Here is a 58,272-nt window from a genome sequence, read left to right on the forward strand (position 1 = left end):
TTACCTCATATTAATAAAAAAAATTACTAACCCTTAATATTTGACAAAAATGATGATGCAATAATTAAGTAAATTTGAATATTTACACTTTTAATTCTCATTATTTACATATTTTATCAATTTAGTCCTAATTTTAATTTTAATTAATAAATGTAATCATCCAACATCATCTTATTGAAGGAATTTTTTCTAAATTTTAATTAATTAAATTTATTTTTTACCAATCAAATAACGAGACATGTTAAACTAGGATTGATAAATATATATTAAAAATTATTAATAAGTATATTTTAAATAAATAATAATTTTATAAAATAATGAATATTTTAAAATACTTATAATATGTTGTCAATTTTGATTTGTTATTGAATTCGGTTAAATGATTAATCATTTAGATTATCATACATGTTATCATCTAATTGAATAAATAATTTATCCATTTAAATTAAAATTAGAACAATTGATTGAAATGTAAGTAAAAAATTAAAAGTGTAATTATATAATTTTATTTAATTATAATATCATCATTTTCGTCAAATATTAATAGTCGATAATTTAAATGACAGTAATTTATTAATTAAATAGTCTTATTAAAAATATTAATTTTGAATTCTATGATCAAAGTGAAAGCAATAATATAATTTATTCACTATATGAGTATTTTACCCTAACTTTAATTTTAGATTTTATTAATTATATAAAACATGTTTATCCTGACGAAAAATTTACCTACGCTCTTATATTGAATCTCAAAACAATTATTATCCTAAGGAGAAAAGGAAAAAAACTTCTATTTTTCCCAATCGAAATATTAAACAAAAAAGCGCATCGTCTTCCTCCTTTGGAATCGGGACTTTTCACCTTCTACTCGGCCTTTTAGTCGCCGGCGCTGATTCTAAATACCCGAACCACCCTGAAACCGTAAAACCGGGAGAGACCCGAGTGAAACGGTCTCTTCGTTTTCAAAATATTTGGCGGCCGGCTGTGTTTAATTTTCCTGGCGATTTAAAAGGTGCTCAAGATTATTAAATTGCGCATCTTTTCCAATCATTCCCAGTGAATTCTTTTCCTTATTAGCCAAAAAAGCTCTCATTTTATTTTCATAAAGGTCAGCCTCTTTGTTTCGATCAATAGTTGGGTTTCTTTGGCGGACGATTTTTATATTTATTTTTAACATTTTCCTGGAGGCTACGGATTTAGGAGTTTGGATTGTGAATTTTTGCATGTACTTTTCATTTAGGGTTTGTTAATCATGTTTCTAGTATTCGTTTTTTAGTCTTCGTGTTTGGAGTGCCGATCTATTGTTCGCTCGGTTCAGCTCATGCTTTTCTTCCCTTATTCGGGTTAGGGTTTTTTTATTTATTTTGTGGATTGTTTTGGTTAGAAATTTCATCGTTTATGTGCTCAAATTCATTTGACCAGTGTGCGTGAAATTGAATTCATATGGCTTTAAGTTTGACTTTTCACTTTCTTGTTCATAGTTCGGTGTTTCTCAATTCCTTTGAATTATATTTTGATGCAACGGCGCTTAATTGCTTATGTCAAATTTGCAGTTTTTTTTAACGAGTTTTGAAGTTTTCATATGGTCTTTCATTCCTTGCAACGTCAATAATGACTTTGAATTGTCATTTAACTAAGTTCTTCTCGTTGTTATCCTTGCTTGCTCAGAAAATGTTGCAAACTGAAACGAGTTTTAACGTTGGACATTGAATTTTTTACTTATTCAGCTGGGTAGTGAATAGTGACTGCCATTTTCTTAGTAAATTGTATTATTTAGTGAAGATTATATTCATTTGTCTTGAGGTTCTTTTTGAGCAATACCCATTTTTAATTTCTGTTTCCCTCTATACTCCTATCCGTCAAATGGATGCTCGGGTTATCTCAGATGCACTAACAATTTGTCCTTTGGCCAATTGACTACCCAGGTTCTCAGAAAAGGTTGTGAAGCTGATTTGTATTCCCTAATCTTTTTGCGAAGTTTGTAAAGAGGGGAGTTATATGCCTAGGATTTTAAAGTGAGAGGATGGCATGTTTTAGAAACTATTCAAATGACACTGTTTCACATGGTGTTTGGAAGAGAGAAGGCAGGGGCAAAATGTTGGTAGGGTTCTGAGCTCAGCAGAGAATGAGGACATAGATGGGATTTATAGTGAAAGAGAATTTGATATTAACATGGAAGCACAGTATCAAAGTGACAAGCCTGGCATTTCCAATTCTGAGCAGAGTAGGCTTCATCATGAGATGGTTACTGATAATGGGACTGGCATTTCAAATTCCAATTTTCAGCCAGCAGGAAGAAGAATAGCACCTGTGAAATGGGGTTCAACTTTTTGGATGGACTGCCAGCCTATGGACCGCCAGGGTGGATCTGATTCTGGACAGGAGTCAAAATCCGACCATAAGAATTTGGAAGGTTCAGTGTACAATTCATCAGATGACAGGTTAGAATCAGAAGTTGATGAGGCACAGAAAGAAGTTGGCAGAGCTCAAAGGGGTCATTCTGATGTCCCTGCAGATGAGATGTTATCTGATGAATACTATGAGCAGGATGGGGAAGAGCAAAGTGATACAATGCATTACGGAGGTTTTGGCAATTCTGTTGGGTTAAACACTAGGCCACAGTCAAAGCATGTTTCTGTCAGTACCAATGTTTCCAGGAGTTCAAGAGCTTTAAATAACCATAACTATGATGTTGAGGATGATGTTGATGCAGATTACGAGGAGGAAGATGGTAATACACTTGTCCCTTTGTCCTCATATGCTGCCTTATTTCTTATTACATCATTTTTTATTGAGTCACTAAGACTGAATAAATATTACGATATATTACGATTGATCCATTACATGCAGATTACGAGGAGGAAGAAGATGGTAATACACTTGTCCCTTTGTCCTCATATGCTGCCTTATTTCTTATTACATCATTTTTTATTGAGTCACTAAGACTGAATAAATATTACGATATATTACGATTGATCCGTTACATATAATCCTAGCCTTTATATATACAACACTTAGTTCCCTTGATTTTGAGATGCCAAGTTTTTGCTGTCTTATTTGCAGAAGATGATCCCGATGATGCAGATTTTGAGCCTGACTATGGTCTTGCAAGTTCTTGTGCAGGGAATAAGGTTATTAAATTAGTTCTACTTCTCACCTTCTTTTGTTTTTGTTTTAATATTTTGATTTTTATGTTCTCCTTCACATTTGAAGTTCTCTAAAGGCATATTCTATCCATCCCTTTTCTTTGGCATAAAGAAAAGATAGTCAGGAAGAAATGAGAATGTGAATTACTGAATTGTAGTACTTGAAGCATGTATATTGATGTTACCGGCCTAGGAATTGAATGTCGGGCATAAGTATCTTCTTTGATACGTGTAAATTATGTTTTTTTTACAATCTCTTACTTCAAATTTTAGGATCAAAGTTCCATAAATGTATGGTAGTGAAGTGTCCATGAAGTAGGCACTTTAAAGTGAATAGTACATGTAACATATTGTAGATTCCTGTACAAGATGTTTGGCTCTAGTGTACATTATTGCATTCAAGTTTTAGCTGCACTGACCTTCCGGTAAAAAGAAAACTATTTTAACCATTTAAAGAAGGATATTTTAAATACAGTGAAGTATAATTGAATACTGGATGAGAACATAGTCATGAATATGCTGGGGTTGAGTGTTAGGAATTTATGCCTCTTTTAGAATGTAGAAAAATAGGGTTTCAGAACCTTTTCTTTTTATTCTACTGAAAATGGCAATGAATACTGCGAAGCTTTGAAGGTTTTTAATCTGTCATGAGTTGTAGTATGGTTTTTGATGATATACACTATAGTATTCAATTTTAGGGCCACAATTAAGATTATCTATAATAAATAATTTTCTTTGGTGGTCATGAAGCTTCACCTTGATGGTTGTGTTGCTTATGCCTTATCATTTGCCTGATCTTTCTCCCCACTAATTTAGTTTTTTAAACAGGATAAAGACTGGGATGGTGAAGATTCTGTAGAAGACAATAGTCATGGTGATTTAGATGTTTCAGATGAAGACGATTCTTATTATAAAAAGAAACCTAAGGGTAGGCAGCAGATTAAAGTTGGACGTAATAATGTAAAATCCACTAGAGAGCATAAATCCTCCAGTCGACAAAGAAGAGGGAGATCATCTTTTGAGGAGGAGGATTACTCAGCCGAGGATTCTGATAGTGAAAGTGACGGGGATTTCAAGAGCATGAGAAGTAGAAGTGGAAATCATCATAAAATTAGTGCTCGTTCAAATATGCCAACAAGCATGGGAAGAAACAATGAGGTTCGTACTTCTAGTAGGTCTGTAAGGAAAGTATCATATGTTGAGAGTGACGAAAGTGAAGAAATTGATGAAGGCAAGAAGAAAAAGATGCGAAAGGTGAAGTCTGTAATCTTGTCATGGTTGATATATCCTACATTAATTTTTTTGTTGGTGTGTTTGATCGTTCATATTTGATGTAATTGCTTATAATATTGACTATGTCATTTTAGTTTGCATATTTTCCATATCCATCTTATGTGATCCTATCTAATTTGTTCTTCATCAACATTATGGTTATTTTGTGCAACTTTTCATTTAAAGATCAGTTGGATTTTTCATGTTGATGCAATTATTTGATTCTAAAATGCACTTTAAGTGATATTTTTTTTTAAAAGTTTTATTTATGCATGTTTAGGATAAAGCTGAAGAGGAAGATGGAGACACAATTGAAAAGGTGTTATGGCATCAACCAAAGGGCATGGCTGAAGATGCTATTAGAAACAATAGATCTACAGAGCCTGTTTTGTTAAGCCACTTGTTTGACTCTGAACCAGATTGGAATGAAATGGAATTCCTGATAAAATGGAAAGGCCAGTCGCATCTTCATTGTCTGTGGAAATCATTTTCTGACTTACAGAATGTAGGATTTCATTTTATATTATTTATATATTAGTGCATATCTTTTCTAAGAAGCATAATTTTATGGAGGTCTACTTCTATTGCTCTATGTTTCTCTTTCTTCCTATTCTGATGACTTGTTCTTTGTGTTTCCATGCATGATTTTGCAGCTTAGTGGTTTTAAGAAGGTTCTAAATTACACCAAAAAGGTAATGGAGGATGTGAGATACAGGAAGGCACTCTCACGCGAGGAGGTACATTTGTATCCGTAAATTCTTGTTTCTGAAATTCTCATTTCAACTTGTTCATGATCAAGTGAAACGCTTTGGAAGTTCTACTCATTCTTTGCTAATGAAATTATTATCTATCTAAATTCTTATGAACAACAATTCATGCACTGTTTATTCTTCCACCATGCTGAAATTTCTTGGGTCATTGTGCTGGTAAATGTACAGTAACTTAGACAATAAGTATGGCACCTGTATTTAGTTCCTCGATGATTAACTATTTGAAGAAACAAGAGTGTAGTGGAATTGGAAAAAGTGGTGGGACAAATTTAGATTTTGTTCATTGTATATCTTCTTAAGTGAAGGCTGTAACTCTGGCAAGATTTCGTTGGCTCTGGTCATTATCTATATACGCGAGGGCCTTCCTCTTGTTGGGAAACTTGGTTTGTTGCATTCTTTATGTTATTCTTTTGCCAACATATATTCTTATTTAGCATATGGAGAGTATCACTTTATGATATATCAATACCTTCATTTGTAGTTTTTAAAAAATGTTTTCTCACTTGAGATACATCATAAATCTCATTGATCTTGGGTTTACTGTGGCTTTATTTGGGAGCCTGGAATATGTGAAATAGTTCTTCCTGCCTTGCCTGGGGGAGTTTATTATATAAGCATTCTAAGATAAGCATTTTTTTGGTAGTAGCTCATATGTTTTCTCTCTTACCTGCTAGATTGAAGTCAATGATGTAAGTAAGGAAATGGACTTGGATCTAATCAAGCAAAATAGTAAGGTTGGTTTTCGTCTATTTTCTATTTCTTCCATTGTTATGATTGGTTTAGTTGTGCTTTGTAAGTTTTTTGTAATTAGTTTACCATGTGTGTTTCAGGTGGAGAGAATAATTGTTGATCGAATCAGTGAAGATGCCTTTGGGAATGTGATGTCAGAGTATTTAGTCAAGTGGCAGGGATTATCTTATGCGGAAGCAACCTGGTAATGGTTTCGATTGGCATTTCTATAAAATGCTACCAGTTAAGAGAGTCTATTCTTGTGGTGCTATTACGCACTGTGTTCTCTTTCAATTTCTTCTAGTTGGTTCTTGGCTTTAGACAGCTGCAGTGCTTATGACATTATGATTATAGTTACATATTTGTTGTTTCAGGGAAAAGGATATAGATATTTCATTTGCTCAAGATGCAATTGATGAATATAAGGTAACACGTTTGACGTCCTGCAGATTGGCTTTCTTGTTTTGCCTATTGTTACTTTTGTCCGTAATTTGTTAAATATTCTAGGAGATTAAATTGGTGTGTATTAATCTAGGCAATTGTTGAATTGAGCATTAGGTGGTATATCTTAATATATAATGTCCTTTATAATCCACCATATATTATTACATTGTCCAGTCATCTGATTTTCCTGTTGTATAAGTCTCGTTTTAAAATTTCTTGAATATGCTCAGATAAAAAGTAAAATTATCTTGTACTGTTATACTTAATTAAAGACATGTTTCTCGTCTTGTAAACAGGCTCGTGAAGCAGCAATGGCTGAGCAGGGGAAAATGGTAGATCACCAGCGTAAGAAGGGCAAAGGTATTCACTGCTAATAGTGTTCTCCATACGTGTTTATAAATGTATTTTGTATCATACATCCACTGACCTCCATTTCCCCTTGAACTCATTCTTAGTTTCTGCTAGGTTTATTTTTATTATTCTACAATTAATCATGTAAATGGATCATTGAACTGGGTTACATTTTTAATCTTTAGCAAGTTTGCGGAAATTTGATGAACAGCCGGAATGGTTAAGGGGGGGAAAGCTTCGTGATTATCAGCTGGTGGGTTTGAATTTTCTTGTAAACAGGTATATGTTTTTCTCTGTTGCTTTAGCTTAGCCTTTTATTTTTACTTAAAATGGTTGCCTTACAGTTAAGAATTCTTTTATATATATTAATGCATGCTTTCATATTTACATAACAGTTGGAGAAATGATACTAATGTCATTTTAGCTGATGAGATGGGCCTCGGTAAAACTGTTCAGTCTGTATCTATGCTTGGTTTCTTACAGGTACTCCTTGGGCTTTTAAGAATAGCTATCATTTATGATTTTTTAGGTTTACGATGTTTTCATTGATATATATTTTTTCAGAATGCTCAACAAATACCTGGCCCGTTTCTTGTGGTTGTACCTTTATCCACCTTGTCAAACTGGGCTAAAGAATTTAGAAAGTGGCTTCCTGATATGAATATTATTGTATACGTTGGTACTCGTGCAAGCCGAGAGGTAAGTCATGTTTTTCTTGTGTATGTGCTCTTTTTATTCAAGCAGGTTTGCAATTTGCATTATGCAGTTGCTTTAATATATATTTTGTACATTACCACTTTGTCTCCTATATATTTGCTGTGGTGTGTAGCTCTTTTAGTCTTTATGTGCTTACTGATGTTATAGTTTTCTGTTAGAACTTGTTTCACTTACTGGTCACTTGTGTATCTTACATAAGGTGGGTGGTAGTTTCAAATAATTTTAACCTTAGCCCGTGAACCTCACCCCAATTGTTGCTGTTTTCTTTTCTTCTTTTGTTGCCAGGTCTGTCAGGAATATGAATTTTACAATGACAAGCAAATTGGCAGACCTATAAAATTTAACACTCTGCTGACTACATATGAAGTAGTTCTGAAGGATAAGGCAGTACTGTCTAAGATAAGATGGAACTATTTGATGGTCGATGAAGCTCATAGGTTGAAGAATAGCGAGGCACAGTTGTACACTACACTTTCAGTATGCTAATTGTATTTTCCCCTTTCTCGGAACAAATTGTATTGGTTTGTTACTATGGCTAATTATTGGATGATGTGTTTCTGTTTGCTCAGGAATTTAGCACAAAGAACAAGTTGTTAATTACTGGAACTCCATTACAAAACAGTGTCGAGGAGCTATGGTATTATTTCTTTTCCTTGTACTTGCATATTTTTGGAGGTTTTGCTCACATTTACTTCCTTCTGTACGGACATTATTTTCATTACTTGGTGAAGTTTATTTGTTTGCTTTTCATTGTATTTTGTAACAGCAGCAAGTTCCTTGAGGATAAAATTCTTCTGTCAAAATTTTATTTATATAAAATTTGTATGTATATAATGTTTAATTATAATTTTGCAATTTTAAAGAAGTGCTTTGTGCTTGGATAAGTTTGCATTTGATTTTTTGGACAAATGAAGGATTTGAGAAAATTGCTTTACCATAACTGCTATTTATGTTACCTTTTTGATATTCTTGTTGACCGCTGATCTGCCTTTATATTTTTGCCTTTTCTCTTGTTAAATGTTACCAGATCGCCAAGTTTGGAATTCATTTTATTATAACTATACTCTCAACCTTGATGGAATTCATTAATTTATTCATTTCTAATTTTGTAATCTATCATTGCAGAAGTACTTACAGTTCCTTTTCATTGATTGATGAATGAATATTGCATTCTTCTTCAGCTAGTATATTCTGTTACTATAACATCTATGAAAAATATTCCACAGGGCTTTGCTTCATTTCCTTGATCCTGACAAGTTCAAAAGTAAGGATGATTTCATTCAAAATTACAAGAACCTTAGCTCGTTTAATGAAATTGAGGTATTACAGTATGATTCATTACATCTTAGGTTGTTAAGATATTTATTTGACTTGATCTAAACAAAATCCTGTAATTAATTTGCAACACAGCTTGCTAATCTTCACATGGAATTGAGGCCTCACATTCTTCGAAGGGTTATCAAGGATGTAGAGAAGTCTTTGCCTCCAAAAATTGAGCGTATCCTTAGGGTTGAGATGTCCCCACTTCAGAAACAGTAAGTCGTACATTTATTTTTCTTGTGAACTTGCAACTTTTTCCCATTGTATAAACATGTGATATTTTTTTTTGATAGGAATTGAAGGCCTCGTTAAAAGCCTCCTTCATGATTAAAGGAGCTTATAGAGAAGCTCCTTAATCAGCGGAAGGAGGAAAAGGGTGCCTTAGGATTTTATTAACCATAGAAAGAACACGATACAACCAGGGAGCCACCCCCAATATAAACAAAACACCAAAAACAGCCACAAACAATCCTAACAGAACCAGCCTAATCCATCGAACCAACAACAACAGCCTAAAAAACAGACTGGCCAAACTAAAAACCTAAACGTGGCCCGATAGACTCCCAATCAAACAAAACAACCATACTCAAGGGTGATATTATTTGTATTTTTCAGGTACTATAAGTGGATTTTGGAACGCAACTTCCATGACTTAAATAAAGGTGTTCGCGGCAATCAGGTTAGTATCTCTTATTATTTTGCTGCTTGGAGATTTCATCTCTGCAGCCTTTTTGTGGTGTTTGTCTTTTGTTTTGGTTTTACTTGTATTTTATTACTGATAAAAGTATGCTGTATATAGATAAATTATATATTTCTGTAGAAACAGTTTTCAGAGTTTTCGTTCCTTTCTGTTTGTCAAGCAGTGTGACCAGTTATAGAAGATGAGGTATTTCTTTTAAATTGCAGGTCTCACTTTTAAATATAGTAGTAGAGCTGAAGAAATGCTGCAATCATCCTTTCCTGTTTGAAAGTGCCGATCATGGTTATGGTGGTGGGGATACTGGCATGCGTGATATTAGTAAACTGGAGAGAATTATATTAAGCAGTGGGAAGCTAGTTATACTTGACAAGTTGCTTGTGAGGTTGCATGAAACTAAGCATCGTGTTTTAATCTTCTCGCAGGTTTGTATTGGATGCTTATAGCCTTATAAATACTTCTCAGCTATATTTTTGCTTCAATATTTTTATTCTCTTTATTTATGGGTTGGGCATGTTTGATAGTTGTCCTTTGGATATTAGGATCTATGCGAGCCTGTGTTTATGTTTTTAATGGAGGATATGCCGGATTAAGTTATGCGATCTGGTGTTTTACTTGTTCATGTTCTGATAAAATGATAAAATTCCAGATGGTTAGAATGCTGGACATATTAGCCGAGTACATGTCTCTCAGAGGATTCCAATTCCAGAGGCTAGATGGTAGTACAAAGTCAGAGTTGCGACAGCAGGCTATGGATCATTTTAATGCACTTGGAAGTGATGATTTTTGCTTCCTTCTTTCTACTCGGGCTGGTGGCCTTGGTATCAACCTTGCAACTGCAGACACTGTCATAATATTTGATTCTGACTGGAATCCCCAGAATGATTTACAGGTGTCAAGCTTGATAGTGTTTTTCCTGCATCATTTTCTATGTTTGTTTGGGAATTTAGTATTTTTATTTATGATTGTTTTATTTTGCTTCAGGCAATGAGTAGAGCTCACAGAATTGGGCAACAAGAAGTTGTCAACATTTACAGATTTGTGACAAGCAAAAGCGTTGAGGAAGACATCCTGGAGCGAGCTAAGAAGAAGATGGTTATTCCCTTAACCTGCATAAATGTGTTCATATATATATATATATATATGGGCTAGGATCCAATTACATAGTGTAAAACTTTTTAGTTTTACATTTTTAGGATCATTTGATGGGAAAAATCAAAGGCTGAGATTAAAAGTAGGAAATGAGAAGATATTCACTGGATAAAAAAGGAGTTAATCTTCAGCCTTTTATTTCCCCTCATCCAATGATCCTAAAAGGGTATAAAACTAAAAGTTTTACACTAGATGTAAGTGGATCCTAACCCTATATATTATATACGCATAAATGCTGCCTTTATTAGTGTACATTATGTAAATGTGAAATGAACCAATTTAACTCTTTTGCTTTGCATTTAAAGAGTAATTTTATGCCTTTTTTTTTCTTCTGCGGTGCTTTCTTTAGGTGCTTGATCATTTGGTGATCCAAAAATTAAATGCAGAGGGTAGACTGGAGAGAAAAGAAACAAAGAAAGGGAGCTATTTTGACAAGGTAAGGATATGTTTTGACTTGATGTGCCAACTCAAGTATGTAGTCATTGCTAATATCTTGTTTGTGTCACTTTTGGTTGTTGGAGCCAACCACATGATTAACCACTTCGTACATGGAAAATATCATGTGGCTTTAAATTTTTAATAATTTCTTTATATCTGACACTATTCTACGCTTCTTCCAGAATGAGTTATCAGCAATTTTGAGATTTGGGGCTGAAGAACTGTTCAAGGAGGATAAAAATGATGAAGAAAGCAAAAAAAGGCTGTTAAGCATGGACATCGATGAAATTCTTGAAAGGGCAGAGAAGGTTGAGGAGAAAGAGGGTGCAGAGGAAGGGAGTGAATTGTTGAGTGCTTTTAAGGCAAGCTACTAATATGTTGTAATAGTGGTTGAGTTTTGTTATAGAAGGTTTACATATTCTTTCAAGTCTTATGAAATTGTTTTTTTTTACTTAATTGTGCTCAGGTTGCAAATTTCTGTAGTGCTGAAGATGATGGGACTTTCTGGAGTCGTTGGATAAAACCAGATGCAATTGCCCAAGCTGAAGTATGATTCTGTTATCTTCCATTAATCTATTCCTACCAAAAGTTTCTTGAATGTTGCTTGTATATTTTAGGTTGTATGTTTGCATTAGATAATTAGTTGGATCCGTTTGCCTAAGTTATTCTTTTTGCATTAGGATGCTCTAGCACCTCGTGCTGCAAGAAATATCAAGAGTTATGCCGAGACAAGTCAACCTGAGAGAAGTAGCAAAAGAAAGAAGAAGGGTTCTGATCTTCAAGAGCTTCAGGAGAGAGGTCAAAAGCGCCGTAAAGCAGAATTCTCTGCCCCATTGGCACCAATGATTGAGGGAGCAACTGCTCAAGTGAGAGGATGGTCTTATGGGAATCTTCCTAAGAGAGATTCATTGCGATTTTCTCGAGCGGTATGGTTTAGACTTCTGGAATTTGTCATGCATATAAGAATATATTCCTTTCAAATTTCTTTCCCTAAAAACTTTGCAGCATGTAAAGGATATGGCTACTTAATAGCATCCGCCACAAATTTTCTCTTTTTAGAGAAATCCATACACCATGAAAGTTCTGTAAAGTTCATTTAATTCTTAGATATGTTCTCACCCAAATCTTTCTTTTAAAGCAGTAGTAGCTACTTAATGTATTAGTTAATCAAAGCATTGCATATTTTTTAGTTTTTCTTAGTTACAGGTTATTAAGGCATTCTTGATGTCCTTCTAACCACTTAAATTTCCTTTTAAACCTCTTTTAACCATTTTTGCTTCATTAGCCCATTCCTTCCAATTAGAAAAGGCATATGTTATATCCTTCCGCATGTCTTCTTTAATATTTAGTATTTGCCTCTTCAATTATTGTAGGTAGTTTTGACCATATATCTTGTTTTTGTTTTGGCAATTTCTTTATTGCTCCAAAATTCAGGTCATGAAATTTGGGAATGAGAGCCAAATCACTTTGATTGCGGAGGAAGTTGGTGGTGCTGTTGCAGCAGCTCCATTTGATGCACAGATTGAGCTTTTCAATGCCCTTGTTGAAGGGTGCAGAGAAGCTGTTGAAGTGGGAAATGTAGAACCCAAGGTTCGTTGAAGGAGTGTTGAATTGTATTTGGTTCCAATTCTATGCTTTCATACTTCATCATTGTAATTCTGAAGTCTTTTGTGGTTCTTATATTTTTTTGGTAATTTGCTTCAGGGACCATTATTGGACTTCTTTGGTGTTCCTGTCAAGGCAAATGATCTGTTCAATCGTGTCCAAGAGCTTCAGCTTTTAGCAAAGCGAATAAGTCGATATGCGGATCCCATAAAACAGTTCCGTGTGTTGATGTACCTTAAACCCTCTAATTGGTCTAAAGGGTGTGGGTGGAATCAGAGTATGTATATCCTATTTTATACTCTCTGTTTTTGGAGGGTAACTAAATGAAAATTGCTATGGACTTATCATATTTTCTCATGTCAATTGGCACTAGTTGATGATGCAAGATTACTTCTGGGAATACACTACCATGGATTTGGGAATTGGGAAAAGATAAGGTTAGATGATAGACTTGGCCTCACAAAGAAGATCGCTCCCGCTGAACTTCAGCACCATGAAACCTTTCTGCCACGTGCTCCTAATTTGAAGGAGCGTGGTAATGCACTATTGGAAATGGTACAGCTCATACTTGCAATGACAATGATATGCAGAGTAATTTTATTGTTTAATAAAAAATTGTGGATTTGTTTCATTTCGGTTCTGTTGGAAAATTCTGTAATTGGCTTTTGTTAATGAATTGATTATCGGAAAGTTTAAGATTTTCTTTGTGAATGTATCTGGTTGACATTTCTCTGACGGTTCGCAACTTCGTGTTTTTTTGCATGCTTGTTTGTGTGCAATGCTTTTAAGCATCATGCATGAGCTAGGCTTCATATTGTTCTCATATTGGGACCTTTCTCCACAGGAACTTGAAGCCGTTGGTGGTAAGAATGCTGGTGCCAAAGCTGGTCGTAAGGCTTCGAAGCAGAATCCTCAGAACATATCAATATCTCGTGTCAGAGACAAGAAGGAAAAACCTGGTTCTGCTAAGGTCAGTTTTAAAATAGGTAGGGACAGATCCAAGAGGCCTCAAAAAGTTGAACCATTAGTTAAAGAGGAAGGTGAAATGTCGGACAATGAGGAAGTGTACGAGCAGTTTAAGGAAGTGAAGTGGATGGAGTGGTGTGAAGATGTTATGATTGATGAAATAAAAACCCTTCGTCGTCTCCAAAGATTACAGACTACCAGTGCAGATCTTCCCAAGGAAAAGGTCTCCCTATTTCTGTTCCCAATCCCTTATTTGACGTTTCTTTGCATACGGTGTTTTCTTTCTTTGTGCGTCCTGGAGTTGTGTTTATAAGGTTTTCTATTTTCTTCTAGGTGCTTTCGAAAATTCGGAATTATTTGCAGCTTCTTGGATGGAGGATCGATCAAATTGTCTTAGAACATGAAGATGAGCTCTATAGACAAGATAGTATGTGGTTCTTCATTTTCAAACCTATGCAATTGACCTCTCCAATGATGTGCATATTCACATTTTATAAACCTAAAATAGGATAAATTCTTTTATTTAGTTTCAATTTTCATTGCAGGGATGACTATGCGATTATGGAACTATGTCTCTACATTTTCAAACCTTTCCGGTGAGAGGCTTCATCAGATTTATTCAAAGCTTAAGCAGGACGAGGTTGGAGGAGTTGGACCGTCCCATATCAACGGTTCCATGCACAGTCATATTGATAGAGATGGTGACCCTAATTACTTCCCTCCTTTTTCTCGTACTGTCGATAAGCAACAAAGGTACAAGAAGAATGCAATGGCACAACAAGCATCACAACCAATTCACAAAGGCATTGATGCTGCAAAGTTTGAAGCTTGGAAACGTTGGAGAGCAGAAACGGGCAGTCATCACCAAATTCAGCAGGGCCCAACTCAAAGACCTCCCAATAGTGGTACTCGTGTAGTAGATCCAAACTCCTTGGGGATTCTTGGGGCAGGACCATCCGATAAACTACTTGTTAACACTGAACGACCGTTTCAGAGGCGTCAAACTGGATTTCCACAAAGGCAAGGTTTTCCCTCAGGCATAAAGTAAGCCTTTTAGTGCTGCGCTGGATGATATTCTGTAGAAAGAGTTGCACCAATTTGCTTCAACCGTGTGGCGTTGACTGCTTCAGCCATTTGAGTATTATCTGCGATTCTTTTTTCACCATGGGAATAAAAAGCTGCTATTCCAATCTGACTTTATGCCTGGATCAAAGAGGTTATCCGCCAGATGGGAGCTGCGTCAATGTAAAGAAAAAGACAGCCGGCTAACAACACAGCAGGCAGTGACTTTGTAACCATTTTTTCCCGACTGATTATGGTTTTCGGAAGTCCAGTATTTTTGTTTACGTATATAGCATAGGAATAGCAGGAACAACAAAAATATCGATTCAAATTCAAAAATACATTCATGAGATATCTTTTCCATGGCAAAAAGAATGCATTATTATTTATGTATTTTTGCTTTATAAAAAGGATGCAAATGCTGTTAGCAATAATAATAATATTGGCATAAATTTGCTTCTGGTGGGTAGAATTTATTTTGGAGTTCGTATTTGATACATTTATTGGGGTCAACAATCCCTTACGATCATCGATTAATTCTCCATATAGATATTAGATAAAGAGATTGTACAAATCGGTCGTATTTATTATCGGCATAATATTAGATTCGCGAGGTTCCAGGTTCAATGTTATCATGTGTAAATATCACGTGTGAGTTCTTCATCAAGATTTATTTTAGTTGAAGTCTTGTTCAAATATATCACTTATAATTTTATTTATAATTTCAAAAAAAAAATATCTTCTATTATGATATAATAAAGAGTTTGATAGAGTTCAAGTTTTATATTATATTAATAAATTTTGTGGTCGGTTTGTTAAAAGTTGATCGTATAAAAAATGTAATGTTTTAAAATTAAAATTTAAATATTGAAAAACATAGCCATTGATTAACCTAATAGAGATTAGATTGAATTTAAACTTTCCGTGGATGATATCTACAATTACATTGATAATCGAATACGAATAACGATCTAATAGTCGATTTATCAAAAAATAATTGTATACTATAATATATACTAAAATAAGTTCATCCCCACACATTCTACAAAAATAATTATATCACTTGCATGTGACTTTCACAATAATAAATAGGAAATAATTTAGTTAAAGTTATCAGTGCGTTTCTCGGATACGAAAAAGATGGAGTATGTGTAGGATTAGGGAAGAACCATCTCTTCATTCCGGATCCAGTTAACGTCCCGGAACCTGTTATTCGGGCCATGAACCGGACCAATGAGGATTACCGTTCCCTGCCATTCCGGCAATGACAAAAACCCTTGTTGAGGATGCCAAGAAGATCTTCAAGACTAGTACTGGAACTCCTACTACAAGTATTCATGGTGTCAACAATGTTAACAAGTTTTATCCAACTTCAAACCTGCTAGATGTTATCTCTTAAGGATGACTACATAATCATATAGAGTTGAACATCGGTTTGATTTTGCTGTTTGTTTTTAGGAACTGGTGCCTGGGAGAGTACACTTATTGTTGCCCTAAGACCCAATCGTTTCTTATTGGACAATTCATTCTTCTGTGGATTGACAAGCAGCAGCGTCTCAAGTTCAATGTCAACATCGTTGAAAGCGAGTGGGGTCGAGGTGCTAACCTCAACGTTATGGTCGCAAAACTGGATGCCGACTGCGCGCACACGATCAAGGCTATTTGCATAGTTCACAACGAGACTGCAACCGGGGTCACCAACAACTTGGCCACCGTGAGAAAACTACTTGGTCAGTGTAATAGTTACTGGAATACTTTAACAATCGGGCACGGTTCTCATTATTTATACTTTTTTCTATATCTACGAGCACCCGACACTACTACTTGTTGACGAGGTTTCCTCGATTTATACTCTCGATTTCCGTATGGACGAATGGGGAGTCGACGTGGCCTTAATCGGCTCACAAAAGACGCTTTCTCTTCCGAAGGAGATCAGTATCGTTTGTCTTAGGCCGAAAGCTCTCGAGGCATCCGAAACTACGAAATCAGTTCGAGTTTTCTTCGACAGGAACAACTACTTGAAGTTGTACAAACTGGGAACGTTTTGGCCATACACTCCTTCAATCCAACTACTGTATGGGCTCAGAGCAGCTCTGGATCTCATTTTCGAGGAAGAACTCATTGAAAGGCATAGCCGTTTAGGCAAAGCAACAAGGTGAATACATAAAAACAAACATGTTTTTTTCCAACTTATCACACAGCTCTGCAATTGTATTAAAGCTAGCTGTTATATTGGGAACATACTTGCAATGGGTGGACGCAAAATTTAATGTCAGAAGTTCCAAATATCGATAGTTCAGAATTTGTTAAAAGGCATGGAAGAGATACAATTTGAGCTTAGGCCTTGGCCTTAACAAAGTGGCCGGAAAAGTTTTCAGGATAGGACATCTCGACAACCTAAACAACGTAATTTCACATATATTCCGACATGAGTATAGTTTACGTTGGACTCAAACTCGTAACTTAATGCTACAATTCTTTGTGTATGTACAGCTGCTATTATACTCTATTTCATACCATGTTTGTTTGTTTTTTCTTTTATCATACTTTTGCAGCTCTATAAATAAAGAATTTAACAATTTTTAATTAGGTATTTAAAATTTTCATTTAGTGTAATTAGATATTTAACATTTTTTAATTATATTTATTTAATTGATTTATACATATTCCAAATTTAAAAGTTAACGTTAAAATTTTAAATATGAATATATGTATTTCAAAAATTTTAAATATCTAGTTATATCAAAAAATAAAAAACTGAAGTACTTAATTGCACCTAAAAAATTAATACTTAATTATATTATTAAAAAAAGTGATATACCTAATTGTAAAATAATAAAAAGGAGTTATATTTTTTGTTCGAACGGTGTTAGGGTTCTGAGATAACATAATAGACGGGTATAACGTTAACAATTGTTTAAATTTGAGCTGCTATGTTTGATATTTTGGAATAGTTTAGGGGCTTGCAAGACACATTACTCCAAAAACTAAGAAAAAACCCTGCAGAAGCAGAATCCCTCTCTGTGACGCCGTCGCTCGTTCCTCTACACTTTAGTACTCTCTCCAATCACAGAACTTGTATGTTTCCCTAGAAATATCAGAGGGAAATCGGGATAGGAAATATGAGTAGCCGGAAAAGTCTTCTTCTACGAATTGGCGACAAAAGCCTAGAATACAATTCCTCTTCCGATTTTAAAGACCACATTGTTCGTACCTTCTCTGTAATTTGTTTCCCCGCAAATAAACCCTAGTCCGTTCTGCTATCCCCCTCCCCTCCCAAAAAAAAAAAGAATTCTTTTCGTCACTTAATTTTTTTTAGTAATTTTTTCCTTTGGAGCTTTACGGAGAGAGTTGGCGCATTCTTCTTCTGAAATTTTACCTGTAATCTCCTCTCTCTCTCTCTTTAAAAAAAGTTTTAGTTTACATTTCCCGTTTTAGTTCTGGCATGGTTGAAAATAATGAGATATTTTAAATACTTAATGGAAAATCAGGAAGTACTTGAATAAGGGTTTGGAGTGCCGACGCATGTGATTAATTTGCGAATGTATCCTTTTTCACGTTTAGAATTGGAATATTTTTAAAAAAATTGTAACTAAGTGAGGCAAATTAATAGCAATTGACAATAGTTGTGAATTTTCATCATCTTTTGATCGAATTAAAATTCAAATACTCACAAATGATCAAGGGAGAATTGATTAGTTGTTGGAGTTGAAGTTCGGTGTTAATTTATTCAATGTCTTAGTGTATGAAGTTGATCATTCCTTCAAACTTAATTCTTGGATCCCTGAAGATTGCGCTATTTCATTAGAACTTGTATCTCCTATTTGATTGTGAATGTTCGGTAGCTGTATTCAGAGGTATTTTTTAATTTGGGGTTGTTATTGTTGGTTTTTATTTTGCTATGTTATCTTATATTTTGAGGTGTATTTTAGAAATAAGATTATTGTCTTAAAGGCTTTTTGTTTGAAGATGTTTGATCTCTAGGTGATATGGTTTGTAATGGCATATATTCTCATACGAGGGATCGGTGTTACCACATGTACTTGATCTACTATTTAATAAAATATGAGACACTCTTTTCTTCCTTTCTATGTTCTTCAACATATTTCTAAGTATGTGGAAGAATACGAAAGGAATTTTTAATGAGACCTCTAACTTCTATAAAAAAAATTAGGGCCTTTTTTTTATGTCTACCTTTAGTTAGTTTAGTTGTGCTGTAGATGTAGGTTACTATTATCCTATTTTGGAACTTTAATGTTAAAGTTTGATAAATATTTATGAAAAAAATGATTTTTTAGTTTAACTTTTGGCTGGCTTCTCTGAAATTTATAATCATATAAAGTTCTTAAATATCTCTGTGGAGTTGATAAAAAATGGCTCCATTTTATTTTACGATAAGTTCAAGTCATTGCAAGAAGAAGGCATAAATACACACAGTAAGTACAATATGCTAAGAAAATTTGGTTAGACTGTAATTGAAAAAGCATAGAGGGAAAACAAAGCCTTATATAACTAAGATTGCTTTCGTAAAATTACTCCACTCCAATGCTTTCGTAAGGAGACATGATAGAAAGGATGTACGTTTTGGTTGGGGCAACGAGTAATGGTTACAATCAATCTTAACCTCCCTTAGTTGGGACTGTGTTGTATTGATTTGTACTGAACATTATATTATACTAACCTTGGTATGTTGCTACATCTTGGTAACATTTCTCTTTTTATGCCACTTGTTAATCCAGAGCATTGAGAATGCACCTGCTCTTGAAGAGTTGCTACCACCCAAGGGTGGTCCAAATTTCAAGTACAGTGGAGTTGATGGTCAAGAAAAAAAATGAACAATAGCAGGCACTCTCCGCAGAGCTTAGCAACAAGGTGAAAGGAAGGCAGTCAGCACGTGAGATAATTGTATGGATTGAGGAAAGTATATATCCTATTCATGGCCTGGAAGTTACCCACAGTGTGGTTGTACAAACTCTTCTTGACATTGGATCTAAAAGTTTCACTCATTTGATCTCCATCTTGGAGAGGTATGGGCAGGTCATGGCAAAACTTTGCTCTGATCAGGATAAGCAGGTCATGCTCATAGCTGAGGTTGGTTCATATTGGAAGAACAATACACAAATGACAGCTATAACAATTGATAGGATGATGGGTTATCGTCTTGTATCAAACTTGGCCATTGTGAGATGGGTCTTCTCTCCAGAAAACATTGAGCAATTTCATTTATCTGATCGTCCATGGGAGGTATATCAACAGATTCAGCTTAATCCCCCTCCCCAACCCCGTCCTTCCCACAAACAATAGCATGTGTGTTTAGTAGTTTCCTTGCTACATAGTATTTAATATATGGTTGGATTGAATACTGTAAATTTAGATACAACTAAAAGTGCCAAGTCACCCAAATCTTCCTGAAAAGATGGAAACTCACCAAATATTGATTTTTTGGGTGGGATTTGAAGTCCAAGGAATTAATTTAAGAAAATAAGAAACAAAAAACCACTGGTGGGAAGCTATGATCTAAAAATTGAAACAATTGCTCCTTTGCTTCGCTGGAAAAGAGCCAGAAATTCCCCCCTTCCTCTTGTTTCCTTTCGTATTTTGAACTCTGTAACTGCTTGTGCATTCATCTATCATGTATTATCTTTTGAGAATTAATCGTGTCTGTGTGGTTATGTGTTCATGTTAATTGTATCTTCAAAAAAAATCCATTTCAAATACTTCTTTAATTCCACAGGTCCTCAGGAATGCAGTTAGTAAAACATACAATCGTATCACTGACCTAAGGAAAGAGATTTCATCTCTGAAGAAAGGTGTTATATCTGCAGAAGAAGCTGCATCTAAGGCGAAAGCAGATTTAGAGGCTGCGGGTCAAAGCTTTCTCTAGTGGAAGGTGAACCTATTCTTGGTGAAAACCCTGCGAAGTTAAAGCATTTAAAATCTGTGGCTGAAAAGGCCAAGGAAGAGGAAGAATACATGCATGACTCGTTAGAGGCCAAAGAGGCTCTTCTTGCTCGAGCAATAGATGAAAATGAGGTACTAGATTCAACTGGCATGATTTGTTGTTCAATAGCTTTGCAAATTTGTGTAAAGACTGTCCTTGCGGTTGAGATCTTCACTGATTGTTCTGGAGTGTCTAATTGAACAATCTTATATGGTTGATGAATAGACCAGTAGTAACAGATATCCCTTTTAACTAGTATGTTCTGGTCTGCATTGAATGTTTCCGTTGCTTTTAAATACTTTTGTATTAGTGATTATGGAAGCACTCAACATGCGTGGTAGTTCTATTTTAGTTTCCATCACTCGTGGATTATGCACCAAGTATTCTCCTCTTTTGTGACTCATATTTTCTTGTTTGAATGCGTACTCTCTTCTTTATTTTCCTCAATCCTTTCTTAAGTTTACTGCCCCCATCATTCTTGGTCTGTAACTAAGCTTAAATTATCTGATTAACCATCTATTAACTCAGTTTATCTTCTAATTACCTTATTCTATTTTTCTGTGTTATTCAAATGTGTAGGTTCTGTTCCTCTCTCTATACAAAAACTTCTGCACCGTATTGATGGAACTTTTGCCTGATGCATCCAACGATATGACATTGCAATCATTAAAGTCTATCCATGGAGATTCAATGGCTTTTGACCTTGAAGAATCATCGACTATGGAGGTGGTTGATGAGAAAGGAATACCTAAGAAAAGGTGCCAATTCCCCAATCTTTCCCTCCCCAGAGGCAGACGGTTATGAGAGCCAGAGCACCCCCCCCCCCCACACACACACAACACAACAAAACCCCCAAATGGAAAACTAAAATTTAGTTCTTTACAAATTTAAAAAAAATATATATTTGCCCCCTTCAAAAAAATTTAATATTTTTAATTAAGTCCCCTCCTAAAGTTTTTAAAAGTTCCATTCAGTCTCAATTTTTTTGAAAATTTTAAGTAGCCCCCCTCAAACTGTGCTGCAACGATCCGCCACTGCCCACTCCCCTGCCCTATTGTCTCTATTTATCTTTTTGTGCACATTGTCATTTAATGATATATAAAATATAAAAGTGAGTTAATTATTTTTCATTTCTATTTTGCAGTCAGTCAAATGGAGGTAAAGCATCGAATACTTGCAATGCAAGGGAAAAAGAACAATGGTGTTTATCTACTCTGGGCTATGTCAAGGCTTTCTCAAGGCAATATGCATCTGAGGTTAGATCCGTTTATTGAGCTCTTCGGAAATTGCATTGCATTGTCTTGATGGTCTTGTGGTGTTTTCTGACTTTATCGTCACCAAATTTGTTCTTCTATACCTGCTGCAGTACTGTTCTTAATATTAACTGAATTTGAAATCACATTTAATCGACAAAATATATGTGTTACGATTTGAAACTTTTGTTGCTATTCTAATACAATACTGGCCCAATTTAAGAGGAGACCACAGTAAGTCTGTCATTCTCATGTAGTCTAACTCCACGTAGCCCTCTTTCCGGCTGCTGGTGGGCATATCCCTTCAATTACTTGTGTGGCAGAAGAGTTGATAAATCTCATATCTTGCATGTTCTAAAATTGACCTAGGCTGTGGTGTTTAGGCGCTTTGTGAGTTAGTGGAAAGCAAGGCGTGATATGGGCAAAAAAATATAAATGGATTTGGATATCACCTGTATTTCAAGAGACGATAATTCCAAAATATTGAATATATATACCAATCCTCCATGAAAACCAAATTATGTTGGTTAATTCAGTTAAGTCGGTTTTAACCGAGTTTTGCTCACCATGCTGCTTGTTGCCTCAAGCATCCGATGCACATATTTCTCCTTCTAATTGCATTTTCTACTAATCTGCATTTCTGGCAGATATGGCCTCACATTGAGAAGTTGGATGCGGAGGTGTTCACTGAACGGAAAGCTGTCTATTCCGGCCTTCGCCGGCTGAGCGAGTTGTAACTCGCATGGTGATATGCTATCCATTTTGGACATAAATCGGTACCACCCCTCTTTAACCCTTCAATTTTTTTTATGTACATGAATTAAGAGAAGTGAAAGAACATTGTTTATGATCCATCACCGTTGTTTAATTTATTTCGTCAGAAGTAGATGCAATAGTTTCGATAATTTAGTGATGAATTTGATGTTAAGATGTGACCATGATGTGTACTATAGTACGGCCCTCCTAAGTAGTCGAGTTGCATGATATATAAGCCTAGTGTGAACAACAATTCTGAAGAGTTGTGTTTTTTTTTTGGTTCTCAAACCTTGTAGACATACTCAACTTCAAATAATTTCAATGTTCTTCATGGAAATTATTATATCCCTTGAGAAAAACTTGGTGAATATATATATATATATATATTTTTAATATCTAAAAACAGAAATTTGGAGCATATTTGATGCATTATGGATTGACGTATAAATTTATATATTACGACATTGTCTAATTAAATATTTATTTTCAAAATAATAAACAATTTTATTTAGATTAAAATACGTATCAAGTCATTTAGTTCTAAATAGATCACTTTCTTCTACAAGATATGATCAAATTAATTAAAATATTATTATAAATAAGTCATTTCGTAAAAAATGTAACATGTCAAATATGATTTGGTATTATAATAATTGGTTTAATAAATTTAATCTTAATTCAATATAATTTAATAAATTTAACTTTTTATAAAAATGTTATTAATTTAAAAATTTTACAAAATTGTGTATGATATCAAAGTTATAATTTTTCTTTGAGAAGAGCAAGTAATTAAGTGATATTTGACGCTTCTACTTTTAATGAGATGATAATCATCTAAATGTAAATCCGGTAAAATGGCACGATGAAGAAAAGCACTATAGATGGATGATGTGAAGACCTAATCTAATGGTGGGATTGGGTAATGACATGGCCACCAATTAAATTGAATTGAGCTGCCCAAAAAGTGCACATCGATTGTTCCAATTACAATGGTCACAAGTTAGAAAGGATCGAATTTTGGGTCAATCCAATTTCAGTTTAAATAGTATATTCCTTCATTCAACACCCGATTCAATCCAGATTTAAAATACTTCAACTATTCAGATGAAGATGACATTTTGATTGTAAAAAAGAATATTATATTCTTTTATAGTTTCCAAATCGCCAAGCACCAATATACAATGGCCTCCCAATTTTTTTAAAAAAGGGGGGCCTAAGGCATACACTTGAGAGAAACCTCGACAAAGAAGAAATCGGTGAACAAACCTTTCCTTTTATATTTATAATGAAAAATATGGAATTGATTTTTACATTTACAGGGCTATATATGTATACCAAGTAACATATATTTATGCCAACTGTATGTTATCCGCACTTCCTGACGATGAATGTGAGGCAGCAAGGAGAGCTGCACCGGTCCCTGACCCGTCTTCCGTGACGTTGATCACGACGTGCCGCGCGATAACTTCCCCCAATATTTCATGCAAGGCTTCGTGCAAGTACTCCCTAAACGTTGTGTATTGAGTGTATAAACTTCCCTCGACCGCCACTGCCGTTCTTCTCATCTTGATATCGCTTCTACTTCCACCTGAGATGCCACTGCTACCGTCGCGACCAATCTTTTTCAAAATCCCAACGATGCCTGCAGCCACCAATCGAGCAGCCCTACGGGTTACCACATCGCATATCTTCACGACAAGCTTCCTAGCCTTCCGGGGAACATCAGGAATCTGCAATGCTGAAGTGTTAGCTTGCCAATCAACTAAGGCCATGGTCGAAAAAACAAACACGAGGGATAAACGTTGGAGTCAATTACATCAAGAATATTGTTCAAGATTCTTGCCACTTCCGTCAATTCAGGGGAGTCATCCTCATGCATTGCAGCCATTGCAGGCGTCCTGAAATTGGATATGGAAATCATTAAATTTATTAAACGAATCAGAGGAGCCCTAAGGGGAAAAAGAGAAGCATACCTTAAGGCAAAGGGCACATATAATCGGGCAGAAACCGGTCCAAAAATATCCGACTCTTCTGACATCCTTAGAATCACTCTCCGAACAATATCGCCAAGATACATGCCTGATATCATTTTCTCAAAACCCTGGAGAAAATTTTAAATTAGATACGGCCCTTCATTACTATCAATCAAGAAATGAATACATAATTAGACCCACTGCTACCTGATCATTCGGATTTGGACTCTCGGCATCTAATTCGATATCATATGAAGTTCTTGGCAAATGAGACGACCAAAAATTTCCCCATTCCATATTGACAACCTAGAGACGAGATAAACAAATAATGTGAACGACGATAAACACAATCGATTACTTCCACATATAAAGTAAAAGTAAAGCCACATGCCACAGAAAGAAACGATACCATGCCACTGGAAGTTGTAAGCAGTCCTTGGCACTTAATAATAGCATCAGTCCGCTCCCAATAGCAGGCATTTGTACCTGTTCCGATTATCACTGCAGCAACAGTGTCCGCATCATGATAACGTCCAAGAGCTAATGTTCCAACAGTATCATTCACCTGCTTAAGAAATCCATGAAATATATCCAAACATGTAACTAAATATGAAGATACATCCACATACGTCTCATGAACAAAATATGTGAGGACTCGGAACTAAAATAAATGTCAGATGATGTTTCTTTCTTTCACCAACTCCTAACTCGGTATACTAAAGCATAAGTACAGTAAGAAGAAGACATTAGAAATATTATCATGCCATTCTTTTTTTTCTCCGGGGTTCTATGAAACCGAGAAACATTCAAATTAAACCTACAATGAAGAATTAGAGCTCACCAGCACCGCAACTCGCATATTCAAACCTTTCCTGACAAGTGCTTGCTGTAAAGCTCCAGCAACCTCTTTTCCAACCTACAACCATTCATGCCACAAATTAAAATAAATAAAACCCTAGCCTTTAAGTAAAAAAAAAAACTTTCAACCTAGTTAATCGAACTTGTTACGACTCTCGAGCATCATATTACCATACCCATGGTCGGTCATGGACACTTCAAGAAAAATAAAGCACCACCAAGCATTTGACATAAAGTTACCAGTTATCCTAGCAGTTTAAAAAGCACTTGTATTAGAAAAATACAACACTAACCATGTCTTTGATTGCAAATGCTTTTGTCCATTTGATTAAGACCCCTGATGAAACAGATGTTTGTTTCACCGGAAAAGAGAATGTAAATCCAAGTTCTTTCGTAATTGAAGATTGCATAGAATCATTTCCTTTTCCAACAAACCGATGCAACGATGAAGCTATAAAATCAAAAAGATCCTGCATAAAAAAGTTCACATATTACTAACTTCATTTTGTATTGGCAGATAATAAGATTTTCATATGTTTGCCAAGGATTGGAGAGCAGAAACTTTTAGATACCTCACTTCTTCCCGTCATCAACTGCTCAGGAATGGGCTGTTGCTCCACATCTGGATCCAAATTGGATCTTTGACCTCCTAGTTCAACCCGTAAGACCCTAAAATTAGTACCTCCAAGATCTAGAGCATAAAAATTTCCTTTCTCACTCCTGACAATAAAAATAAGTACTTCTTTTACTAACATGACTTATCCAAGAAAAAGAAGATAAATATATATACAAGCAATACATGGTCGAACAATAACACCATTCTCTAAGGTATAAATCTATACAAAAGAAACTGCGGTGCAAAAACATCATTCATATAAAGCATGTTAAAGGTAAGTCACAAATCAACACATAGACCATGACGAACCCGAGTTTTGATCATTAATTAACCAAAGACCACATTTGATACAGGAATCAATAGATTCTTTCCGTTACCATAGTTTAAACCCGTAGTTTAAACAGAATAGTATCTAATGTCCATCTATATGCCAAGAAAGAGGAATCGAAGCAGAAGCCACTGATGTCCAATGAACTACACAAATTAAGTTCTGAGACAGAATTAGATTCCCTATTCAAAGCAATGGAATCTGGAATGAGAAAAGGTGAAAACAACAGGTAACACTATCTTGATGCCATTAAACTTCAAAAGTAAAAAATCATTTGTAGGAGATGTTGACTACATAAAATCATGTTCATTAATACTCGAACCGGAAAAACAGGGGAAAACTACAACATGAAGAATGAAAAGCAAAAGGAACAAGCAAACATCATATAGAAAAGAAAGAAAAGATGTAACTTGACAAATCTCATTACCATGACAAAAGGCAAAAACAACTCACAGTGGCCAAGTTGGAACAAGACAAAAAAAACTAAAATATCATACCATAAATAACAAATGAAGGAAACATCACCAACTTTGGCATAAGATAATGCAACACGCAATAGCACAAAAAATGGAATTACTTTTAATTCCTAGTGATAAAATCAAATTTATTTTCCTTTTCCCCCCTCAACTTACATATTGAGTGGAAATTTTAACAATTTCAACGAACTGATAAAGTTCAAAATACTCAAACAGATGAAATTAAAGAGTAACTATTCAATTAACAAAACCCATCATCCAATATGCTACACTGGCCACTGCAATGCAACAATAATCTCAACAATTAGTGGCCTTCCAACCAGCATATACAATTTCAACAATGTATCAATAGCCAAACCTAAAAGAAGCCTTACTATCCACAAAAACTTACAAAATTTAATCTACACTGTAACCAGAAAAAGACCAACCAACCAAATAAATCCAAAGGAACAAGAATACAAAAGAAAAAAAGGTTGTCTTGATTACCCAGAAGGTAGATTATCAACAAAAGTGAGCAACATTTTGAGTTTGGATCCTCCTTCGGAAGCTAAACCAGCATGCATCTCAACAGCCATAGCATCCACTACTTGCCTTAATCTCCCAACTGTGGTCTCACAACTCTCTTCCAACTCTTTCAAAACCCCAACAACTCTCTTCCACTTCTTCCTACTCCTTACTCTCCTCCCAACCACCAACGCCGCCACCGCACACGCCGCCACAGCCACCCCTACTGCCACCCCTAATACCACTTTTCCCATCAAAACAGCAAGGCTACAAAAACAATAAAACTACCTCCCTTTTATATATCCATTAAAGCATCCATCATATTATCCTTGCTCCATCGAAAAAAACATCCCTTTGTCAGTTCTGATCAAGCAACCCATCGAAACGACGCCTTTTTAAGATCTGGGTCTTTCTTCTATCTCTTTGCTTATAAATCTTCTTCGCTGAAAACCCAGAAAAAGAAAATCTTATGATGGTTAAATTCACAACTCTCCGAGTGGCTTCCTTCTTCAGGGGAAAGAATCGGCTATTAAATCTTTCCAACAAACACTAAAAAGGATTCCTTTTTTTTCAAGAAGGTGAAATCTTAAAAGAAAAAGCTTTTTAAACAGAAATGTAAGAACAAAAAAGAAAGAAAGAAATCGATGTTAAATTTCTTTCTTTCTTTGAAGGGTCTGCAATTAGAGTAGCATTGGAAAGCGAAGGGTACATATATAGGTATCAGAATGACGAATTTGGGCTTGAGGGATTTCAAAATTGACGGATTTGTTAATTAAGGGATAATTATTTTACTGTTGATGAAAGATTTCGGTTTTAATTTCGGTGTTGTTTTTTTTAATCAAGTTTGATGATAATTTTGACTTTTTGTCTGGTTTTTTTGGCTACTCTAAACTGCCATTAAAGTTGGTGATAATTACGCTTTTGGGTGGGGGAATCGATGACGTGGATTTTTTTATAAAGAAAACCAAAGGTCGGTTGGCTTAAGTTCTGAAAGGCGTAGTTTGATTGGCTTTGACTGATTTGATTAAGACATTTTGGACATGTTTTTGTTTTAGTCATCTCTTAGTGGAGATGTGAATCACTGATTATAAAATTAAGGATTAATATAAAATTAAGTGTTTAAATTATATTATTTTTATTTAATTAAATTATTTATTGATTAATTTAAGTGTCTAACGTTATAAGTATTATCATTTTAAGTGTCCTGAATATAACGGCATTAAAAAAATTTAACTAACATGCGTCACGTTATGGTAATTTTAGAAATTTTATTTTTTTTAAATATTATATTAAAAAAACTAAATTCTCTAAAACTGAAAAAAAACTAAATCCCTAGATCAAACCCTAAATCCTTAAACCTCAATATCAAATTCAATCTCGTGTCTCATCAATGTTGTTGTTGGACCTTTATTGCTACTGTTGTTATCACTGCATAGATTCACTGGTACTCTCAATCAGATTGCAATTTGGTGGCAGTGGATATGTAACATCCCAAAAATCGGGCTAGTAATTAGAGTGTAAGATTTTAAAATTTTGTGACTAATTTCAAAAAATTGAAAAGTTCAGGGAGTTAATTTGAAATTATTGGTGTAGGTTGATTAGCAAATATTGAAAGATGGAAGGGTAAAAAGATCTTTTAGCAAAAAATGAATTAAAAATTCATTATGGGTGTATTATATATACGTGGAGGATAAGAGAAAATGAAGAAAAATTTGGAGACTTGGTTCATCTCTTTTCTTATTCTCTTCATGTGACTTCATTTCAAACGTAAGTTTGTCTCAAGTTGATTGTTTCTTGAATTTTTAAGTTGGTATTTGGTCTTTGGGTGTTATATAAGCTTAAGGAAAGCTTAAGGTTGATTAAAGTTAAGAAAATAGTGAATTAAAGATGAAATTATAAAGGGGGTTTTTGAGTGAATAGATGAGAAATAGTTATTAAATAGATTTTGAAGTCATATTTGACTTGTCATAAACTGTAATAAGAAATCTAAAGAGATAGATATGAATTTGGGACATGTTGATTAATTGGTATGATTTTGTTCCAAGTGTTCTAATGAGAATTTTGGATGTTTAGATGCGTTAAAGTGATATAAGTTGATTTGAATAAGTGTAGTTGAGTTTAAAGGCTTAAAAGGAGAGTAAAGTGAGAAATTTTACTGAGTTGTGGTAAATTTCAAGTTGAAATGAGTGAGTTCTGGGCAAGAGGTATCAGTACTGGATAAACAATATCGATACTTCAATGAAAAAAATGGGTGAAATCTGGGTTTGGGTATCGATACTGGAAGAACAATATCAATACCATAGGGCACAATTGTATGAATCCTTAAATCAGTATCGATACTAATGGAGTAGCATCGATACCAAGGGTATCGATACTAATAGATAAGTATCGATACTATTTTTAGAGATGAAATTTCAGATCTAAAATGGGTATCGATACTAAAGTATAATATCGATATCATAGTGAGGAAGTATCTGTATTGGGCTTAGGGTACTGATACTATTCAAAATAAATTTGGGAATTAAGTGTTTCTTTTGCCTAAGTTATTTATGATTGATTAATAGTAATTCAAATTCTAACATTCGTACCAATCGTATTATTGTGTAGATATCTAACGAATGCAAGTTCAAGATGATTTAAAGTTATAGGGTCAATCAAGAGTGTTAAGTGTTTTGCTTGACTAAGTGAGGCTAAGGTGAGTACATATTACTATAATATATGATTATATGGAAATAAGACTTGTGATGAGTCTATTTCCAATGTTTTGATTTCATGATTTCATGATTTCATGAATACTAGTGTATTGTTCATATGGTGGCTATGTGTACATGAATATAGGCATATATCTATGTGTTACATGCACTGTTTTACATGATCTATGTGTTATATTTCATCATACGTGTTACATGATCTATGTGACTATATGTCTATGTGATATAAGCTATGTGAAATGGTATAAATGATAAAGCCCAAAAGTATGTGATATGAGAACTAAAGGTATAATTGGCATGCCAAGAGTTGAGGGTTCAACGTGGTCCTTTGGGACATATCTATGTGGTCCTTCGGGACATTTCTACGTGGCACTTCGATGCATATTCTACACGCCACTTCGGTGTAATTTATATGAGTTGTGGTGACAGCATTAGTGCACAACCTCAATGCATTCACATACTTTAAGTTCTCAATTATGTACCATGGGATATTAAAAGAAAATATATAAATGAACAGTGCATACTGATGATGAGGATATATATATATATATATACATACATATACATGTATGCTTTTGTTCTATGATATGTTTTATGGTTTCTTTATTATATGATTTTATGAAATGTTTAGAATATGATTAAGTGTTTTAATATTTTATTATGCACTTTATATTCCTCACTAAGTCCACGACTTAGCGTGTGAGTGTTTCACATGTATGTGTAAAGAAGCATGAAGAGTAAAGATAGGATTAGTCAAGACAACATATCTCTACCGAGGATCAGATCATAAAAAATTAAACAGTAGGTTCTTTTGTTATGTTGAATTGTGTTGGCATGTAGTTAAAAGTTAAATCGTATATGCTCTTATCAGTTTTGTAAACAAACTTTATTGTATTTATGTAAATTATTGAGTTTATATTTTCAAATTGAATTTGAACTTTCTTTATATACTTTGATCAAGGGTTCTATCATTTTTATGCAAATAAAAGTTTAAATTTTCAACTATTTTTTAAAGTAAATGATTGAAAAGTCAATGTGACACCTCGAATTCATATCCGGGTCGGATATGGGTTGGGGGTGCTATAGGATAGGTGGTGGTGGGATCAACCGATTGTTAGGTCAACAGTGATGGTGGCCGATGCTCACTGGTACGTGGGACTACATTGGGATTTTATGAATTCCAGTGAAATTTTTGAAAAATAGGGAAATTTGTGGGTTTTTTTAATATGAATTTTTGTTGTTTGTGAGTACTAAATATGGGTGCGGAAATATGTGCAAGTATACACAATCGAACAAGTAATACAATGATAAGTTGAGTATCGTCTCCACATGGAATTGAGGAAATCAAATAAGTTTGTCAAGGCACTTTACTTTGTCACCTAAGTAAAGTCAGTGATGGTATGTACAAATGAGAATGTTGTGACAAAATGGAATGTCTGATGTGGAAATAGAATGGTGGTAGTGTGGTAGCAAATGGATATGTTGAGACAAATTATATTGTGATGCGTGCGAACAAATTGAAATGTCAAGGCAAAATAAAATGTAAATACGAGATTTAAAATATAGGACTTTAGCTTTTTCACACGACAAGCTGCTTTGAGAATGAGTGATGAGAGTCACTAAGGAAAATATAAGTCTACTTCTCCGAATGATTTTATCTCTATGCCTCTCCTGCCCGACAGAGAATACTAAGGTGCCCTATGCTATCTCTAGTAAGGGACTCGACAGATTCAAGATGCCTTGGTAAAACCGATTGGCGTAAACCCCTGCAGTGATCCTATTGGTCCAGATAACAAGATATGTCTCGGCAATACCTTTTTGCGATAACATTAACATATAACCTATCGTTCTTGCATAACTCCTTTTAATCGAATGAAATCCTAGCCTTATCTCTAAGGTGGATTAGGCCTAGTTACTACCTAGAACCCTTTGTTTATGTAGTTCATCCCTAGTTTCTCTCGAATACTAAGGATATTTTGCCAATGTATTTTCTCTAACCCTAAGAACCTCCTAAGGAAAGGCTACTCTCATAGCTCTTACAACCTTAAAGCATTAAGTATCATAAACAAAACAGATTAAAGCATAGAAAAGAAACCATTCATTGAAATAAAAACTTAAACATCCAAGTGAACTCCCACCAAATAAGTTTAGTTCATGGTAGGGTTCGAAATAACCAAGCACAAAGCAAGTATCATTCATTCCTTATAACCCGAATAACAAAATATGAAAGTAAAGATCTAAGGGGAGGAGAAAAAGACTTCAGCGTGCACTGCCGGAGCTTTCCTCAGACACCACGAACTGCTCCCAGTGAGCTAGCTCCTCTCAGATGCTTAGAACGCCACTCCCTCAAGCCTGTCAATGGAAAAATGCCACGGCAAATTGGATTGGCGGAGAACTTTCTCTCTGAATTTTTAGACTCTTGGTGGCATGTAAAGTCCATTTTTATTGTGGCTTCATCCTCTATTTATATGGGAAAAACTCTAAATATTTGTGTCAAAATTCCAAAGATACCCCAAATCATGCTTAATTCACGTGATGATCAGGTAGAGCTGGCAGTGATCCTGCTGGGCAGCTGGCAATGGTCCAGCCTGGATGGTTGACTGAGCACCCGACAGGCAGCACTGATTCAGGCGGATTTCTCGGTTATGGTCAGAGATCCCGTGAAAATAGGGATAGTTGGCTCCAAAAATATCTTCTTTCATTTTGTTCACTCTCGAAATGCCAATCCAACTCAGCATTTTCATTATGCTCAACAATATCCTTATGCCTCGGCATTTTTCTTTTTCTTTTCCTTGCTCTCAAATCATGCACATCATAAAACAAACACCTTCCTCATAAAACATCACTGATTACAAAATAAAATGCCGCGGCAAACATAATTCCATCACATGCAACTATATGCTTCTAAATGCATCTATATGGTCCTAAATGAACTTTTAGACAGTCAATAACTTAAGTGAAAATGTCCCAAATATGATCTTTTTACGGAGTTATCACACCCCCAAACTTAAGCTATTGCTTGTCCTCAAGCAATGGATAGTATTAAGCAAAATAAAAATACCATGGCAAATTCAGAAGCAGAATAGTTATAAGGGATAGAATTTCAGCCCTCAGAATATTTGGTTTCAACATGCTAGACTGGTTTAAGAAATCAAGTACTGTCCCTTAGGGCAAGATTCTTTGTGTGCGTGTGTGCGTGTTTGTATCCAGTCCATGCTTAACAAACCTAAAAAATTTATATGCAAGTTTTCTTGTTTTGCCACAACATTTACAATTTTTATTCCCACATTGTTTTGTTTTCCTTTTTGCTTTTTTTTAACACTGCTACGAGGGGAGTCAGCCCATCACACCTACCATCCCACACTCTAGGTGAAAGGGAGCATACCTTCCACCCCTGAGCTGGTCAAGTAGAGTCATCCTGTGACTACTTTCATTCACTCATATACCATAGATACCATTTATTTATTTGGAGTTTCCAGGAAATGCCATGGCATAGCGGAGTGTCCCTCTACAGATATGCCGAAGCATTTATTCACAACTTTATTTTTTTACAAAGTGGGGTTTTCATCGTTTATGCCAAGACATACAAGAATTCTCTTATAAAAAAATTCTAAGTTCCTTAAGCATGAAAAAACATACAATCGTGTATTCAAGGGTTTCAAAGAAGCAAGTCCTAGAGTTGGTTCTATTATCCTCAACAGTCATGTACATTTAATCCTAGCCATCAAGAGTTCATCATCATCGGGCATCATTAATTTATTCCAGAAAACTAATTCTAGTACTTACTAAAGTCATGGCATATTCATTCTACTAATACTATCATGCAATGATTTAATAACCCTACCTCCCCCAAACTTGAGAGAAGCATTATCCTCAATGCTAAATAAAAACTAAGGAAAAATCTAAACTACATGCTATGAAATTCAATGCAATGCAAGGTACCTTGACTTCATGCTTGTAGTGGTGCAACGGTCGTGCGACGTATACGCTTTTGTAATTGTGTGGGGCTAGAATGTTCAGAATCTGATGCTGGTACGGTTGAAAGTTGAATGTACCCTAACCTTGCAAAGAAAAATAAAATAGACAATTAAAAAGAAGCGAAATAAACATTTATTTATGCACAGGAGTAATTTTAAAATATCACGGCATCCTTAAGATGTTGGGCCAGTATCAACTTCATGCAAGAAAAGTGCAGTATTGTCACGCAATGGTGAGACTCCTTGGTATGCCTTCAGGCGCTGGCCATTGACTTTAAAGATAGACCCATCGTCCATGTTCTTGATATCCACAGAGCCATAGGGTAAACATGGTGGACTTCGAATGGTCCCGACTATCGTGACTTCAGTTTACCAGGGAAGAATTTGAGCCTAGAGTTAAACAGGAGCACATTTTGGCCCACATGAAAATATCGTGGCAAAAGAATTTTGTCATGCCACTTCTTGGTTTTTTCCTTGTAGAGCTTGGCATTTTCATATGCTTGCGCTCGAAACTCCTCCACTTCATTTAGATTGAGCAATCGTTTCTCCCCAATGAGTCGTGCATCGAAGTTTAGCTTCTTTATCGCCCAATATGCCTTGTGTTCTAGCTCAATTGGTACGTGGCAGGATTTTCCATATACCATCTTGAAAGGTGACATTCCAATGGTATTTTGAATGCCGTCCTATAGGCCCAAAGAACTTTATCGAGTTTTGGGGACTAGTCTTTCATTCGAGGGTTCGCCACCTTCTCAAGGATTTGCTTGACTTCTCGGTTGGAAACTTCAACTTGCTCATTCTTCTATAGGTGATATGCCGTGGCAATCTTATGTCGCACTCCTTATTTCTATAATGTCTTGGCAATTAGCCTATTGTCAAAATGGGTGCACTCGTCACTGATAATAGCCCTTGGTACTCCAAATCGAGTGAATATGTTCTTGTGAAGGAACTTGAGCACCGTCTTCGAGTCATTCCTCGGTGTGCAATTGCTTCAACCTACTTAGAGATATAGTCCACATCAAGCAAGATGTATAAATCTCTAAAGGAAGATGGGAATGGTTCCATGAAATCAATACCCCAAACATCAATGAGCTCTATCTCTAAAATATTTTGCAGCGGCATTTCGTGTCGTCTATAAATGTTTCCAGTGTGCTGGCATCTGTCGCACGCTTTGTAAATTTCGTGGGCATCTTTATATAGTGATGACCAGTAGAAGCTTGATTAGAGGACCTTGGTAGCAGTCTTCGCACCTCCAAAATGCCCTCCACAGGGTGCTGTGTGGCAATGGCGTAAGATATCTTGTTGCTCCTATTCGGGGACATACCGTCGAATCATTTGATCGGCACATTGTTTAAACAAGTACAGCTCATCCCAAAAATAGAACTTGGCATCATGCAAAAACTTCTTCTTGCACTGGTTGTTCAATTCATAAGGAAAAATACCACTAACAAGAAAATTAACAAGGTCAGAGTACCACGGAATTACCGTGTCATATAAAATTTTCTCATCAGGGAATTCTTCTTTAATATAAGAAATGTCATGGCATTCTGAAATGTTTTCTAGCCTAGATAAATGGTCTGCAACCTGGTTTTCCGTACATTTCCTATCGATTACCTCTAAGTCAAACTCCTACAACAGTAATATCCACCTAATAAGTCTAGGCTTGGCATATTTCTTGTTCACTAAGTACTTTATAGCTGAGTGATCGGTGTGAACTATGACTTTGGTGCCTATCAAGTATGGCCTAAAGTTGTCAAATGCAAATACCATGACAAGCAATTCTTTCTCAGTAGTAGTATAGTTCAATTATGCATCATTCAAGGTATGGCTAGTATAGTAAATGACATGGAAAATTTTACCTCTTCGTTGCCCAAGCACAGTTCCCACGGCCAAATCACTTGCATCACACATCAACTCAAACGGTGATGTCCAATCTGGGGGAGCCACGATCGGTGCAGAGATTAATTTTTGCTTCAGCTCTTTGAATGCGCCATGACATTTCTGATCGAACACGAACGGTTGGTTTTGTTACAGCATGGTGCACAAGGGCTTGGGAGAAGTCCTTGATGAATATTCGATAAAATCTAGCATGTCCAAGGACACTCCGAATGCCTTTGACAGAAGTTGGTGGGGGAAGCTTCTCGATCTCCTCGATCTTGGCCTTGTCTACCTCAATGCCCTTTGCAAAGATTTTATGGCCTAGAACAATGCCTTCGATCACTATGAAGTGGAATTTTACCCAGTTTAGCATGAGATCGGCCTCCTCGCATCGCTTCAGTACATTCGCCAAATTGTCGAGGTTTTGAAAACCATATCTAGAAACAGAAAAATCATCCATAAAAATTTCCAGAAAGTCCTCAACCATGTCTGAAAATATGGCTTGCATGTAGCGTTGAAAAGTTTTTGGGGATTACAGAGTCCAAAAGGTATTCTTCGAAAGGCATACATGCCATAGGGACACGTGAATGTTGTCATCTCTTGGTCCTCCGATGCGATAGCAATCTGATTATACCCCGAGTATCCGTCCAAGAAACAATAAAATGCCTTGCCAGTAATTCGATCCAGCATTTGATCGATGAACGACAAATGGAAGTGATCCTTCTTGGTGGCCTTATTGAGCTTGCGGTAGTCCATGCAAATCCGCCACTCCGTGACAGTGCGTGTAGGTATCAACTCATTGTCCTCACTCTTCACCACGATTATGCCTCCCTTCTTTGGCACACATTGAACGAGACTCACCTAATAATTATCAGAAATATGGTATATTACAGTAGCGTCAAGCCATTTGAGAATCTCCTTTATCACAACTTGCTTCATGATTGAGTTTAGTCTACGTTGCGGCTCTATGGATTTGTTGTGGCATTCTTCAAGCAGGATTTTGTGCATGCAGATTGTTGGACTTATTCTCTTGAGATCTTCCATCGTCCATCCTAAAGCTTTCTTATGCTGTGACAAAACATTTAGCAAACTCTATTCTTGGTTAGGAGTAAGAGCAGAGGAAATAATCACAAGTAAAGTTTGGTTACTACCTAGATAAGCATATTTAAGATGCTATGGCAAATTTTTAAGCTCTAGGGTAGGTGTATGATATAATGACAGCTTAGGAGGGACAAACTCGTCAAAGTTAAGAGGTTCAAAATGCTTTCCTGGGCTAGCTTTGAGAAAGCTAGCCTGTTGTTCCTCTATAGAAAAATCATTAGGCTCTTCAGCCTTTAAGTCTTCGAATAACCTCTCATCAGGGTCCAGCTGAATGATATTATCTTGGAAAAATTGATCTGATTCCTTTGAAATTGTTGTATCTACTTCAAAAATGCTCTAGCATTCTTCAGAATCATTCATGTACTTGAGGGATCAGAAGACATTCACAGTGACATGTTGATCGGCCACTCATATAGTCAGCTCTCCCCTCTTGCAGTCTATGAGAATACGTCTGGTTGCTAAGAAGAGTCTCCCTAGAATGATGGGTATTGTGGCATCGACCTCACAGTCTAGAATCAGGAAATCGACAGGAAATGTCACCCCCTAAACCCAGTCTATGTGTCTCGAAGGAGTCATTGGTAACCCAGTAACAAAATCCATAGTAATACGCTCCCATTTCCATTCAGGAATCTTGATAGGCTGTAACAAACCTGATGGATATTGATGTTCTGCTTTAACTTGCTGACAAGTCAAACACCTAGCCGCATAATCTGAGATGTCCTTCTTCATGCTGACCCAATGATACATCTCCCTCAAATTCCGATACATCTTATCTCCACCGGGGTGCATAGCATATGGACTACTGTGAGACTCATTAAGAATAATTTGCCTCAACTCAGCATCATCAGGCACACAATATCATCTGTGCTTGTCCCCTGCTCTACTTGCTCAAAGATATATAGCAAGGAGTTATCAAGGGGCTACTTAACTTTAATTTCATCAACCAAAGTCGACTTAATTTGTAATTCTGCTAACAAAGTGCCATCGTCGTATAAATTCATCCTGGCCATTAAAGACCTCAATTCCGATACCGCCTTTCGACTCAAAGCATCCGCCACAATGTTAGCTTTACCAGGGTGATAATCAATCACACAATCATAATCCTCTAGAAGCTCTAGCCAGCGCCGTTGTCTCAAATTAAGCTCCTTCTGAGTTAGAAGATACTTTAAGCTCTTATGATCAGTGAAAATATAACACTTCTCTCCATAAAGATAGTGTCTCCAAATCTTCAAGGCAAAAATCACTGCTGCTAACTCCAAATCATGAGTAGGATAATTACACTCATACGGTCGCAGTTGACGGGACGCATAAGCCACCATCTTACTTTCCTGCATTAGAACACATCCAAGTCCTGAATGTACAGCATCACTATACACTGTAAAATCCTTCCCGGACTCTGGTTGAATCAACACTGGTGCTTGAGTCAAAACCGCCTTTAATTTCTCAAAGCTCTCCTGTTGTGCCTCGCCCCAATCAAACGACACGCTCTTCCTTAACAGCTTTGTCAAAGGAGTAGCAATGATCGAGAAGCCCTCAACAAAACATTGATAATATCCAGCCAAGCCCAAAAAACTATGGATCTCAGAGACATTCTTAGGTCGTTTCCAATTCATAATAGCCTCGATCTTGCTTGGATCGACCTGAATACCTCGAGTAGAAATAATGTGCCCCAAAAATGACACTTCTTGAAGCCAAAACTCACACTTGCTTAGTTTGGCATATAGTCGATGCTCTCTCAATGTCCGCAGAACAATCTTCAAATGCTCGTCATGCTCTGCTTTCGTCCGAGAATAAACTAGAATATCATCAATAAAGATAACCACAAATTAATCCAAATATGGCAGGAACACACGATTCATCAAATCCATGAAAGCTGCGGGAGCGTTCTTCAAACCAAAAGACATTACTAAGAATTCATAATGACCATATCTAGTGCGAATGGCTATTTTTGAAACATCTGACCCCTTAATTTTCAATTGATAATACCCCGAATGAAGATCAATCTTAGAGAATACAGTAGCTCCTCGCAACTGATCAAATAAGTCGTCAATCCTGGGTAATGGGTACTTATTCTTGACCGTCATCTTGTTCAACTTTCGATAGTCAATACATAGCCTTAGCGACCCATCCTTCTTTTTCACAAACAAAACTGGAGCTCCCCAGGGTGAGGTACTATGCCGAATAAATCCTCGATCGAATAATTCTTGTAATTGAACCTTCAACTCCTTAAGTTTCTTTGGAGCCATGCGATAAGGTGCCATAGAAATAGGTGAAGATCCTGGATAAGTCTCAATCTCGAACTCTACCTCTCTATTAGGAGGTAACCCAGGAATCTCCTCCGGAAAAACATCAGAAAACTCGCTAACTGCACGAATCTCCTCGATCGTGGACAAGGAACCTTTAGTGTTCAGAATACAGGCAATGAAAGTCTCATACCCTTCCTGATCATACGATCAATTTCCATAGTTGAAACAATATTGGAGAGATAGCCACGCCGTTCACCAATTAACACAATAGTCCGACCATCTGAAGTCTTCAGAGTAGCACGCTTGTATTCGCAATCCAAATTTACCTTGTGTTTATTCAACCAATCCATCCCAAGAATTAGATCGAACTCCTCTAAAGGAAGCTCCATAAGATCAGCGAGAAAAATTTCTCCCTGAACCTCCAGAGGATAACGCCGAAATACTTTATTCACTAATACTGCCTGTCCTATTGGACTCATAACCGTAATAGTATTATCAGTGTTCTCGATCGGAATTTGAAGGTTTCGAGATACTGAGCTCGATACATAGGAGTGGGGGAGCCATTGTCCATTAATGCAAAGTAGGGAATAGAATAAATAGTAAATGTACATGCAATAACCTCAAGCTCATATCTATCATCCCGACGTCTGGTGGCATAAATCAAAGCTGGTTGTCTAGCCTTTGAAACTGTAGGCTCTCGACTCTGCTGGGGTTGAGCTCTACTATCGGCTCTGGATGCTGATTCATAAGGCTTTACCTGATTACGACCTCTAGTTGGGGTCTGTACTGAAGTCTGAGAACGTACAGGAGTCTGGGTAGCGGTTCGCTCTGACGAAGCTAACTGTGGACAATCCCTCCGAAAATGATCACTGGATCCACACTGATAGCATACCCCCATTTTCTTACGACACTCTCCTGTGTGTCGTTTACTACAATACTTACAAAGGGATCCATGAGGCCACAATGAAGAACCACCTCGACTGACAACTGAGGGTGAATATGGTGCAGGCCTAGAACTGGTATTGCTTCTCAAAGGACCCGAAGTACGAGTCTTCTTTCCAAGACGTGCGGAGAACTCGTTTGGGCAAGAAAATCTCCCAGGCCTCTCTCGATCAACACGGTCTCTTGCTGAGCCAAGGTCTCTACCTCCTCAGCATCATTCGCTCTGCCTACCAGCACATCAAAATCTTATCCTGATAGGTCACAACCTGTCTACGCAGCTCGTATCTGAGTCCAAGGGCAAATTTACGACATCGATCTCTCTCGGTAGGTACCATACTGACTCCATATTTTAGCAACTTCAAGAACTCGATCTTATACTCAGAAACGATCATGTCTCCCTGAACCAGGTCCTGGAACTGCTGTCGTCTCTGAGCTAAATAGTGCTCTCCCAGAAAATGGCTCCGAAAGCGCTCCTTAAAAAAACCCCAGGTCAAACAATCAGCCGAAACACTACTGACCACTGACTCCCACCAGGTGTGGGCATTGCCATCTAACATCGCAACTGCACCCAGATATCTCTTAGTTGGGTCCAAACCCAACTGATCCATGAGTCTCTCAGTATCCTGGAGCCAATCTTCAACTTCAGTAGGAGGTCCACCAATCTATCCTCTAAAAGTTCTGACTCCATTAGAAATCAGAGTCTGAGAAATAGGCACATCTGATCCAACACCAGCAGCTCTGACCTCTCCCTGAATCAACTGTAGAAATTGTCTACCAAAATTCTCATCAGGTGCAACACTGGTAGAATCAGACTCAATATTAATCGCTCCTATGATTGATGTAGTCATGCCAATACCAGCGGTAGGAGACAAATTCGTCGGGGTCGCAGGAGCATGATCACCTGTCGGAGGTGGGGTATCTACCCGAATCTCGTCGATCGGGTCTACAAATCTAGCCACTCGACCTCGCCCTCGGCTAGTTCAACATCCACGTCTAGCACTCATTTTTGTAGATCTCTAGTTTACTACAGAAGATAAAACTTAGGGTTAGATAAGCACTTAGAGTCTCGAATACAATTAAAATCGTAAAAACTTTGAGACATGACCTTAGCAAAAGGTTTTGTAAAATATTTCAAAAACCGTAATTTCAATTTAGACTCATACACAGTCCGAGGTTTAAAAACCAAAAGCTCTTATACCAATTAAATGTCACCCCCTAAACCCAACCTATGCGTTTCGACTAAATATAGCGGATCACATCCATGATTTTTAAAGACATATTCCGAAACCCTTATTTGATCAATGTAAAATAACATTATAAATACATTTATAAAAGGATATAATAAATTACGATAAAACCTAACTCATGAATATAAAACTAAATAGTTAAAAATTTAATTTTTAAAACATGTCGTAGAATTTGGATCACTATAAACCAATTATCATAGCTGAATAATTCATTTCTGAAACAAATACTTCAAATAAAGGCTCATGTTACCAAAATAAAGTCAGCTTGAAATATAAAAGCATTACAAATAGATGTACTTCAAGATATATGTTGATTCTCCAAGTTCTCGAACTGGGGTATATAACCAACAGTATCTGAAAGGGGAAAAACATTTTCAAAAAGTGAGCTAGGCTCAGTGTGTCCCAATAGTACAATAAAATCATAGTAGGTACAATAACCGAGTAATAGTTCAGTAAATCATCATAAAATCATAATGAAGTTAACTTTTGAAACTCATAGTTTAAATCCCTTCTCCTGTACACCAACCGCAGTTCCCCAGAACTGCGTCCGTAAGGCTACCTTAAGCACACAGCAAAAGGAAGCCTACCTAAGGATAAGCTTTTGGGCCTGTATCCTTAGGTCCGTAGGGCTTACTCTAAGACATATCAAAGAGGGCCAACCTAATAGAGCATCTTGGGGCTCGTGATCCTACCCAAGAGTCCATTAAGTCCGTAAGGTTTACCAGCTTGATCAGAGCTATACCTCCGTAATTCAATCCAACCCAAAATCAGTTTCAAAAATACTATTTATGCAGTAAGCATAATTTCCATAAATCAGTAAACATCGTTATCATATATTAATGAAAACCAATAGTCATATATCAGTCATGTCCATAAACCATAAATAAACAATAAATCATAGCTTTCAATGTACCATATTTCAAAACATATAAAATAATTAAATAGTACTTAGGGAACACACCTCGATAATAGGTTCAAATAGTAGATCTACTGATTGATGGTCTCACCATGTTCTGCTACATTTTTAACCTAATTTATAATAACACTATATTACTAATAGGTAACATAATTAATCTCTAAAATCATAAAATTTACAGATCTTACGGGTGAATACTGGCACACGTGGTTTAACTGATCTAGAAGAGCTGGGTCGAGCTGTCGAACGATCCGGAGAGTTTCTTGTACCTTCAAACATAATAATTTATCAGCCCAAGTCTTACTTAATTGTTCAAAGCTAAATTCTTAAGTATATAAGCATTTTCCGGGTTTGAGTATAAATTTGGAGGATTTTGAGTCTGAATTTGACCAATCGGATTGCGGAATCGGAATCAGGACATCGAAAAACATAAAGTATGACTTTATAAAAATTTAAATTCTTGGTCAAAATCAAATTCAACGGGTTTGACTGATGATTTGGAAGCCTTCGGGTTCGAATTTGGCAAAAGGACTTCGGAAACGGATTCGGCAAGTCGAAAATGTCAGAATAGGTATACTCAAACAAAATCAAATGTCGTTTAATGGCCGTTTAAAGTCGGTCAAAGTTGTGGTGAAAGGGGTTCAATAGTCCACATTCGAAAATTTCCAAATTGTCATTTTTTCACAAAAATTCCCAGAATGTCACCTTTTCCACAAAAATTCCCAGAATGTCATTTTTTCACAAAAATTCCCAGAATGTCACTGGGTCGGGTCAACGGGTCGGGTCGGTCAACGAGTCGGGCCGAGTCGGACCGGTCAAACCGGTTCGGACCGGTTAAATCGGTTCAGACTGGTTTGGACCGGTCAAACCGGTCATAACATCACTCATCAATTCGGAACTCCCCCACGCACAGGGGCGGTGCGTAAAGGGTCTTCCGGACTCCAAAAATTCCTTAAAAAAATTCTAAAAATTATTTTAAGCGATTTTGAGTCACTTACCAACCTCGGTTCAAATTTTTGAACGGTGGAGAGCTCGATTTCACTTCGATTGAAACTTTGACCGCTCCACCTCTCACACGCGCCGCCGCCTACGGAGACAAGGAAGACATCGTCGAACTCGGAACGACAACATGAACACGATGGTGCGGGAGGTGTCGAAAACCGATCAACGATCGGAGATGAATTTAAGATTTTCTCGGCGGTGGTGCTAAAAAACATCGAGACTTTGACTCGAAATTCACGTCATTTGGTAACGCTTTGCTATAATTGGTTATTGGGTTTTGATCACGGGGCGATGATGAACACGATGGTGGTTTCAATTTTTCGATTGGAAGTCGGACGACGTCAGAATTGAGCTTGAAAGTAGAGGTACGAGAGGAAGAATTTTAAGTAATAAAGCATGTGTTTTTCTGATTTCAATCAGAAAACACGCTTATAATACAAGCCTGCCGACACTCTTTGGTGGAATTCAGGGCTTGGTCCCTGAATTTTCTTCAACTTCTAAAATGGCCTATAAGTTTTCATAAATTTTAATTTAGCCACTAAATTTCACCAAATTACACCGATTTAATCATTTTTTCTCGGGTTGTTACAGGAAAAATAAACTTGTCAACTCTCGCGATGACATCTTCGATTCGCCCTTCAGGACGAACATGCGAACGATCGGCTAATTGCAAGATGACGAATGTGGCTCTCGCATTTCATATCCCAAGCTTTACGAAAATTGACTTAGGCATCAAGTTTACGCTTGAGCCAAGGTCCATAGTTCCTTCCCCACGAATTTGTCTCCTATCGAACATGGGATGATAAAATTGCCCGTATCATGTCTCTTTGAGGGCAGCTTTCTTAAGGAATAGCAAAATTCTTTTGCCATGGCAATTGTTTCGTATTGCTCAACTTTCCTCTTCTTGGTAACAATTTCCTTGAGAAACTAGCATATGTAGGCATTGTTCCATAGCCTCCAGAAAAGGAACATTGATTTGAAGTTGACTCAGGATGTCAACTAACTTCTTAAATTGGATATCTTCGTTATGCTTCTTCAGTCTTTGCGGAAAAGGAGGTGGGGGTCTGGCTTCCTATACTGACGGGGTGCGAACAGAAGTTGCCTTGGCATTTTTATTTGCCCCCTCAGTTTATTTACTTGAAAAACCCGCATCCTTATCTTCTTCTATTGGTGCTTCTTCCAGTACTTCTCGATCAACTTGCATAGTTATAGGGGGTGAATCATCCTTCGGTCTTCTCCTAAACTTATCTTCGACATTAATTTGTGTACCACTTCAGAGAGTTAGTACACTGCACTGTTCTTTACCATGAGGTTTTGTGACTTCAGTGTCACTCGGTAGATGTCCTGGTCTGCGTTTTTGTAATGCTGCAGCAATTTGACTAACCTGACTCTCCAGCACCCTTAATTACGAACTATGGCTCTGAAGCAGGGCTCATTGATTTTTTATGGAGGTCGCATGATCTTACAACATTGTCTTCGTTGTTGCAATAAACTCTTGCATTGTTGCAATAAACTCTTGCATTGTTGCCTCCAAAGAACTAGTGTTTGATGAAGATGGTCCTCCCTTGTTAGAATTATGACATGGCATATTCGATTGAAATCCCTAGGAATCATTGAAATTATGCTGCCGAGTTGGTTGATGAGCAGTATTGGTTCCTTGATTTCCCTACGAAAAGTTTGGATGTTGACGCCATTCAGGATTATATGTATTGGAATAGGGGTTGTTGTTACCTCGGTTGAAGTTGCCTACAAAGTTGATGGATTCTTGATTGGTCGGTAGTCACTCTCATTGTGATTGCCGTTACATAATAAACATACTGAATGGGTTGCCTTCACTTCTCTCACCTCACTTGGCCTTTGAAGATTCTTCAACATGTTGGTGATAGCAGCAAGTTGGGAGGACACGTTCCTTAGAGTCTAGCTCGAAAGCTCCATGTGATTTACGCCCATGTCCAAGCCTTGTGGATGGGAACTGATAATCGTTGGTGGCAATCCTGTCCAGAATATCAAATGCTTCTGCTGGTGATTTGTCAAGTAATGTCCCATTTATCGAGGCATCTAGCATCATCTTCATGGGTGCATTTACTCCGTTATAGAACATCACCACTTGCGTCTAATCTTCAAAACCATGATTCAAACATTTGCGAAGCAATGCTTTGTATCGATCCTAACATTCATACATCGACTCATCATCAGCTTGATGAAAAGAAGCAATGTCGTTCCTTAGTTGGGTGTTCATGTTTAGAGGATTATACCGCAGGAATTTTTTTTTGTACATATATGTCCAAGACTCCATTGAACCCGCTGGAACGCCACTCAACCAAGCTCTTGCTCGGTCACGCAGAGAATAAGAAAATAACTTAGTTTCAAAACATCTTTGTGCACTCCTTGTTGGCAAAATGAATCGCACACCTCCAGTAGTTACGAATATGCTGCATGGCATCTTCATTTGGCATGCCCCTAAATTGCCCTATGGAATTCACATATTGAACATGACAACTTTGAGCTCGAAGTGGGTTGCCTGAATTTCTGGTGCCACTATTCCAGGATTTAGTCATCTAAGATCGAGTTTAAGTGATCACGAATGACACGAGGCCGGGCTGTATTTCCGTATTTGGAATTGCCCCGACATTCTGATCTTCCTCATGACCAATGGCTTGATTTCCGATTGATACATATTTAAGCATTGAGCTCGTATTCTTTGCCTAAAAATTCTCTTGATCTCAGGTTTCAATCGATTCTAATGGCTTGTCAGGATTACTTCTGGTCATATACCGAGAAAAACCTGAAAAGATCAGAAAAATAAAAGGTAAAACTATAGAAAAAAATATAAACAAGCAAAATCAAAATGATATGACAAAACAATTTAACTTTCAGTTTCCAATTCCCCGGCAATGGCGCCAAAAACTTGTCCGTTGTTTGTGAGTACTAAATATGGGTGCGGGAAATATGTGCAAGTATACACAATCAAACAAGTAATCAGTGATAAGTTGAGTATCATCTCCATAGGGAATTGAGAAATCAAATAAGTTTGTCAAGGCACTTTACTTTGTCACCTAAGTAAAGTTAGTGATGGTATGCACAAATGAGAATGTTGTGACAAAATGGAATGTCTGATGTGGAAATGGAATGGTGGTAGTGTGGTAGCAATGGATATATCGAGACAAATTATATTGTGATGTGTGTGAACAAATTGAAATGTCAAGGCAAACACAACACAACAACAAAACCCTATTCCCATATACAATGGGTAAGAGGGGGTAGAGTTGTAGGCTGCCCCCAAACAAAATGGAATGTCTGATGTGGAAATGGAATGGTGGTAGTGTGGTAGCAATGGATATATCGAGACAAATTATATTGTGATGTGTGTGAACAAATTGAAATGTCAAGGCAACACAACAACAACAACAAAACCCTATTCCCATATACAATGGGGTAAGAGGGGGTAGAGTTGTAGGCTGCCCCCAATGCATGGTTAAGAGCAGCTTCTGTGGAAGACCTCCGGCAGTCAGAAAATTAAAAATAAAGATAAAATGCAATGCATGTATAAATAAATAAGTAAATAAATATTTGGACAGTCTTCATATACAATCTTCATATGCGCGTCATATAATGGGAAGTAATCCTTGTTAATAAATCCCTGCATAATAATCTCAGCATATAGACAGAAACCTAAGACCCGACTAAAATTAAAGAGAGGAAACATGAAGAGAATGATACACAGAAGTTGAACGATAGCAAGCTACGAGAATTAATAAAGTTAAATGGGTTAAAACCTAAACTAAGGCAACATTAATCAGCTACCCTAGTTCTAAGCCTTCATTAATTCCAATGACAGAAACGTATAAAAAGTAGAAGTCATGAGAACTACTAAAGACATTCAAAGAAGACAGAAATGCTGCACCCTATGGATGTGGCCCGCACTAATCGACTACCCTGGTCTTAAGTCTCCATAATTTCCTATCAGAGGTCATGTCCTCGGTAAGGGCTAAATCCTTCAAATCAGATCTTAAGCAGTCTTCCCACTTCCGCCTTGGTCGTCCTCTCCTTCTGGCACCGTCGACTGTAATCGACTCTACCCTCTTGCCCGACCGAGAATACTAAGGTGCCCTATGCTATCTCTAGTAAGGGACTCGACAGATTCAAGATGCCCTGGTAAAACCGATTGGCGTAAACCCCTGCAGTGATCCTATTGGTCCAGATAACAGGATATGTCTCGGTAATACCTTTTTGCGGTAGCATTAACATCTAACCTATCGTTCTTGCGCAACTCATTTTAGTAAAATAAAATCCTAGCCTTATCTCTAAGGTGGATTAGGCCTAGTTACTACCTAGAACCCTTTGTTTATGTAGTTCCTCTCTAGTTTCTCTCGAATACTAAGGATATTTTGCCAAGGTATTCTCTTGAACCCTAAGAACCTCCTAAAGAAAGACTACTACCGTAGCTCCTACAACCTAAAAACTTAAACATCTAAGCGAACTCCCACCAAATAGGTTTAGTTCATGGTGGGGTTCGAAATAACCAAGCACAAAGCAAGTATCATTCGTTCCTTGCAACTCGAATAACAAAATATGAAAGTAAAGATCTAAGGGGAGGAGAAAAAGCCTTCAGCGTGCACTGCCGGAGCTTCCCTCAGCCCCACGAACTGCTCCCAGCGAGCTAGCTCCTATCAGATGCTTAGAACGCCACTCCCTCAAGCCTTTCAATAGAAAATGCCACGACAAATGGATTGACAGAGAACTTCTCTCCGAATTTTTAGCCTCTTGACGGCTTGTAAAGTCCCTTTTCATTATGGTTTCATCCTCTATTTATAGGGAGAGAAAAACTCTAAAGATTTGTCCAATTCCAAGATACCCAAATCATGCTTAATTCACGTGATGATCGGCAGAGCTGAAGTGATCTGCTGGGCAGCTGGAATGGTCCAGCCTGAATGGTTGACTGAGCACTCGATAGGCAGCACTTATTCAGGCGGATTTCTCGGTCATGGTCAGAGATCCCGTGAAAATAAGGACAGGTAGCTCCAAAATATCTTCTTTCATTTTGGTTCGCTCTCGAAATGCCAATCCAAATCGACATTTTCATTATGCTCAACAATATCCTTATGCCTCGGATTTTTTTCTTTTCTTTTCCTTGCTCTCAAATCCTGCCATTAAAAACTTCCCATAAAACATCATTGATTACAAAATAAAATGTCGCGGTAAACATAATTCCATCACATCAACTATATGCTCCTAAATATCTATATGGTCCTAAATGAGCTTTTAGACAATCAATAACTTAGTGAAAAGGTCCCAAATATGACCTTTTTACGGATTATCAATTTTATTTTTAGAAAATTTAAAAAAAAATAAGTCATCGGCGTTGTCGTTGGATGGAGGTTTAGAAACGACGATGGCAACAAATAGTGTCCGATAATGTGAGTTTAGGGATTGAAATTTGAGTTTTCAAAGTTTTTAGGTTTTTTAAGATTTGAGAAATTTTAAGGTCTTTTTTAACGTACTATTTTTTTTAAATATATTTTTAAAAAAATACCAGAATGTAATACGTGTCACTTAACGAAATTTTTTTAAAGACGTTACGATTAATGCACTTAAATGATAATGTTTGTAGTGTTTAGTACATGGATTGACCGAAAATAATTTATGCACCTAAATGGGGAAAAACAATATAATTTATACACTTATTTTTATATTAAGCCTAAAATTAACGTATAAACTTAACTAATTATGCTAAAATTATTACTTTTTGTTAGTAATTTTTAAAAATATAAAATAGCCATTAAAACTTTATCAATTATTAAAATTTTCATTAAATTTATTGAACTATTACAAAGTAGTCCTTAAATTATCAAAATGATCACTATTTTATAACGAGTAAAGGTCATCTTGCAATAGTTCAATAAGTTAATTACATTAAAAACTTGATTGATCAAAAGATTGATCATAGCATATGTTGAACACGTTTTATAACATTTTGATATAACAATGAATGCAAAATGTTTTTGGACTTGATTGAATTTGTTAAAAGTTTTCAAAAATAATTCAAAGTCCATTAAACTAGAATTTGAGCACAAAATTATTTTTTGAGTACGTAGTACCGATATGTTCATGTGGTATTGATACCAATTGTAAGAGAAGTATCGATACTTTCTAGGTAGTATTGATATACTAGATGTTTTCCAAATTGCTCAAATTTCATAATGCAAAATAGGTATCAATACTCAAAGGGGTATCTATACTACTTTACACAGTAGTATCGACACCCACGAAGCATAGTATCGATATTGGTCAAGCCCAACGGTCTTTAACAGCTAGTTTATTTTACAAAGGTAGTACTGATACTCATTAAATGAGTATCGATACTACCTGTTATAGGCAGTTTTATTTTGTAGAAAATTAATCCCCAACGGCTAGAAACGGCCACAAACTCATTCCAACATATAAAAACAGTTGATGACACTTGAAGAAGGTTTGAACACTTATCCAAGCAATCAACACACGATAAGAGCCTTTTTCATTATTTTTCTCTTCTTGTAAATATTAGTTTTAAGCTCATTGTAAATATTTTAATTGTTTTTCTTGTTAGCTTAAATTGTAAACACCCTTTATTTGAGAGGTTTTTCTTGTTTACATGTTTATTCCTTTTGCAAAGGGGATTGGTTTTAGCTTAGCATTTGAAAAGCTAGAGAGTTGTAAACGTTATCTATTTATCATGAAAAAAAAAGAACAAATTAGTGAATTTGTAAAAAAATCCTTAGTGAGAAACTAATGTAGTGAATGTAGATTTGGTTGAGAAGTCGAACCACTATAAATCATTGCGCAAATTGTCTCATCTTTATACTCATTACTCCCTAATATCAAAAAAACCAATTTGCCCCCTCTTGACAAAATATTCGGTTATTCAATTAAGCTTCATCGACAATCCCAACAGCATAATTTAATGACCATTTATGTACTTTACCCTTATATTTAAGCATTCAATCCCTTAAGTATGTCATAGGTCATTAAATATGTCTAAATGATAGTTTTGGTTATCAAACTTTCAAACAAATATAATTATCATTAAATTTATTGAACTATTATAAATGATTATTGTAACGTTATAGTAGTATAAAATTTAAAAAATTAATGATAATTTGTCATGATTTAATATAATTTAATGATAATTCTATATAATGTAAAATTAAATTATACATATATTAAATTCAATAATTAAAACAATAATTTAAGCATATATCAATAACATGTAATACATTTTATCTAATTTATTATATTAATCAGTTTTTTTCAAATCAAGTTATGAGGTTTTTTACTAAAAGTCGGATTAGATGGAACATGACTAAACGTCAGTGGATTTGGATCGAGTGGAAGCCTTCACTTTGGATTCGGATTGAAGCTACCAAAAATCAACCTCTCTCACCTCGTATTCATCCCTAATTGTAATTTAATCGTATTACCCCTTAATACATATTGAGTATGGTTGACATTTAAAATTTAAAAAGTACAATAATTAAAATTAAACAAATTAAAATATAGATTAAAATTATAACCTACACATAATACACACATTAATAATAGAAAAACAATCGTACTAAATTTATATATTAAATGAATTTGAATATATAATAATAAATATTGCTTAATTCATATTAGATAGACAATGCTCGAATTTAATACTAATAAGAAACAAATTCAAATTTAAAGCAATTATACATTATCAAATTTAAGTAATTCACAAAGCTACGGACATCCTACTTACTGTCATGCTTTATTAAAGTGACATTGTAAACAATTTATGGAACAAATAGTCTTCCATTTTCAATGGATAATTTGTCCCTTTGCCAAACATGTTGAATTTCAATATTGTTGTAAAGCAAATTTTGTCGGAAACCTTAACTACATTTCCCCAATTGTTGTTAGTTAGGAACAACCTTGATTAGAACCTAAGATTTCACGGTAACTTTACAAAATAAAAACAAAACTTGTATCGAATGCAATGTTAAAGCTTTTTAGAATTTTAAAATCTCATATTCGAGTCTTATTATACAAATATAGTATGTATGGATTGTTGATACAGCTTTTGTTATAGTTTCATTATTTATAGATTTTTTATTATATATTTTTATCATGTGTTGTAGGGAACGAGTTTGATCCTATTTATATGGATATACTTATTGTAGTTATATAATTCATCAAGTGATCTCAGTGATTAATGGAAGTGTTGTTTTTTTCTTGAGGTCTTGGATTCAAGTAGTTATATCTGTTGGGTGTATGTGTGTTATTAATGATTAAGAGAGATTATGAACAAATATTAACTCATAATCATCTCGAACCAGTAAAACAAACTTATTGTAATTGTAATTTCATGTTATTTATGTATTGTAAATTTAATTACGATAATAATAGATAAAGAGTAAAATACAATAGTTAAATTTATCAAATAATTACAAATAGTTATTACAATGATATACTAAGTATAAATATATGATAAATTTAATATTTATTTTGTCGTGTTTTAATTAAATTTAATAATTATTTTTAAAACAATTTAATAATTTTAAAAAATTTAAAATTTTAATAGCTGAAATGGTCATTTAAACCTAATAAAGGGTAAGGACATTTAAGGGGGGAAATGAGAGAGGGTAATTCCCAAATGCCATCAACCAAGGGGAAAAAAACACCCAAATCGTTCAAAAGCCTGACAAAATCCCACGTAAAATATAGGAGGACCCAATTGCCATTAAGTACGAGGAGAAGGGTAAAACGGTAAACATAAAAAGCGTGAAGAAATTTTGCCTTGGATTTTGATTCCCATCTTTGATTTTTTTTTTTTAAATTTAAAAAAGCTTTTCTAAGTAAAAAAGAAAAAGAGAGGCCCCTTCAAAAGGTAAGGGTGCCCTTGGGCAACGCCCAAAAAAGAACAAAAAATTAAATAAAACGGCGACGGTAGCTGCGTATTTGTTCCGTACCCTCCCCCAAGAAATAGCCAGCTGTCTTCCGCTAATTCCAGCTGTGCTTCACAAATAAAGCTGTAAAACTGTACCATCCAATTCGCGTTTTTAACCTTTTGTTATTTAATTTTACATTTGCTGTCATTTATTATTATTTTTATTTTCACATTACAGTTAATTAAAGGCTGTCAACCAATGAGAGAGTCCTCAATATTTAAATTATTTATTGTGTGTATGTTTTAAATTTTTTTTATCTATTTATTATATTATTATTTTTTGAATTTATGAAAACATGCATTAAACTTAATATTATATTTTTGATATAAAATTATAGTTTATATAATTTTATCCATTAAAAGATTCGGCATTTTTATTTAAAACTATTAAAGTTCCTTTTACTATGAATTTATTAGTACTTAAAATGTTTACTTAATCACTCTTATGAAGGGGTATTATTTTGAATTTATTGAGTGATTAAAAATAATGTACGAACACGTATATTATTGTAATCTGACTTGTGTTTGTATTTGTCGTAACCGTCTTTCGGTTGAGCTCCGAAATTGGGTTTCGACTTGAAAAATGTAGATTGAGAGTCACCACCGATCATTTATTTAAAACAAATGGGTTGATCGGATACCCTATTTCTTACCTGATCTGCGTCTTTCCAAAGATGTGTCGGGTTCGGGAGTCGGTTACGATCAAGGAATGATTAACACCCTTGAACCGCCCTTTCGGTACTACGTAATTTCTAGTTGTCTTTGATTAAGAAAATTGCAAGTTAAATTAAAAGGTAAAATTTGATCCGAATTACTTACCCTTAATGAGTTTACGGAAATACCCTTAAAAAATTAAAATAAGATATTAAAAGAAAATAATAATAATAAAAGAAAGTAACAAAACTAAAGAGTAAACCAAGGAAATAAATGAAACCAATAATAATAAACATAAAATAATAGGATGAAACAAATATAAAAAAATGAAATTGATTAAAATAAAATAAATGAAGAAAAAAATATATATACAAAAAAGAATAAAAAATGTAAAGCGTTTTAAAAAAAAGAAAAATAATAATAAGAACAAAGAAACTAAAAACATAATGAAAATAAATAAATAGTATAAAAAATAAAAAATACTAAATAGTAACAATAATAATAAATAAATGAAAAATAAATATACATATAATATTAACTAAAAAAATAATAATCATAGAAATATAAAATAAAATGAAGTAAGAATATATATATACAACGTTAGGAAAATAGTAAAAAATATAAAATAAGTAAACATAGATAAAAAATAATAATATAATATATATATATATATATATAATAGGAAAATAATATAATATAACACAAAGAAAAATGAAAAAAATTATAATAAATAAATAAATATAATATAATTAAATATATATATATATATATATACATATAAATAATAAGGGTTAAATTAAAATAAAAAATGAATTAAGGGTCAAAACTAAAAGTCAATCGAAGAAAAAAAAGGACAAAACACGCGGATCCACACGACCCGTTTATAAAAATCCGAATAGTTTTTAAAAAACACAAGCCTCAGGGACTAGATCTACAAAAATAGATCTCGAAAACGCCCCCGTTCATCGGCCAAAAACACTTCTCTCAGTTTTCTTTCGAATCAAAACACAGCAAGGGTAAGGAAAAATAACATGTGAAGGTATGAACTTTATCTTTCAAAATATAAATGCTTCAAAAAATGGTTACGAGTTGCTTGTAATTTTTTGCTTGGTATTTCGTATATCATTCTCTGAATGTGTTACAATAGTGAGTTACAATGACTATTTATAATGCTTGTGGATCCTATCTTTAGGAGTTTAAATAATAGTAGAACTCTATCATATTTTTAGGAGTTTGAATCCTAGAAAAATTCTATCCTATTTTTAGGAGTTTGAATCCTAGTAGGACGAAAATGTGTGTTGACAACTGCCCCTCTTTGCCCATAGTCGTATAACGGGGACAGGGCAAAGATTAAAAGACACACTTTTCGTTCAGTGGAGTTGAAAATTGACTCTAATGTTTTAATAACTCCCTGTCGAATTGAGTTACGGATGACTCCTCCATCGTGAAGTCGAGTTCATCTTGAAATGATATGAAATTGAAGCCGTAGTTCGGAATTTGAATCAGTACGTGGCTTCCCGTTGCCCTTCGATATTCTTCTCGGTTTAAAGACCTTGGATCGGAATCGAACTCAAAAATCTTCATTGACAGATAGCTTTTTCTTGACTTAAGCTATGCTGTTTGAAAATGGCTGCTTGTCACTCAGGCACGGCTAACCCAGGTCCTCTTCTCGACTTGAAAACCTCGACTGCAACCGGAAAGTAGTGCGATTGATGTGTCATCGAGCTGAATGGAATCGAACTCGACAATTTTGATGGCAGATAACCCTTCTAGCCTTGAGTTATGATGTAAATGATGTGCTTTGGAGTTGAGCGTAGTCGAACTCGAAGGTCTTTGTTGACAGATAATCCTTCTTTGAGTTGGATATCCCTCGTCGTGAAGTTGAAATCCAATCTAAAGATGGATGATGCTTGTGTGCACGATTCCCTTCGTCGTAAAGTTGAAACCGCGGGTGACCCCTTCGTCGTGAAGTTGAGACTGGAATTGGATATCCTTCGTCGTGAAGTTGAAATCCAAGTAAGTAGCATTGTTCCGAGTCCAATATCCTCCGTCTTGAAGTTGAAATTGGCTCTGGAATCAGGAAATTGTTTGTTGACAACCAGCCGTCCCTTCGTTGTGAAGTTGAACTTGTGTTGTCTCGAGTTCAATATCCTTTGTTGTGAAGTTGAAATTGGCTCCGAAATTGGGAAATTGTTTGTTAACAACCAGCGGTCCCTTCGTCGTGAAGTTGAACTTGCGTTGTCTCGAGTTCAATATCCTTCGCTGTGAAGTTGAAATTGGCTCCGAAATTGGGAAATTGTTTGTTAACAACCAGCGGTCCCTTCGTCGTGAAGTTGAACTTGCGTTGTCTCGAGTCCAATATCCTTCGCTGTGAAGTTGAAATTGGCTCCGAAATTGGGAAATTGTTTGTTGACAACCAGCGGTCCCTTCGTCGTGAAGTTGAACTTGCGTTGTCTGGAGTCCAATATCTTTCACTGTGAAGTTGAAATTGGCTCAGAAATTGGGAAATTGTTTGTTGACAACCAGCGGTCCCTTCGTCGTGAAGTTGAACTTGCATTGTCTCGAGTCCAATATCATTCGCTGTGAAGTTGAAATTGGGAAGTTGTTTGTTGACAACCAGCGGTCCCTTCGTCGTGAAGTTGAACTTGCGTTGTCTGGAGTCCAATATCATTCGTTGTGAAGTTGAAATTGGCTCTGAAATTGAGAAGTTGTTTGTTGACAACCAGCGGTCCCTTCGTCGTGAAGTTGAACTTGCGTTGTCTGGAGTCCAATATCATTCGCTGTGAAGTTGAAATTGGCTCTGAAATTGGGAAGTTGTTTATTGACAACCAGTGTTCCCTTCGTCATGAAGTTGAACTTGCGTTGTCTTGAGTCCAATATCCTTCGTTGTGAAGTTGAAATTAGCTCTGAAATTGGGAAATTGTTTAATTGACAACCAGCGGTCCCTTCGTCGTGAAGTTGAACTTGCGTTGTCTGGAGTCCAATATCCTTCGTCGTGAAGTTGAAATTGGCTCTGAAATTGAGAAGTTGTTTGTTGACAACCAGCGGTCCCCTCGTCGTGAAGTTGAACTTGCGTTGTCGGGAGTCCAATATCCTTCGCTGTGAAGTTGAAATTGGCTCTAAAATTGGGAAGTTGTTTGTTGACAACCAGTCGTCCCTTCGTTGTGAAGTTGAACTTGTGTTGTCTCGAGTGGCACGATATCCTCCGTCGTGGAGTTGAAATCACGGATGGTCACTTCATTGTGAAGTTGAGCCTTGACTTGAATATCCTTCGTCGTGAAGTTGAAATCCAAGTATTGTATGTTGCGGGTGGACACAATTCCCTTCGCCGTGAAGTTGAAACCGTGGAGACCCCTTTATTGTGAAGTTTGACTTCGATATCCTTCGTCGTGAAGTTGAAATCCACTCTCGAACAAATTGTGTTGTTTTGAGATAAACTTTCAATCTGTCAAGTTGGTCGAAGTGTAGCTTCTTGCTGCTGAGTTAAGCAACCAACATGAATCTTTAAAGGTGCTTTTGAATCGAGTATCATTCGTCTTGAAGTTGAAACTTTACTCTAAAAGCTGCAAAAAATTATCTATGTGGAAAATGATAAATATGATGCTCTAAAATGTATGCATAAGATGCATGTAACATGAATTGATTATATTTTATCTCTTGAAAAAGGTCTAATAATTTGCATTAGGATGTTGAATCCCCAAATGATACCCCAATATCCAAAAATGCCCCAATATTTGATGTTGAATCTCCAAAGATGCCCCAAATGTTCCTCATTTCTTGCTTCAACATTGATTCTAAGCATGAGTTTTGTGTCTAAGAGTTACATGTCATTTACCAAGATCCACTCTAGAGAGACTGTCTTGTTTGAAAAAAAAAATGTTTTTCTTTCTCAAAGTTCTGAAAATATCAATAAAGAGTTTCGAAAAATGTTTAATCAAAAGTTTTGAAAATATTGTCTCTTTCACGGTTTTACAATTGAGACGAATCATAAAACTAAAGTTCATTGGATATCAAATGTTTAATTACAATGTTAATCCTTCAATAAATTATAGCTATTTGACACGTACCAAGATCAAAGCTATCTTAGGGAAATGGTTAAGTAAGGAAAGGATAAAAAGGTCTCAGGTTATTGTGTTTGGTCAAAGGTTTGGCATTTGATGCTCAAAGGTTTGGCATTTGATGCTCAAAGGTTTGATGGGGTAGCTTGTATGCTCCTCTACTGAAAGTGTTCTCCGACTCCCAGCTTTCATAGTCACATTTGGATTGTGCGATGCCTTATCAAGGAATTTGTGTGATCGCCTCAGTTGCACAATTTTTATATTCGAGCCGCATTTTCAGGTTTTCAACTCGAATCCTCATTTGGTTTCAAGGCGTTATTCAGGATTTACGTCTTGAACCCCCCTTTGTTATTTTTCTCTACCATGCATTAATTACATTGTTTTTTGCAAACAAAGATTAGTCCTGATGGGCGGGATGAAATCTGAAGATATTCTCTTATGTTTAGAAATCCATGTATGATTAGAAGGGACTTTTAAGGCACGTAATGTATGCCAGGGTTCATGGTAATGAAAGAAAAGGATAAATAGGCCCAAACAAGTGTTTCAAGGTGTTGAACCAAGGATCAATTCATTCTGATGCCTTCAATCTTGGTCAAAATGTTTCTCTCTCTTGATTCTCTATGATCTTCGAGTGAAGTGATTCAATGATTCGGGAATGATTGTGCTTGATCAATCTCATAGTTTGAAGCTTGATGTACCAGTTGTCTTTAGGGAATCTTTGCATGTGCTTTTTTGTCCATTTTTCTTTTTTAATTTTGTTCTTTCTTTTTTTTGTTTTCTTATTTTTTGATTCTTTTCTTTTTTGTTTTTGCCCTTTTTGTTCTGATTGAATCTTCGCACTTGGCATTTGGTTCACCTTTTGGTATCTCATCTGAATCAATGTCTTCGTTCATGTGAGCATATTTCTTCCACCTTGCCCCCCAGTGTGGAGGGTGATCCTTGGTTAGGGTTGAATCAGAAGAAAAATACTACAGGCACAAAATGGGACACAAGGGATATATTTTTTCTCCTGTTGTGAAGGGATAAAGAAAGAAAGCCGTTCATAATTTCATACATGTAAATCTTCACAGAAGAGGTATCCCCAGGGGGATAGATTTTCAAGATTAATTCTATTCACATGAAAACAGTGTAATTAATGTATGATAGAATTATTTCAAATGAATTCTTCTTCTTTTTTCCCAGATGTCTCAATGTTCAGGCTCCCCGCGAGATGCCACAAGTT

At 35.8% G+C, this 58,272-nt stretch overlaps 1 protein-coding gene and 3 pseudogenes across 2 annotated transcripts; 3 read left to right on the forward strand and 1 right to left on the reverse strand.

The window, feature by feature from the left end:
* Positions 1-732: 732 nt before the first annotated feature.
* Positions 733-14,869, forward strand: LOC120117491 (annotated as a pseudogene).
* On the forward strand, positions 14,807-17,236 carry LOC120117525 (annotated as a pseudogene).
* Positions 17,237-19,273: 2,037 nt separating this feature from the next.
* Positions 19,274-22,972, forward strand: LOC120117526 (annotated as a pseudogene).
* A 902-nt stretch (positions 22,973-23,874) lies between these two features.
* On the reverse strand, positions 23,875-27,972 carry LOC120117495 (hexokinase-3-like). 2 transcript variants are annotated; one of them, XM_039137763.1, is made up of 9 exons: positions 27,357-27,972; positions 26,023-26,170; positions 25,744-25,920; positions 25,434-25,508; positions 25,002-25,160; positions 24,800-24,898; positions 24,593-24,720; positions 24,436-24,517; positions 23,875-24,349 (listed from the first exon to the last, which is right to left on the reverse strand). In XM_039137763.1, exons 1-9 carry the CDS (start codon positions 27,626-27,628, stop codon positions 23,969-23,971), a joined length of 1,521 nt encoding a protein of 506 aa, XP_038993694.1. In that variant the 5' UTR covers positions 27,629-27,972; the 3' UTR covers positions 23,875-23,968. The 2 variants fall into 2 exon arrangements, with proteins under 2 accessions (XP_038993694.1, XP_038993695.1); XM_039137764.1 differs by having other exon boundaries at positions 25,002-25,157; positions 27,357-27,971.
* Between the last annotated feature and the right edge of the window lie 30,300 nt (positions 27,973-58,272).

This window comes from Hibiscus syriacus, unplaced genomic scaffold, assembly GCF_006381635.1.
Source record: "Hibiscus syriacus cultivar Baekdansim isolate YM2019G1 unplaced genomic scaffold, ASM638163v2 tig00110320_pilon, whole genome shotgun sequence".
Taxonomy (NCBI): Eukaryota; Viridiplantae; Streptophyta; class Magnoliopsida; order Malvales; family Malvaceae; genus Hibiscus; species Hibiscus syriacus.

Coding starts and splice junctions, on each gene's coding strand:
- LOC120117495 (XM_039137763.1), bottom strand. CDS start 27,628: ATGGGAAAAGTGGTATTAGGGGTGGCAGTAGGGGTGGCTGTGGCGGCG. Junction 24,721..24,799: donor GTCCAAATCCGAATGATCAG/GTAGCAGTGGGT, acceptor AATTTTCTCCAG/GGTTTTGAGAAAATGATATC. Junction 24,350..24,435: donor TCTTGAACAATATTCTTGAT/GTAATTGACTCC, acceptor TCAGCATTGCAG/ATTCCTGATGTTCCCCGGAA.